Source organism: Gossypium raimondii, chromosome 8 (genome assembly GCF_025698545.1).
Source record: "Gossypium raimondii isolate GPD5lz chromosome 8, ASM2569854v1, whole genome shotgun sequence".
NCBI classification, from domain to species: Eukaryota; Viridiplantae; Streptophyta; class Magnoliopsida; order Malvales; family Malvaceae; genus Gossypium; species Gossypium raimondii.
Window position 1 is genome coordinate 3,055,242 of NC_068572.1, and position 70,986 is coordinate 3,126,227.

The following is a 70,986-nucleotide window of genomic DNA, read 5'->3' on the forward strand; positions in this document are numbered from 1 at the left end:
TATAGAGACTAATTTATTTATTTATTTATTAATTAAAGTCCGTAAAATGTAATCTGACTCTTAATACTATGCTGCTTTTACCATTATGATATAATCTCTCTTTACTCTTTTAGCTTCCATTGGTTAGTTTTTGACATGGCACTTTTTTGAGGATTTAGATTTAACTTCACACAAGTATTATTCCTTTTATTTGTAGTTGTTTACTTTTTCTGCTTTCTGGTTTGTCTTTGGTTCAAAAATATCAGTCGTTTTGGTACAACTAAATTTAAGACTCTAAGCTGCTGAGTGCTTGTACTGTTGGTGGAAATAGTTTCAGCCAAAGGTCAGTGTATAACCGTAAAATCTGGACTAATTACAAACTTAGCCCTCAAATCATACAGCATTTTCTATTTAGACACTTAATGTTTTTTAAATTAAAAAAATGGTAATTAAACAATCCATTTTATTTCATTTTATCTAAAAAATATATAGCCACTAAAAACATAAAACATCATACGTTTGATTACAGTTTAATGACTGGTGGGTGAGATGGTTGTATGAAAGAGCAAGGGATAAATATTAAAATTATACATGGAGTTTAATTTTGCGTAAATATGCAGTAGAAGTATCATGGAAGCTCCTGTACTAGGAGCCAGATTGTATTTTTTCCTCTTATTTTGCTTTGAAAGAGTTTTCAAAAATCTATCGTTTCAAATTTATGTTCTTTAATATAAAAGTAGTTATATTGTAAGAAGATTTTAATTTGAAATGTTTAATTTAACTCAAACAATTCTGTTTGATTTAACTCGACTCGAATTTCATTTTACTCGACTCGATTCGAAAAAAAAATTAAATCGAGTTAGGATGATAAAATAAGACCCGTCAATTTGATTAACTCGAAAATTTTTCACTTGATTCGATCAAACACTCACCCCTACTCGTAGAGCTTGTAAAATTGATTCATTTTAACCGAGAATATTAAGTCTGCCTAATGGAATTAGGATATAATCAAGTTGAAATTGCAATGTGACTGTGGCGCTATGGCTTTTTTGGGCAGAATGAATAGTGGGTCTAATGAAATTAGGCATTAAGACATCAATATTCCATGGGTTTGTATTAGAGTTGCTCATGTGCAAGGGTAGCTAGAAGGCTGATAGGGCCCCGATTCCAATAAAATGAAAAATTATACATTTAAGCCTTTTAGAAATTTTAAAATTCTAAATTTGTAAAGGTAAAATTACACTTTAACTTCCTAAAAATGATAAAAAATTGATTTAACCTTTACAAATTAATTATAAAAATATAGACTATTAAAATTACAATTTAATTTCGGTCCTCCCGTAAATTTTAAAGCTTCACCCTACTCATGGGTCTGGTCAAGCTGCACCTAAGCATGATATTAACATACTTTATGCTTGTCAAAACTTGGCCCATTTCAAATATTGACCTAAAATTTTGCCCAAACCCATTCATATTTGTAAAAGGCTAACCCAAATCCATTTTAAGCTCGTCCATATTATTTTTAAAATTTGTTAACAAATATTTATATTATATTATTTTAATGTTTAATAATTTTATACATTTTTATTTATTAAAATTTTATATAATCATCTTAACATTATTTTAATGTTTATATTAGAGTAATATTATATATTTAATATAAATTTATTTTTTAATATGTTCTAAATTACATAATATATAAAAATAACATAATATAAAATATTAAAAATTTAAAAACGAGCCGAATCATGCCGAACTTGAACCTTAAATGTTAAAACCCAATCCCGACCTATATTTTAAACGAATTTAACTTTTTGCTTAAACCCAATTTTTAAATTTAATAATTTTTCTTAAATTCTCTCAAATTTCGGAATCAAACCTTTTAACAGTTGTAGTCGGCATCATTGCTTACTTTGAAACTTTTGTTGATTAGCTGCATTTCTTTAATTTTAATTTTACCAGACAGCTGTTTTTGAGTTGTTTGAGAATTTTCCACTCACTTTTTTTCTTGCCAGAAAATTGTGGCAATCACTGTCAATATTTTGGATTGAAGAATTTGATTATGGATTTGGGAAGGGCCACGTTTAGGATTTGTTGGTGATTTTTGGTTTTTGATTAAGTGAAAACGAAACCTCACTCATAAAACACTTCCTTTGTCTGGGGTCAATATCTTTTATATACATATCAATTCTGATTCTACGTGGAAAATTATTATCGGAAAAAACTACAAATGGAAGAGGAAATATTTATTAATGTTGAAAAATTAATAATACAAGGAAAATTCGACTACTTTTATTTTAAGAGTTAAACAATTCTGTTATAATTAATGTCTAATAGAAAAATTATAATGCTACCCTGAATCTTTCCCCATAAATCCCTTATTTTGTCTCTCTATTTTGTTTATTTAACATTAGCGAATGCTGTAGGGTATCAATGTTCCCAAAACAGCTTCTCAATTCTTGCGTCCTTATTATTTGTAAACCTTCGAATGGTACTATTGATGTTGCTGCTGTAATCTTTGAGGGGTTGTGACATGAAGAATAATTGGATGGTTCCCTTCTTTACAAGACAAGACCAGCCCAGAAAACCCAACAAAACATCCACCATATTCAAGCTAAAATACGTAAACCATAGACCAGATGAAGAATAATAGGAAGGTCCCCAAAACAGTGTTGAGTAACCCGAGTAGGACTTCCCTAAAACAAGACAAACTACGTAAACCACGTACCAGATTCAAGAGCATTCCTGTTTTACGATGATGGTGGTGGTTGATGGAGACAGTGTGTATTGAGGGAAGCTACAGTGGGTGTGTGCTCAGTGGTGGCGATTGGCGACTGGTGAACGATGATGGTGGTGACTGGTGGGTGTTGGCGGAGTGGAGAAGGCAAATGTGTTTTCTTTATTAGTTGATTTGAATGGAGAAAGTGGAGGAGAGGAGAGGGGTAATTGCACTGTGGGAAAAAAAAGAGTATAGGTTGGTTATCCAGGTTGAGTTGGGTTCGAGAAAAAAAAGCTTACTTGATGTTCAACTTGTTTTGTAAACAGATATCATTTTTTTGGACAGATCGACTCATGATTAAGTCTAAATAGAAGACATGTGATAATAATATAGAGAGATATAAACTCTATAATTAATTTCTTTCAATTATTTTTCGTACGAAAAAAGAATTCTTTTAATTATTTCTATTAGGGGTAAGTAAAATCCGTTTCGATTCAAAAAACTCAATAAAAAATTTAAATTTTAAATTAAATAGTTCGAGTTATTCGGATCAACTCGAATAAAAAATTAAAATTTCTGGTTTAACTCGAATATGAATTACACAATTCGAGCTATTCGAAAATTCGAATAAAAAAAGCCAAATTACATCGTTTTGATAAATGTTTACTCATCTACCTTATTTATGTTGTTAAATAATCTTGTATTTTGTCTGTTAGTTAAATAATCAGTCAATGTAAACGCAACATCGAGTATAAATAATATGATTCGTTAACTCGACTCGAATCGAAAAAATTTTAAATTGAGTTCGGTTGTTGAAATAGTATTCGTCAACTCGACTAACTCGAAAATTTTTTACTCGACTCGATCAAATACTCACCCCTAATTCTTATTGGATATATTATAATAATTACTATTACAAATTGTTATATTTGAGTAATGAATTAGACTCTAACAGAATGTTGCCTTTAAGGAAAAGAATGCTTTAAAAAACCAGGCTTACTTTACTGTACTGCACTTTACTGTGTTACCGGCCATGGCTATGGCCATGTCGAATAGTCGATGGCGACAGCGTCGTAGTTTGCGTACGTAACAGTCAAATTAGTCGAGGCCTATGCTTAGGTTCTTTTTCTTGTCTTCCTTTGAATAAAAATAGTGTCTGTCTGCAGGTGTGTGTTAGTTGGTGTCTTAAATCTTAATTAATTAATGTTTTGCAGTCTAATTAACCATGCAAATCCCATGCATTGGGGGCGCATGCTGCCGCCTACAAATTTTAATATTATTCACGTTTCTCCTCTTAAAAATAATTTATTATGAAAGGTGTTATATTAATTAAATTTTTTTGTATACTGATAATAAGGAAATGTGTATTGTGCAGTAAAAGTAGCTTCTCTACGAAGCTTAGTGGTAACGGTAAGGTATATTATATTCTTAAAGAGAACTCGATTTTGAATATTAGAGATATTATTGTTGAGAAAGATAATTACGAGCTCCGAAAGAATTAGTATTTTATGAATCATAAAATGGAGATAAATGTCACTTTATTGTTGGGAGCGGGGGCAAAGCTAGAAAAATATTTTGGGGATTGAAATTAAGTTGTATATTTTTATGAGAGCTAAAATACAATTTCATCATTTTAATAACTTATATCTTGATAGTCTTTTAAAGGACTAAATCAAAATTTTATCACTTTAAGGGTTCAAAGTGTAAATTTACCGTGCACTAACTTAAAATTTTATAAATTATAAAGGCTCAAAAGTTGAATTTGCCATTTAGGGGGGCAAGGCCCTTGCTAGCCCCTGCCGTCATCGGAGAGACAACCATGAACTCTAAAAAATTAACAAACATTTTTACCACTACACATATGGTTTGGTATATATTGTCACTATACCATATTGAAATTTGATGATTAATCATTCTAATGTAATTTGGCATAATATCACACGATGAAAGTCGAGGCACCAAAAACGAAATTAAACCCTTCTATATGTGAGATCAATCCCTTTTGTCTCTTATATATATATAACCTAATATAAATAGGGGTTATGCTTCAAGAACACGTGTGGGGTGTTATGTGAAATGGAAGCAAACAGGTAAATTTGTGTCTCCGACACATATGATGATTACCTTGTGAGTGAAGAAAAAAAAGCAAAAAAAATAAAAAAATCCAAAAAGACAATAATTAATTGAGTCAAACACAAGACGACCCTTTGTTGTGTAATGTATAGTGTATGTATATGTTATGTGGTTCCACTCCAACCCTAGGAGGTCCCCCTCCAATCCGTTTTCCACTCTATCCCCATCAACCAACAAACACCCCCTCCCTATCTATATATTTGGTTAAATTTTAATATTAGTCCCTTCTTATATAAAAGTTCTACATTTAGTTCTTATACTTTAGTTTGTGTACATTTTGAATTTTGAGATTTCAATCTTGATTGAGCGGTAGTTGTTAACTTCATTAAATTAAGTTCTGTTGTTTCTCAAATCTTATGCAAAAATATATTATGTGTGTAATGCTATGTTAACTTGTAATTTTCATATTTTACACAAAAAGGCTAGTTAATGGGTTTAATTGAGTCTTGTGTCAAAATTGAAATTTTAAATTTTGAAAAATATGGGGATTAAGAATGACCAAATTGGAAAAAATGGACTAAAGTTACAATTTACGATAGTAGAAAACTAATAATGTAATTTAACCAAACGAACTTAATTGCTACCATTTGGGTTATGGCTTAAATTTTAAAAATTTAAAAGTACAAGGACTAAAATTGACCTATGCACATGGACTGAATACATAACTTATGCATAGTATAGGGACTAATAATAGAATTTGACCTATAAATCTCTCTCTTTCTCATATATAACATATTGGTCTAATTGTAGTTTTCACCCTTCCTCTACACTTTTAATTTAGGATTTAATCCTCTATTTTGATTTGGTATAATTTGATTTCTCCACTTTTATTTTAGGAAAAATAAGCTTTTAAACATTCGCCTTCATTACGAAGTTAAACATTGTTTAATTAAATTTTCACCGACTTGATTATGTGACTAAATAACGATAAAGAAAAAAATCCAGTCACCATTTTAACAACAACAACTAAATGGTGTTATCGATTTGCACTTACTAATAACATTATTAAACGAGAAAAATAAATTTATGTCAAATTAAAGGAAAGAGATCAAATATCAAATATTAACATAGTATAAGGGCTAAAACCATAATTAACCATCATATATTTATTTATACATTATTCATATTCAAAGTTTAAAGCAAACTCCAAACCATCACTATCATCATCACCATTACCACCCCATGAAGCCTTCTCTCTTTGATCTTTCTCTCTTTCTTATATTCAACCCATCATTCCATACCAGTCCATTCCCCCTTACATAGCTTTTCTCTTTATTATCACAACACAAAATTCACCCTCTTAATTAGAAAAACTTGAAGGGGCTCACCAGCAAATGAGGAAACCTGTTGCAGATCCACCAAACATGGGAAAAGACAACAACAAGGTGAAGCTGAGGAAGGGACTTTGGTCGCCCGAGGAAGACGAGAAGCTGATGAAGTACATGTTGAGTAACGGACAAGGGTGTTGGAGTGACATTGCTAGGAATGCTGGTTTGCAGAGGTGCGGTAAGAGCTGCCGTCTTCGTTGGATTAATTATTTGAGACCTGATCTCAAGCGTGGTGCATTTTGTCCTCAAGAGGAAGATCTTATTATACATTTGCATTCCATCCTTGGCAACAGGTTCTAATGCTTTCTCTTTCTATGTGTGTGTGTGCGTGTGATGATACATGTATGTGTGTGTATCATAGGGATTAAGGAATTGATGATATCATGCAGAAATGCCAATATCATGCATGCGTATATATCATAATGTACAGAACACTGAGATTTATTGGTTTGAAAAATTTCAGGTGGTCTCAAATCGCAGCTCGTCTTCCAGGGAGAACAGATAATGAAATAAAGAATTTCTGGAACTCCACACTAAAGAAACGATTGAAAACCACCACCACCACTCCCACATGTTCGTCGCTAAACAACAGTGATTCAATATCAGAGCAGCCAAGAACAGATGGTGTAGGAGCCATTTTTCCGGTGAACGAACACGACATCGACATCATGGGTGCTTCTTTATCGTCGTCTTCTTCGTCACCAACATCCATGTCCTACCCATCAATGGTCACATTAAACCAGTTCGACCCATTCCCTCACCTCAATAACTCATATGACATGAAGGGTTCATTCAATGCGCCAACATGGTTAACAACAACACAAGGTGGTTGGGGAGAGGGATTATTTTATGGTGATTATGGGAAAATAGGGTTAGAAGGGGAGTTTTCTCTTCCTCCACTTGAGACCACTGCTGCCATTGCCAATAACAACAATAATAGTTGCTTCAACAACACAGCTGGTGAGAAGAATCACGGTCAAAGCTTCAAAGTAGAGGTGGACAATATGTTCGGGTTAGAAAATAATCATCCTCATTGGCATGGAGAAAGCTTGAGAATGGGAGAATGGGATTTTGAGGAATTGATGGATAATATATCTTCTTTTCCTAATTTCCTCGACAATTTCCATTGCTGAATATATTATTTTCTTTTCTTCTTTGGGTTCAAATTCAGGTTTTAGTCCCTATGCTCAAAGTTAGAGGTTTAATCACTATAATTTGGAATAATTTGATTATTTGCTTTTATAATATACAGTTAGTTAATCCAAATAATAAACTATTCCGATTATAAAGTTGATGTAGATTTTTTCACCTTAAAAACACCTCATACAACTCATCATATTGACACGGATTTTTTGTGTTGGAAGAGGTGAATTTAAGAAAAATCTATATTAGCATTTTAACGGAATAGTTAACTGTGTTAATTATTTGGACAACTAACTCTGATATTATAAAAGTAGATGATTCAATTATGTCAAATTAAAGTTAAAGGATTAAATCTTAAAATTAAGTATCATAGAGGGACTAAGACCAACATTTGACCATTCATTTTAGACTCGGAAATTTTGAGCTTCTGGAAATTATAAACATAAAACGGTGGAGATTAGCAGAGAGACGGTGGCAGACATGAATATTGTAGCTATGTATTTTAATTGTAGTTTGAAATTCATGTACAAATTAGGGGAATAATTTGAACTATATTTTGCATGAATGTACATGTAAAAACATAATCAAGTAATAAAAGGTAATAAACACACATTAATTGTAAGAAAATTACTAATGCTGTCTGTTTTCTGAAGTTAAAATTAATGAAATATGTTGTTAGATAAATTAAACTTTTTTAATTATTGATTATATTAATGTTTGTGTTTAACACCATTCTCTCAAATGGTATCGTATTTCACGATAGGTGCAAGAAAACCTTCGTCTATTTGTATAATTAGTATCGGCCTTATAATATTTGGGTTTTACAATCCAAATAGTTTGTAACTTTAATTATAAAATTTATATAAACTTAATTTTAAAAAGACGTTATATCCGTTTTATAATAAATAAATTAAATAAAAAATAAGATATAACCTTTATAAATTGTGGAAACCTTACTTAACATTTCTTATCAATTGCTACTTCAAGAACATCTCGGAATCCCAGAAAGAAAAAGAAAATGATCCAAGAAGTCGACCATTTTTAAAAAGGATGGCTTCAATTGATCCACTTGAGGATAGCATGTATCACCTCAAAAGTCGACAATGAAGCATCATTATCGAACTAAGGGGAGACAGAATGTTGGATATGCAAATAGAGTTGGCCATGAAAGAACACAGGTGATTGTAATCCTCGAGATGCTCTTAAAATGCCAATAAAATTACCTGATTTGAGTAAAAATATAGATTTAAAAAATGTGTTTAAAAAAAATTAAAATTTTTTTGGACTGAGTCCGGCTCGAATTTGTAAAAGAAAACTACTGTTATTTTTCTTTATTTTGCTATTATTTCGTTATTATATTGTTACTATTTTATTGTTATTATTTGGATATTATATAATTTTTATTTTATTATTAATTTAGAGGTATTTGATTGTTAAGTTGTATTTATCTTAATATTATTTAAGTGTATTTTTAAAAAATTATATTTATTGAGACACGTTTATTTTTAATATTTTTAGTGTATTATATATATTATATTTTTTAAATTTATTTTTATACAGAAAAATAAACTAAAAAATTTGTATATGAGTGGACCAAAAAAAATAAACCTAAATTTTTAGGTGACCCAACTCGAACTTGAACCGGACTCGGCCATGGACAACTCTAAAGTGTACATATTTAATATTTTAAGAAAAAAAATGATCAGATGGAGCTGACCAAGGAGGCCAAATCGAATTGTTGTTTCGCCTTGTACTAAAAACAAAACTAAAATTGCCGACAATTTGTCTTACTGGAATGATTGAGGTTTTGCAAACGTTAAAATATGTTTCAAGTTCCTCTATTCTTTATACATTTGAAATTTAGTCCTAAAACTTTTTAGATTTCAAAATTCAGATCCAACTGTTAATACCATTTAAAATTTTTTCTGTTAAAATAGTTGGTATTACATTTTGAAATAAAAAAGGGAACTCACTGCATTGCCATGTAGCTCAGAAAATGATATTCTAATGAACCTTAATTTGACAGAAAATATTTAACAATATTTATAATTGGACTTACATTTTTAAATCTGAAAAGTAGAAGAACTGAAATCCTTAAAATAAAAGTAGAGTGGTTAATTCCAAATTTACGAAGAGTAAAAGAATCCAGAGCATATTTTAACTTTATTTGAACTACACAAGTTTTCAGTTTTGATTTATTCCGATTTAAGTCCCATCAATATGGGCTAGAGGTGTCCATGGGCCGAGACGGGCTGAGTTTGGGCCGGGCCTGGAAAAAATTTCGATCCGCGTCCTAGGCCCAGGCCCGACCCTAAATATGGACCTAAAATTTTGTCCAGTCCCGGCCCAGGAAAAAATTCCTAATCCCGAGCCTGGCCCGGCCCATTTTTTAATAAACACCAAAAATTTATTTTAAAAATAAAAAAATCTAAAAAAGTATTTTAAAATTAAAAAAATATTTTTTATTATATTCGGGCCGGGCCCGGGGCAAAAAAGCGGTGCCCCAAGCCAGGCCCGTTTTTTAAATGGGCCTCATTTTTTCCCAAACCCATATTTCAAGCCTATATTTTTACCCAAACCCTCCCATATTTCGGGCGGGCCATTGGGCCGGGCCGGGCCGCCCGGCCCATGGACACCTCTAATATGGGCTCTCTCCATATTTATTCTAGTTTAAGTCTTTAATGTACTGTGATTGTCAATCTATAATTTGCTTTGTAATTATAATTGTGATTGTACTTATAACAATACTTATGACCTCTTGAATAATAATAATTTGATTATCACCCACGATGTGAATGAAAATTTATGTATATTTGTTAAAAGTTGATACAATAATTAATAGAACTTTGGTTGAAATGGTAAGGTTAAATATTTACGATCATAATGTCTTAGGTTTAAATTTCATTATTTGTGGGATTTATTGATTTATAAAAAATTATCTTTAAAAAAACAAGCACTCTTATAATAATATAATTTATTTTGTATAAGTAATGATTTTTCTAGCCATTTCTCAATTGAGTTGGTGTCCGATTGACTCTAAACACCAACTCAATAAAGAGATTAAATAATAATATTTGAACAAAAATCCCTCACCCCATTGGTGCCTTGTTCAATTATTATTTAAAAAAATGTTAGACTTTTTTTGGTTTATTATCAAAGCACTTCTTTAGGGTTGATGTAATTTTTTAGGTTATTGAGTTTGGCAAATTAGGTATATTTTGGTATCTGTACTTTTTTTAGCCCATTTTGGTATCTAAACTGAGTAATTAGGTCAAATTTGATCCCTAAACTTGAAAAAATATAAAAGTTTAATGACGTAACCATTTGATCCCTAAACTATAGCCTTGTATCAAACGAGCAGAACCGCACATCTCCATTACTTTCTCCCGTCTTACTCAAATTCCAACCACAAACATAAACTATTACGTTGGATTATTAAATATTAATCGTACAAAAAATTCTAAAAATAAATAAGATTACTTTATTTTTATACCAGTATAAATGAATCCCGAATCACATTGCTCCCAAATAGCCAATAGTTGAGCAGCTAGCTAGTTCTGAATATTCCCCACTTAAATTGAAATAAATAACCAGGGATGTATAATAGACAATTGCGCTCTGCATGCAGCTCCATATATGAAGAAAAGACAAAATTACAACTACTAATGTCATGATTAAGTAGTTAGTTAATCACAAAAATTAATTGGGCATGAATCTTACTAATTTTGAATTGATTATGAGAACAAACCTCCCTTCCTTTGTACGCTTGTCAGCCTTGGATTATAGTTATTTATTATATAGCCCACAGGTTTATTCACAGGTCAACAAATAAATTTTATTATTATATTACATATATAAATTGTGGTTTAAAGCATGTCCAACCTTGCCCGGCTCCAAGTGAAGTGCTTATATATTATTTTAGTTCGTTTTTGAGAGTACTCGATTGATATGGGTATTGTTGTCAATGTAGGAGGGCGTGAGTTCGAGTGTGTTGAAGCACATTATCCTCCTATTTATGGGTTGGAGAGAGGCTATGAGTAGTTTTACGTATTGTGTTAAAAAGAACAGATGTGATCAGAACTCAACAAAACAAATAGTATAAGTAGAGATTAATTGTTAATTAAAGTGACAAATACATATGCCTCATTTGATATTATAAATAATTATATATTGTGGATGTTGCATGAAGTGTGAGAAGAGTTTCTACGAGCATTATGGTTTATTAGGGTGAGGTACATTTGATTCATGCTTGAATAATAGTTTGAATTAGAATCATTGTTATTAGAGTAATTTAGAGATTGTGAATCTATAATAAAATATTTTTGAGAAAAGGATCAAGTTTGTTTAGAAAATCGACTCTCTTTTATAGGGGTGAAGTTAAAATTTTGTTTCAAAGGATCGGAATTAAGTCATAAATTTTGAATGAAATTTCACCATTGTATTAGCTAATAATTTTATATTTTTTTCAAGGATTAAATTAAAATCTTATCATTTTGAGGGTCAAAATGTAATTTTACCATTACTAATTTATAATTTTATAAATTTTAAAAGGTAAAAAATACAATTTTCTGCTGGTGTTTGCTAAAACACCGATGAGAGGAGGGAGACTGAAAAGGTGCATCGTTGAGAGGAAGATTTATCGGATGTTGGCAACATGGTGATGGTCGGGAAAACTGAGTTTAGTTTAAGGACAACTTGATGGGTGTTAGTGCTAATCTCAACGAGGATGACGTTGATTTACAAGAAGGGTACTGTTAGTGCTAGTTATAATTGCTAGCTACAACGCCAGTTATACCTTAAGGAAAAGCTGACGGAACATTATATTTTGCTTTATTTGATTGGCATGTTTTGACCTTTAATTGTTGATCTCTTTGAAGACTTTTAGTGGCTCAATTGAAGTACCCTTAATTAAGAAATTTGATCTTTAGAGAGTTTGATGACAAGATCTTTGCCAAATATACTTATTATTGAATAATTTTAGTGGAATTAGAGATTGATATTGACTGTAATTGAACAAGCCATTATGCTTCTATATCAGATGGCCAATTTAGGTTAGAAGTACAAGAGTGAGAGCAGCTAATTTGTTCAATTAGGAACTATTTTTATGAATGCAAAACTATAAGTAAACTGAATTGTGTACATTAGTTCACACCTGAGCTTTTAGGGAGGAAAGTCTTGGAGGAAGAGTGATCTAGTTCGAAGTATAGGAGCGAGGTTACAATTTGGTGAATGAATTAAACTTAAATAGTAATCTGTACTTGTTAATTATATAGCGGATTACTCTCTACATAAGACCCCGCAAATGTAGGAAGTTTCCGAACTATGTGAACAAACTAATCGTGTATCCATTTTTATAATTAGTAGTGACTTAGTCCAGTTGAACTGAAAAAATATCTGCTAAGTAAAAAAATCAATGAGCTTTTAAAAGTGATGTACACCTTAACACTAAGGTTGTTGATGGAATCCCTTCGATCTTTTTTTTTTCTAAGAGGATCCATGCATTGATGGAAAAAAGCATGTTCCAAACTATTGTTATTAAATCGCTTGGGAGGAAAATTAGACCGTGGGTACAAGATCGAAAAGAATGCATTGGATGGATGCCCGGGCATTGAGAAGGAAGGACGCTTTCAGAGGCGAAAGGCCATGGGGAGATACCGTCTGTGATCCATGGATCTCCGATCGGGAAACTGTATCCAAGCTCCGTGGCTAGTCTGCGCTCTTTGGACTTTTAAAACTTAGCGAACTGAAACATCTGAATAGCTAAAGGAAGGGAAATCAACCGAGACCCCGTTAGTAGCGGATTGGGGGTTTAATGTTTCGCTTAACGAATTTTGTGCACTATAAAAGTTAAAAACGTCAATCTAACTCATGAATATCGAGAATTAGTATTATTTAGCAAAATTTTAAGATGGATATAATTATGCAAAAGTACTAGTAGAAGCTTCATGGGTGGTGTTTGAACAATATCTTATTGTTCAATTTAGGTCACCCACGTTTTCAACATCGGAAGAATACCCTCATAAGGTGATGATATCAATTTGCTTGTCCAGTCTATCCAGAGCAATGCACAGGAAGAGCTTTCTTACAGTGATTGGGAATGACGGGTAATCAAAATTGATTATATCACCATTAATGACAAAACAAAACAAATTAAATCAAAGGTAAGTAACTATTTTTGTAGTTTACTTAAAATGTGTAAAACTACACGCGATTAACCTGAATTTCTTCAATTTGATATTTGAGGATGTTTTTTGTTAAACACTTGAGGTTAGTTTCGATGTTCAAATTTGTACTTAAGTTTCTTTTATTCCAATTAAGTGCCTATTGTTTTTTACTAAAACACAAGTGTCGAGTATTTATTGTGTCATATATAGTGGCGTTTGGTTTAAGTACCGAATTAAGCATTGAAACTAAATTCAGATACCAAATAGATACTAACCCAAAATTGTATGAGTTATTTATTTAGTGAAGGAGGAACACTAGGTTGTCACCATCAATTTTGTGGTGGCGATCTTCATGATTCAGCTCTTGATTTCCCTATAATATATTCTCAATTAATTTCTCAGCCACATAGGCATGCTTTATTTTATTTTTTTAAAATATTTTTATTGATTGGATACGTATATACATATAATATGTATGTGTATGTGTACGTGTATATATATGTGCATGAAGTGAGGTGTTTGGGCAGTGGCATTGCATTTACAAGCCTCTTTTCAGTTTGTGGCAAAGTCTTGTATTAGGAGCTTTATCGGCAGTGAATAATCAATGGCTGAGCAGACACTTGAAACCAACTACTTTACCCTTGGGGGAATGCCAATTTTTGTCATCTTCAAAGATGCAAGGTAATCTTCACTAACTATTTGCTATAATTTGGTGATTTATTTATTTTTTAATAATTTCATCTTTCAAATGATTTAAAAAATAATAATTGTTATCATTCGGTTGATATGTAAAAATTTATTATTGATTCAATACGATTAATTGAATTTTCAGATGTCATTAATCTTGTGCATAAATAACAATTGTAGGACCAACCAGGCTGAATTAAAGTGAAAGTATTAAATTTCAAATTTCAATACGGCAGGTGGTTAAAACCAGATTTAGGCCAATATAGATGTTGTTGCACTTTACACTAACGAAATATCTGTTCAAACTTGAAGGCCTGTCCATTATTTAAGAGGATTTTGATAAAAATGTTATACTTGAAAAATAGATTTGATAAAAAATTTATCCAATTTGAAAAATTGAATCAAACTTGAACCTTCACATTCAGGGGTAGCCAAAGGGTGCAAGATGGCCCCTGGCTGGGAAAATTGTTTTATAGCTCCCTCTCAAAATTAAAAGACTCAATTTAGTTTTTTTAATTTTTTATTAAATGAAAAAGTATAATTCGTCTTTTTTTTTTAAATTAATTATTTAATTTAAGTATTTTTAATACATAATTTTTAGCTTTGGCTTCCCAAATTTTATAATCTTACCTCGACCGCCCTAAACAAAATTTTTGGCTTTCCCCCTATTCACATTTAAAGATTGTACTTGAGTAACTCGACACAATTTTTTTTCAATAAATTTATATTTCTTTTATTATTATAAATATGTAATTTATATCATATGAAAAACAAAATTATATATGTATATAATGGGTTAGTATTTGGTACACGAGCAATTTTTTTATTCCACAAACAATCTTAAAAAAATGACATGTGTCCCTTTTTTAAATATTTATTTTTAATATTATATTATAACTTTATAGGATACTTATCAACCTCTTGACACTACTTGTGAAGTTTAAAAACTTCACTAGTGTATCAACTATTTTTCCATATATAATACTATAATATAAAGAGTTAGTATTTGGTACATTCGCAGTGTATTTTTTATTCTACAAACAGTTTTAAAAATTGACACGTGTCTTATTTTTTAAAAATATTTATTTTAATATTTTTAATATTATTGCTAATGTAAATATGAAAACAATTTATCTATATTTAAAATGTTACTAAAAGAAAGAATGTAAAAAATAAATATTAAATAAAAATAATATTATTAAAAATGAGTGGTCCTATACATTTACTTTAAACATGCTTTAGTATGTTGTTTTTTAATATAATGCCTACCACTTATAATTTCATAATGCTCGAACTAACGTATTTCCGGTTGTTACTCAATCAATTATTCTGCTAATTTTGGTTCATAATAATTATTATACATTTTAGGCTTGTTTTGAAAACTGATTCAATCGGGATGGAGATATTAAGGATGGCATTCCCAGCAGCCTTGGCCTTAGCTGCTGATCCCATTGCTTCTCTCATTGACACCGCTTTCATTGGCCGTATAGGTCTGCTCTCATCTCTCTCATTCATTATACATACATGTATGTATGTATGTATGTATGTATGTATGTATGTATGTATGTATGTATGTATGAGTCATGTTGGTCATGTGTGCAGGAGCGGTGGAGCTAGCTGCTGTAGGGGTTTCCATCGCCATATTCAACCAAGCTGCGAGGATCACCATTTACCCTCTTGTTAGCATCACAACTTCATTTGTTGCTCAAGAACAAACTCTTGCAGATACCACCATTCATGCCCCAAAATCCGACCATCCTGAAAATGACGGCGGCAACAAGGAGCAGATCATCACTCCCCAAGACTTGGAAAAAGGTTCAGACAAAATAACAAGTACATGTAAGCAGCCGCCATGCGGGGATGATGTTACCAGTGAAGTTAAAAAAGGGAAAAGACATATCCCATCAGCATCGACTGCAATGGTTTTCGGTTTAGTGCTCGGTCTGCTACAAACCCTGTTCCTGGTTTTCGGTGCCAAAATTCTCCTGCTTGTTATGGGTGTCAAACCTGTAAGTTTACTCTCACTGTCACCATACTGTTTGCATTAGTTGCCTGTTATATTATATATACTAAACGAGTCCAAATTTATTGAACAGAATTCCCCTATGATGAAACCTGCACTAAAGTACTTGACATTGAGATCCATGGGAGCTCCTGCAGTTCTTCTTTCTTTGGCCATGCAAGGGATTTTCCGAGGTTTTAAGGATACCAAAACACCTTTATACGCTACTGGTATGCACAAGGTTAAATTATTAGTAATTGCTTATAATATATTACCATAGTTTTACCGTAACCCTTTATTCTTTTTGTGGTTACAACAACAGTTGTCGGAGATGTAACAAATATCATATTGGACCCAATATTTATTTTTGTGTTAAGACTAGGTGTTAGTGGTGCAGCCATAGCACATGTTCTTTCTCAGTGAGTAAATTTTTCTTTGCTCTCTTATTTGCATTTTGCAGTACGGTTACTGGCTGCATATTGAAACTCTAATGGCTATAATGACTGTTGCATGCAGGTATTTGATTACACTGATCCTTTTGTGCCAATTGGTGAAACAAGTGAAACTTTTACCTTTTCATATCAAGGACCTCCAATTTGGAAGATTTCTTAAAAATGGTATTCATTGGTGCAATTATTCCCTTTTTGGCTTTGGTTTAACAATGATGATAATGAAAACTTTCACAGGCGTTATGTTAATGGGAAGAGTTATAGCTGTCACATTTTGTGTGACATTGTCAGCATCAATGGCTGCTAGGCTTGGTCCAACACCAATGGCTGCATTTCAAATCTGCTTACAAGTTTGGCTCACATCATCTTTGCTTGCTGATGGTTTAGCTGTTGCTGGACAGGTACAATCTTCGGTTTATTTATTTTTCTTGAAGTACAAGTGTTGGATGAATGTGCAGACATGAATACGAAGATATAACCTTCAAAGGGGCCTCTCAATACCCGCATCTGCATGTTTTAACACGAGTCCGAGTAACTTAACACACTGATTTATGTAACTGAAATGTTCACATTTTAGGCAATTCTTGCGTGTGCATTTGCTGAGAAGGACTATGAGAAGGTGGCAGCAGTGGCAGTTCGGGTATTGCAGGTACTGCTAAAAGGAAAAATAGTGAAACTTGATGAAGTAGCTAAGCAATTTCCCTTGTGGACATGTTTTTATGATTATAATGACATGCATGCATGATCTCAATTTCACTTTTTTAATGGATTTGCAGATGAGTTTTGTGATGGGAATGGGGCTAGCAGTTGTGGTTGGAGTTGGTTTACACTTTGGGTCAGGGATCTTCTCCAAAGATGCTGCTGTTTTGCGCCTTATCAGCATAGGAGTAGTGGTATGTTTTAGTTCTTCATGTATGTATGTATGTATGTATGGTCTTATCTGAATTTGTCTCTGCCTATCAGTTTGTAGCAGTTACACAACCAATCAACTCGTTAGCTTTCGTTTGTGATGGCGTAAACTTTGGATCATCTGACTTTGCTTACACAGCTTACTCCATGGTAATAGTCTAACAAGCTTGCAGTGCACCTCGTCCAGATATATAATATATATATATATATATATAAGTTGCAACTCTGTTAGGAGAAGTTTGTTAAGACTGGAGTGTCATATGTGGGATGTACTCCGTAACGGGTCAGTATTATACTCAATAAAGATTGTCTTTCAACTCCGATATAAGTTTAAGTACTAGAGAAGACAATAAATTCACAAAGTGGGAACAACTCATTGAATGTCTAAATAAGTTAACCATACACAATTGCACATAGCCTGACTCAAATCCATGCCATAAACTTATAGGGTATCTTTTGAGTGAGCATGCTACCACTTGAGCTAGGTGCTCACCCAATGATAGCATACAAGTTTTAGAATGTGGGTTTGTGTCAGACCATGCAAAATAGAGCATGGTTTGTCTGTTCAGACATCCAACAAGGTGCTTTTGATTTTTGAATCTGTCTTTTCAGACACTCGAGTTCTTATCAAAGTCGAGAGATTACACTGACCCAGTAATAGGTCCACCAGCTCCCGATGAATAACACCTTGCAAACTTCTCTCAAAGGAGTCAGAAATCACTCCACAATATACATATGCTGATTGATTTGTTCTTTCTTCAGATACTGGTAGGTGGAGCAAGCATTGCATCAATATTCCTTCTCTCCAAAAGCAATGGTTTTATAGGAATCTGGGTTGCATTAACCATTTACATGGTTCTGCGTGCCTTTGCTGGTATTTGGAGGTAAAAACAACACCCTTCTTACTCCCTATTATATACACACACACATATATATAACCATCCATTATCCATATCATGGTATGATGAATGTTGTTGAACAACATTTATGCATCAAACAAGTAACATGGAGAATGGTGTTATACTTTCAGGATGGTGACTGGTACAGGACCATGGCGCTTCCTAAGGACTCCATTGTAATTTGTAACCTCAAGAAGCAGAGAAAATGAAAAAAATAATGGAAGTTATTGTTGTTTTATTGAAATTTCAGCTCTGTGTATGTGAAAGCATATTAATGCTCTTGTTATGTGTTTGATTGCCTAGGCATGGTTTGTTCCTTAACCCCTTTTTTTCTTAGATACCCCCAAAAATATTGGGGGTGTCTTGTAACAGTTTTATGCACAACAATGTGTTGTATTTTTAATTATTAGTAGTTGTTTTCCTGTAGTTGTTAATAAAGAGTTGCGAGTTGAAATATTCATATATGTTTGTTGATTGAGTTTTAGTTCGATTGATATGAGCGTTTTGTCAATTTAGGAAGATATAGGTTTGATTGAATCTATTAAAGCGCAATATACTCTTACTTATAGGTTGGGTTCTTCCCCTTTCAAAATTTTTGGAATATTTTATCATGCTTTTGAAATTTGTTGAAAATTTTAATTTAATCTCTTAAATTTTTAAAATTTTGAAATGTTTTATTATAAATTTTAATTTTTGAACAAATTAATTAATTTTTTATTTTTTCGAAATTCTCATTAATTTTACAAAACTTTTAAAAATTTTAATTAGACCACATCCAAAATTCACTTCTAATGAAATATATATATTTTCTAATGATATAAGATGTTATATGATAACAAAGGTTTAATTAGGCAAATATGTCGATTTTAAAATGAAATAAGTGTTTTAGACCATTTTCTTTAAATTTAGGATAATAAAATGTTTTTGGAGAGATAAATCGAAAAAGCATCCTAGGAAAAGAGCTTTTGAAAACATTTTTACAAAACACCTTTTTTAAATACATATTTGGTTAACTTGTCAAATAATAGTGATTTTATCATTGAGTTTTAGGTTTAATTTATCTTCTAAGCATATTTTTATATATATATTTATTTCATGTTGTTTCAAGCTTTTATTATTATTTTAATTAATAAATATTTTATTTTCAAGTTTTTATTAATAAAAAATATTTTATACATATCATTATGTTAAAATTTTTTAATTAATGACTCTTTATTTGTATAAATAAATTAATAATTATATAATAAATATTTTTTAAAAATATAAATATTTTTTATATTTATCATTATTTTAAATATATTTTACTTTTAAAACATCAAAAAAATTTGATATATTTTTCTTTATATAATTATTAATTTATTTATATAAATAAATAAAGGAATTATTAATTAAAAATATTTTAACATAATGATATATATAATATATTTTTATTATATAACTACATATTTATTATTTTATTTATATAAATAAAAGAGTTATTAATTAAAAGATGAATTAAAAATTAAAAAATTTAAAAAATATATTTATTAATTTTAAAACTTGAAACAACATGAAATAAAAATACAAAAGCATTTTTCAAAAAGTGTTATTAATTAGTTGATGTTTTTAAAAAATAATATATTTTGTAGAAAGCTTTTTTCAAAAGGCACCTTTTTCAAGATGCGTTTTTGGTTTCTCTCTCTAAAAATGGTCTATTTCCCTAAATTTTGGGAAAAAAAGACCTAAAACCCTCATTTCGTTTTAAAATCAACATATTTACCTAATTAAACCCTATAATAAAAAATTTAAATGTGCTTAGAGGAGGAATTGAACTTGAGACTCAAGGATAAAATCACTTTAATTTGACCATCTAATTAGAGGAGCTAATGTATCAAAAGAAAACATATTTTGCAGAAAGTGCTTTTCTAGGACGTGTTTTCGATTTATCTATTAAAAAACAACTTAATTCTCTAAATTTTAAGAAAACAAAACCTAAAACCCTCATTTTGTTTTAAAATCGGCATATTTACTTAATTAGAAGCTACAATAAATGTTAGAACCCAAACAAATACCATAATAAATGAGCCAATGATTAAAATAGTAAAGCTTGGTTATTATACTAGCAATCATATATGTATTGGATGCTTTTGGTCCCTAAAAGGGGAAGCTTTCATTTATGTTGGGGGTCCTCACGTATGAATATGGTCTAATACATTTGATGCACATCAAATGTTGAGTAAAGTGTCAAACTCAATATTTTTTAAGGTTTTGAATTTTAGTCTCATAAATGAATATAAAATGCTAAAAGAATTTATCCTAAAATGATATTCGATCGGACTCGATTTCAGATTTAATCAAAACCTTAGATATTAAAAATCAAAGACCGAAAGAAAAACATTTGATGATAGTTTGAGAATCCAACCTTATTCAATTCTAAATTTAATCGAAACCAATATAAAAGTCAAAGACCAAAAAGATTTTAAAAAAAAAAACATTTGATGATGCTTTGAACCAAACTATTAAACCTTAAATTCCCAATAGACCATTAAAGGCAAAAGGCCCCTGTCCGTACGAATCACTGACAATGCCATTTCATGTCTAAACTCCATTAAAGACCACCCCACATACTTTTATAATGGTGTGAGTGGTCGGCATCATATGATAGGTACCATCATCCCACTTCCCCTAAACAAAGAGGCCACCCTCCCCCATCATCATCATCTTTTGAAAGTTGGATCCACATTACTGCCTTTTCCACCAACCACAATACCGAACCCATGTTACTCAGACTCGAATGTAAGCATCAAATACGACTATGTACCCGACATGACTATGATTAACCTTTTCCAAGTTTGAAAGCATCAAATATAGATACTTCAAGAAAAATGAGTATGAGCAACGACCTCCAAGAGGGGACCAGTACCACACCCCAGATTTTCCCCAATCATGAATTATAGATCACATGAATCAAAGTCATCATCCATTAAGGAGAACCAAGGCAAAAGAAAACAAAAGCAAAAGAGAAAGCTGAAAAGTAGAGCACAACAAACCATATGCATAGGACAAAAAAATAAAGATATTGAAATAATAACTTAAAAACCAGGGTTTACATCATTCAGAAGGAAACACATTAGCTTAACATGATCTCGTAAAATGCATCATCAGTTTTTCTTTTCACTGATCTAAGGAAAATATTGAAAGTAATACGAAGACAACAAAATGGTACAAAACCTTAAACCGCAGAAGCGCTTGAGTGCTTAATATTAGCCCGAGTAGAGGCTTTCCTACATCTTTTCTGCTGGAACTCTGCTGCAGCTGATACAATAAAATGATTAAAAAGAATTTATAGAATAAAATTCCCATTCTAATCTTTCTGCCACGATTAGTTTTATCTGCTGTCACCACGAGTCAACTTCCTGTTGTTATCTTTCTCGAAAGACCAACAAAATATGTACCTTCAGAAATCTGTTTCTCTACACAACAAGCTGATCAAGCTGCATTTGCTCGATCCAAGCTCCTAAAACGGAATGATCCACAGAATTGATCTGGGAATTGGAATCATTGGAAATGTCACCGGATGATGCACCATGTGGAGCAGGAGCTACCAGCTTCTCTTTCATCATCTCAGGTGGGGATTCCTTTACAAGAGACTGGCCCCAAGATAAGTCGGGCCCCTCGCTACTGTTACGAAGCTCGTATGATGATTTTCGTAATTGACCCAGTTCGTCTGCACTAACTGACCAGTTCAACTTTCCATTAGGCGAACCCCACTTGGACCAAGGAGAATTCACAGGAGATCCAAGTTCCCTAGAGCTAAGGCAGCTTAGCTGCTGCTGTCGTTGCTTCTCAAGCTGAACATGTGCGGACAAGCGAGCAGCCATGGGGGAGATTGGCTCAGTACTTCTAGGTGACATTCTTCCAGGAGACCTGACACCGAATGAAGCCTGCAACAGTGGGTGTTCAACATTTCTTGGTGCAAAAACACTTGTATTGATTGGAGATAACTTGCTCTGTTGCTGTTGAAACTGATTAAGGACAGCTGATTTATGGGTAGGGGAAAATATTGTAGAGGCAGCTGACTGATCAGTATATCTAGGAGATGAAGAGATCTCCGCAGAAAATAGCTCTTCAAGGTTTGAAGGAGTTAATGTTTTGGATCGACAAGAGCGACTCACAGACACTGGACTGTTATGAGACTGGGAAACACAGGTTAAATCATTTAGAATCTGTTCATGAGCATCAAAATCAGGCCACATGTCGAAGCCCTCACATGGGATATCTCGGGCACTAAGGGAGGATCTCAAGCGACTTGATTGAAAGTTGCTTCCAGGGAGATGAAGTGTTGGAACATTTGGTTGGGGCCACGCTGCAGATGAGTGTGAAAGGCCATTAGCAGATGGAGACATAGGCTGATTGAATGGTGAAGGGGATAAGGCAGATACTGATGAGGGTGAACCAGGTAAAAGGCCCATAACAGCAGCCATGTCCATGACACTAGCAGCAGATGCAGATGAGCGTGGAGAGGGAACGGCTGAGCCAGTCGAGACATACAGTGGGCGGAGTTCCTCAGCAGTGTGGGCGAAAAAGCATACCCGCCTATCACAACTTGTGCCATCCTTGCACATCCGAGTGCGGTATTGTGCTGGATGTAGCCAACATTCAAAAACTCCATGAGCATATTCACACATATCCCCTCGTCTACAAGCCCCTTTTCTGAAATCAGGGCATGGCACACAGCTGTAGTGGTACTTGCGCGGGTCCCTTCTCCGTGCATTCTCTCCTGGATGAACAAATGGACACTCCGTCCAATCATGAGAGTATGCTCTCGAACAAGGACGGATCTTGAATGAAAACATGCGGAACTCATCAGCTGCATAAACACTGTTCTTGATATCAGGGAGAGATGGATCAACAGGGTACTCTTTCCTCTCTGTTGTAGAGTTAACAGGTATATCAACAAACTTCGAAGCCATTGGTGAAGATGCTAGGTGTGAAGGAGAGGGTGATGATCGATTCTCCGGTGACGAAGAAAGGGGTGGCAAGCCAGAAGTAGAGTTATCAATGGATATCCGTAAATTCTGCTTCCCAAAAGGGTCATCAGAAACATGTCCCGAAAGAAGTTCTTCCATAACAGCTCTCATGCTTTGGAGCTTTGGATGTACTACAACAACATCAGCAGGTCGACAGCCATTGGCATCAGAAGAATTTGTATCAGCACCAGCTGATAAAAGTAGATTAACAACATCCATAGCATGAAGAGATCCGCCAGAGGCAGCACAATGAAGGGCAGTACTTTTGTCTGTACCACACGATAGGTTGACAGCCTCTGAGTGAGTCAATATAAGCTTAACAACATCAACACTGCCATAGGTAGCAGCAACCATTAATGGAGTTCTATGCTTTGCAACTATTCGGTTTGAGCCTTTTTCACGACAATACCAAAGTCCAACCTCATCGATCGAAGAAACGTCCTTCTCTATAGATTGCTTAATTCCCTCGACATCATTATTAGAAGCAAGCTCATGTAAGCTAGAAAAAGAGTCCTCAGTTTTCACATTTAAGTGATTCATATCTCCAGATTTTGAATGCTCCGGACCAACGCACATGCTTCAATTAGTTGCAAATTCATGAACAAAGAATAAATAACCAATCATATCAAATTCAAGGATGAAATTGCTAAGATCGTTAAACCACATGTGCACATAAAATATCTCAGGAAAATGGCCATAAAAAATAGAAAAAGCATAAGAAACAAGAAACAAACATAAATCAACCAAATGAGACCTTTAAATGAACAAGGAAAATAAGATTATACAGTAGAATTACTTCACCCTTTAACGAAGAACATGAAACACAAAAAAATCTATTTGTAATTTGATTTTCACAAGCTTTTTACCATATTTTTAGTAGGCCAACTAATCTAGCTATTGAATTTCAACAGAAAAAAAAGAACCCAACAAGACATTCTAAAACTTTTGTTCACATTACTACATTAGTAGCTATAAGAATCTTAATGTTCTGTCAGATGACAGATCCGATCATAATATGGAATAATCTAAGATAAATACTTAAAAGACAGAAAATTAAGAAAGCCAATGATTCTTATTCTCAAGATAAAAAGAATTTTTTTATCATGAAAAGAGACCATGACAAGAACTATACGACATTGTTTATGGAATTTTCTTTCTTTTTCTTTTTTTTTAAAAAAGACATAATATGCAAACAAAGCAAGAATAAAATCAAAAGAGATTTAGTGAATATTTTGCTAGTGATTACAAATTCACCCATAATCCATAGTATTAATCAAGCTTTAAGTCACTAATATTTTCAAAAATTAACAAATCTAGCATTGCTCAATAAAATATCAATAAATGTCAAAAAAGAACAAAAGGGGAAAAAAAATTAGCTAAATCACTTCTAACTTTACTAAAACAGAAAACCCATTACAACGAAGCTTCAATTTTCTCAATTTTCAACCATTAAAAAAATTAATCGAAATGCAAATCAGCTGATAACAAAAATCAAAGTTCTAAACAAACTTACCAATAAGAAAAATACAAGTTGAAGCTCAAACTCTCGTAAGCAAAGCAAAGGGAAAGCTTGAAACAGATCTAAGGGGAAAAAAAGGGTATATTTATATATATAGCTTAAGTTGTGGAAAGCATTCGAGATATGATTTTAAGGATCTAAAGAGATCAATTATCAAAGGCTATAGATACAATAAAAGAAGAAGGAGATTTTATTGAACAACAAAAATAATTTTATTTGTATAAATATATCATCCCCATTGATGCTACCAAGAAAAAAAGAACTATTTGAAAGCCTTTTTTTTTTTTTTTTGCTTTGCTTTTTTTGGAGAGAGAGTAATGAGAGGGAAAGGAAGTGCAGAGAGAAAATAACGTCTAGAAATGGAAAAATGAGGAGAAAAAATGCGACTTTATTTATGGTTTTGGTGAGAAAAAAATATTATAAAAAAAAAGGAATGATTGGGTTCTTCATAAATTATTTTAGTTGGATTTAATATAATTAATTATTTTTTATTATCGTAAAGTTGAGTAAAAAAATTTATTTTTTTAATAAATTTCATGTTTCTAAATTATTAATGAGATGAATCATTTGAAAGTTTTTATTGAAGTAATTTTTTGTTTAAATGTACGGCCAGCGAGGAACGATTTGACAATCGGTATGGTGGATCAATAATCATCAACGAGTAAAAGAACATACATTTATGTTCAAGTCGATCTGACGATCAATATCGATGATCAAAGAGAAAGGTTGTTTAGATTTTGTTTCGCAGATTCGTAGCGTTTAAATTTGTTTCATAAAAAAAAATTGAACTATAGAAGAGAAAGAAAATGAAAGCTTTCAGTTATTGTAAACGGTGTGAATAAATAGAGCCATACATCGACGACTTTAACAATCCAATATTTTAAATGAAAACTTTTAAATAATACAATAACCAATTTGTAACTTTTTTTAAGTTGACGAGGCCTTGACACAATTGGCAAAAGCGGATGCCTTGAGTTCTAAATGCTCAAATTCGAGACGCGTCATGCACAATTATGTATATCAACTTCCATAAACACCATTTGTTGCTATTTGTGGATTTTAGTTCGATTTAGTCGGAGTTAGTCTAGCTTATTTCAAACATGTCTTTATATTTGTACTTTAATTGTACCATATTTGTAACCTTTCAAAAAAATTGAACCATAATGTTCGGTTAAGTTTTCATTCAATTTCAGTTCGATTATTATTTAAATATATTTGGTTCAGTTCACAGTTCATTAGATAAAAATTGTAATTATCCAAACCAAATTTATTACAATTTTTAATTTATTTTATAATTAATTTTTATTTTTATAATGTATGAATATTTTATATTTAAATTGTTGAAAAACTTTAAATTATTATATATAAATATTTTTAAAGAAATTATCAATGGATGAATCAAACAATTTGAATCAATGAAATTGATTCGATTTGGTTAATTTTGATAACCGAACAAAATCCATTTGAATCAAACCGTTATCACTTTTAATTTAAATAATTTAAAGTAATAAAATAATCAATTTGAGTTTTTTTTTATCTTGAATTGAATTTAAAATTTTAAAATTGAAATTGAAGCAGTAATTTTAAATATAAAATTTGAGTAAGCTCAAGCTTGTTATAATTTGAATTGATTTTACTCGATTACAAATTAGAGATAAAAATAAGTTGAATATCTACAATTTTATAAAATTTAAATTTAAAGATTTGCCTTAAAATGTAAATCAAGTATTATTATTTAAATTTAAATTTAAATTAATTGAATTATCATATAAATATTCAAATATTGAATATTTGAAATCAAATAAATTGTCTGAAAAAATAGAATTATAAGATAAATATCCATAATAATTAATATATTTGAATTTATAAAAGAAAAATGAGATAAATAATACCATTAATCATTTAACTATTATTAATTTTTCATTTTGATTATTTAGCAAAAAAAAATTAAAACGCCTTATACCCAATCCGGTTATCTAACTCAAGCTATAGGTATTAAAACAGTAAAACAATAACATTATTCACTATTTGTCATAAATGACCACATAATCCATTTTAAAATAAAAGTTATGATCATCTCCATGCTATTCAATCAAGTTCGAGCATATGAAGCATTTAAAACAACTAGGGGATAAATCTTGACTAAACTGAAGCTTTTACAAAAATTCAAGTAAAAAGTAAAAACAGGAGTTACATAGCCGTGTGACAGAACTTAAACCGTGTGGCTCTAAGACATAGCCATGTGGCCAAACGTGCAATAATCAGTTGCCATGTATTTCAACACGATAATTAATCATCGAAATTAGACCAAACCATGGATCGAGCCACTGCCCAAGCTTGAATGCCCACTTGAAAAGTGTGAGGGTTTTGACAAAAATGTAGGCCCGAAAAATGGGATTGGACAAAAAAATAGACCTATTTAGAAAATGATTCGGGCCTCAGGCAAGACTTTTTTGGCTCGAGTTCGGCCCGATTTGACAAAAAAAACTATTGTTGTTTGTTGTTGTCTACTGCTGTTATGTCGTTGTTTTATTATCATTTTGCTATTATATTACTACTATTTTGTTGTTATTGTTTGAATATTGTATAATTCTTGTTTTATTGTTAATTTTATCACTATTTTAGAGACATTTGCTTGTTAAAATGCAACTATGCTAGTGTTATTTAAGTATAAATACTTTTATATTTTTTTTCAAATTATTGAGAAACATTTATTTTAATGCTTTTAGTCTATTTGATGTATTATATTTTTTAAAATTTATCTTCATATAAAGATCTAAAAAATTAATACGGACGGACAAGATTTGAACAAAATTTTCGGCCCATTTTTCGACTCGGGTCGAACTAACTTAAAAGATAAGCCTAAATTTTTACACTGATCTGACTTAACCCGACCCATGATTAGCTCTAATCGAATTCGGATTATTTTGAAAATATATCAAATCAAAATTGCGACGTGGCGATAATGGTGGTGGTGAGGCTAACACATTTTTGGCTGCTCTTGTCTTAGTTCCCTCTGTTAGGAACTTTCATATAATATTGAGGATCTGATGAAGTACCCCACCATTATACTATATTGCCTTAAATGTATTTTATCTATATTTTTTCATAATCAAATATTAATTATAGTTAGTAATTATTAAAAAAATTATATTTTGTTGACTTAAACAACATGATAATTATTCCAATTTCAAATTTCAAAAGATTCTTGTTGTTTAATTAATGTTTAGATTATTTTTAAGTAATTAAATAAATTATTAAAAATTCATAAAAATATAAAATTTGATTCAATTGATTTAATGGTCGATTTATATAATTTTTTAATTTATTCAACTGATCAGTATTAATTCATAAGTTAATTGATTTTATCTTATTTTATATCAATATTCTAATCAATTCTGGATTCAACTGATCCAATCTGAAACATTATGTCTAATATAATGAAACATAATACTAAATTTGGGTAATGGGTTTGAATTTCGATTAATATTTGGTACGTCGCATTCTTTGACTTAATTTTAAACTTTGTGATCAGCTTTCAAAACTACTTATCTGATTAATGGAATATTTAACGTATATGTAAATTTCCGATAATTAATGGTTGGATCAATTCAATTGGTGTCATATAATCGAGAATTTGATGCAAACCGAAAAAAAAATAAGAATCAAACCAAACAATCGACTAAAAAATTGTATGAACTGATTTTAAAATATATTTTTTATTTGTGATTTTGGCTAGTATTTATTGTCTAAACCTTACATTCTCTGATAATCTAACATTTTTTTTTACAATTTTACCCCATTTTTAATGAATTTAATTCATTTTACCTAAACAAAGTGAAATAATAATAAGGCTAAATAGGTATGTCGATTTTTTTAATTGATCAAATAGGTTGTTTTTGAAGAGAGAGTGTGAAAGTGCACCCATAGTTGGTAGGAAAGCTCGCCCAGCTGGACACGTTTTCTTTGTAATTATTGAAAATCGCTTCGAGCTGGGCGCGCTTTCTCTGACATGTCAACAGGAAAGCTCACTTAACTGGATACGCTTTCACACTCTCTCTCCAAAAACGACCTATTTGGTTAATTAAAAATATCGACATATATCACCTATTTAACCTAATAATAATAACAAATGAATCAAATTCTACCGTCCTTAATATATTCTTCAAGTAATATTCCAGTTGGATTTATTTATTATTATAAGTTGAGAGAAATTAATATTTATTCTATTATATTACATTTTATCACTTTAAATAATAAAAATAATAATTTTTGTCACTTTAATTTTAAGAGAAACCTTATTATCAGTCAAATAAAATGTTATGACCTTCAACCTTTATGTAGTCAACAATAATAATAAAAACTTTAATCGGATAATTTAGTAAATATGTTTTAGATAATCTCGCGTTTTATCATCCAAACAACAAAATGAAAATTTTTCATTTTAACTAAATGAATAGAATGAGATAATATAACATACCCAAAGAATGTTCTAATTAATTTTACATTCCGATAATCCTATCATCAAAGATAATCTTATATTTCATAAACCGAACACCATCGTAATATCATCTTATAGTGGATTTAGAAAGTGAGATTACATCTTCGGTTTAACAACGATTATAAGGAAAAACATATTACCATAATTGATATAGAAATATATATTTTTTAGTATAGTCAAAGTCTGTCCTTTTCATTTTACAATCTAAATCTAATGTTGTTGAATTAAATGTGATATTTAAGTAAAGTCCTCTAAACAATATAATCCCGAATTATAACTCAATCCAAACATTTCAAAAAAATCACCAAACTTTTTCTAAACACTTATGGATTAAATTAAAAAATTAGCTTAGCTTATAGTCAAAATTAAGGACTAATTAAGTGAATTAATTTAAGGTAAACTACACTTTAAATAATGGTGCTTTTATTTTGGTTATTATTATTATTATTTTGTTAATTTGATCACTCAAAAAAATTGATTAAATTGGTCACTCCACAATTAAATGGTAACAAAAGTCTAATAATGTATTTTCATGTTAGTTACTCTAAAAATAGGGTAAATTACCCATTAATCATTTTAAATAAGGATCATTCCTATTTTGATCACCCCAAAAATTTTATGTATAAATGCACTGTTAGTGTGGGTTTGGATGGGCGGTGCGGTGTAGTGTGGTGCGTTTAGCTTATTTTTTATCTCATGCTACAGTATCTAATCCCATCGCCACAGTTATTTTTACACTAACTGCAGATAAACGTACTATCCATCTAAGCTCACCCTTAGTCTTTCGTTATCATTTAACAGTGGATGAAATAATAAATTTTCAAAAATCAAGAATATTCATTGCTTTAAATTTTATTAATATATCAAACAATTTTATAATATAAATTCAATGCTTATAAAATTTAATATTTTTTTCAATTTATCAAACACACCCTTAATTAAAAAAATTGAAAACTATTTTTATATAAATTAATAAACATTATTATAAGATTATTTTTCCTTTTTAAGTTTTTTATCTAATATATTTTAAAATTAAACAATTACCTCTCGTATAAAAGGTAGTGCTTTCAATAAAACGATCATTTATTATAAAACGCATTATAAATTCAATTCTCAATGTTTACATTTTTTTATCAATTTGACTTTTATTTTATTTTGAACTAAATTTGGCCCTTAGCTTTTCAAAAAAGAGTCAAATCACATTTTTAACGGAAATTATAACTAAAACATTAATTTTTAACATTGTTAGCGTGACAACTCACATGGTGGTCCATGTGCAATCATATTAACATAATATCATTTGTCTTATATCTCACGTCAACAAATAATTTAAAATTATAAAATTTAAAAATTAAAATAATTCAAAATTCAAAAAGAATTAGCATGGAGTACACGTGGATTGTCATGTAGGTCGTTGTGTTTAAAAATTTAACATTTTATTCGGTATTCTTGTTAGAAAAACATCATATCAACTCTTTTTAAAAGGTTGATAATTAAATTTGACTCTTTTAAAAAGTTGAAGAACAAATTTAGCTAAAAAAGGAATAAGGATCAAATTGACAAAAGATGTAAACATTAAGAGCGAAATTTGACATTATGCCATTTTAAAAATACATTAAGGTTTTTTACCCGTGTAGTAAGTAAGATATAATCAGTATATAAGTATATATATATATATATGTTTATTTATGTAGACAGATCTTACATGGAAGGATTTTTTTTTTTTAAAAGAGTTTGAATGAAATATTTTTAGGTGATAAGATCTTAAAGGGTTAGGGAGTATTCAAAGAAGATAATACTTTGGATGTAAAGTTAAGTGGGTGTGGTGACGAAATCCCGATACACAAGATGACATGAAAGGAATGAAGGCTGAGGGTAAGGAGGGATCTTGGCCCCATTGATTAAATGGTAAAATGTCCTTTAAAAATTAATAAATCTTGTTGAACAATTTTCTCTGTCTCATTGAAGGAAACATTCATATATTTATATATATTATCACTGTTCATGACTTGACCCCATTATTCATAGGATTGACATTCTTAGCAGACCTTAGGCATGTTGAGCATGTGTACCGTTCTAACTTGCATGCTAGATCTCGTAATCCCCTACATGCGAACTCCTTCCGTTTATGCGAGCTCCCCTCGACTCATGCGAGTTGATACCGCGAGCTCTCCTAATTGTCCTCTCACAATGCGTCTTGCGCGCATCCATCTGGTGGGGCCTGGTCGGGTCACGGGTAGGTGACCCGCATCTTATTTGGGTTTTGGGTTGGTGACTATTAGTGTATAACAAATCTAAATGTATATGATGCAGTTATTTGAAGCAAATGAAGTCAACACATCATTGAGTTACATATGTATGAAGAAGAATTCAGTAGAAAGCAAGGGATGTATGTATGTATGTTGATAAAGAAGCACAAAGTAATACTTTCCAACTAACTTAACTTCCCCCACTTTCCATCTCTTTTCTTCATTAGTTGAAGAAATTAAGCACCCTAAACCTCCACTTTCGCCTCTATTATTTATATATAAATATAGTGACTTACATGACTAAACATGTTCAAGTGATAGCTCCTTTCGACATTTGTCTGATAATGTGGTTAAAAACCCTTTGTGTCCCACTTTTCATTACATTCATCTGTTTGTCCACATCTTGTTTTGGGAGTTACAGAGAGGACCCATTTCACAGTGATGTTCGACAAACTCATGTTTATAGCCGCCCAACAACCTACAACCAACAAGACAACGTTAATCCCATCAACAATAATGAAGTTTGGTCGAGGATTGATAGGGTCACTCTCAAGGTAATCAATGTCGATGAATTTGGAGCTAAAGCTAATGGATTTGACGATTCTCAGGTACCATATTATGAAAGAAAAATTGGAGTTGTGGTTTTACTTCGGTATTGTTTTTTTATTTTTATTTTTAAAAAATAAATCTTTTAGTGTTCAGCAATCATACCAAAGCATTAGAGTTATGATTTCATTTTAATTATATATATATATATATATATTTTGGACCCTTTTATTTAAATCTTTTGGTGTTCAATAGCATTAGAGTTGTGGCTTCATTTAGACTTTGTTTTTTTTTGGACCTTTTATTTAAATCCTTTAGTGTTCTGTAGTCATTTCAAAATTATGATTTCAATTGAATTTTGTTTTTCTTTTCTTTTGAACTCTTTTATTTAAATCTTTTGGTATTCAATAATCATATCGAAGCATTAGAATTGTGATTTCATTCGGTATTCAGAGTCATATCAAATCTTTTAATATTCAGTAATCACTTAATTTTTTTTGGACTCTTTTATTAAATCTTTTATTTAAATCATTTAGTGTTCAATAATTATACTGAGTTCGACTATATCAAACCTCGAAACAAGGAGTGAGCTTTCTAACATTATTTTTCTCATTTACAAATCACAATACTCAAACTGATATTTCAATTAAGTAACGTTGAATTCTTTCCCAGTGAATTCGACAATAATTCATACCCTTTTAATGTTAACCTTCCTTTTTAATTTGTGACTGCAAACCTAATGAATAATGAATTACATTTTAAGAACATTCATGAAATATGATATTGAATGACACAAATAAGTTAGGACCCAAGTACCACTACATAAAGTAATAAAAAACTACTTTTGTAAAAATTCTGATAAAAAGTAAAACTGGTATTTCTAAATAAATATTAATATTTAAATAGCTTTTTAATTATTATTTTTGGTTTAAACTTTATAAAGTTTTGAATTATTATTTTAATTTAAAAGCAAAAAACTTATAAAACTTATTAAAACCAAATTCTCGATGTATATATATCAACAAGTATTGAATATAATGGCAAGTCAAATATTAAAAAACTTAAATTTAAACTTAAAAGTAGGTGGAAATAAAAGGGCAACCACCAACATTGATAAGATTAATTTACATGGACCGTTGCTGATTTATTTTATTTTATTTTATTTTTTACTTACTTGATTAAACCATGTTGGACTCGTGGCTTATAATAAATAAAGATGGTAGTGGAAATAAAAATCACAAAATAACAATCATAACATCTTGTTTGGACTGCAAGTCAAATCCAAGATTCAGCCGAGAATTTATTGATTGACATTCAACAATTATTTTTTCTTTTTCTTTGGTTTAGGCATTTAAGGAAGCTTGGGAGTTGGCTTGTAACTCGTCTCAAGGAGCTATTGTGGTGGTCCCTAAGAACAAAATTTATCATCTTAAGCCAATTGATTTCTTTGGACCCTGCAACTCTCCTCTCATAGTGAAGGTGAGTTTATGCAAAATAGCATGCATGGCCATGGATTCATGCATACATGCATGCTTGCCTTAAATATCCCATGCACTCGTACATCCATGTAAACATAAAATGAACTAATACATTATAATTGAAACATTAAATGATGATTATCTTTTTTACATGATAGATCCATGGAACAATTAAAGCCACTGTCCATCACTCGGATTATAAAGCACACGGAAGACGACGATGCCTTTACTTTGCTAATGTTCAGAATTTAAGGGTAGAAGGTGGAGGCATCATCAATGGCAATGGCAGAACATGGTGGCAAAATTCTTGCAAAATTAACATAGCCCTCGTATGTCACTTGCTTTTACATCAAAATTTCAAGTTATTATTTTTTCTTTTCTTTTTTATCAATAAAACAGCTAACATTTTTTTTTCCATCATTTTTCAGCCTTGCAAGGAAGCACCAACTGTAAATTCACGTCCTTTCTCATTAAATTCGAGATATGTTTGTTTATTCCCTGTGTAATGACCGGGATTTGAACATCTACCCTGTATCACTTCACGTAACTAAATTCGGGTGTCTCCCCTTATATGCTTACATCAAAAGTATTGTTTTCTTAGAACACTCGAATCAAGGGGTGACAACCAAATCTCAATACATGCAATTATGTGAGAGAAAATGTCCAAATCCCGATCGTTACACATTGTGCACATGAACTATATTAAAACAAAACTGTGCTTTTGCAGGCGCTAACCTTTAGCCAATGCAGTAATCTGAGAGTAGCAGGGCTGCGGATCCGAAATGCTCAACAAATGCATCTTTCATTTAACAAATGTGTCAATGTAAAAGCTCTCAACCTTTCCGTAATTGCTCCTGGAAACAGCCCCAACACGGATGGAATCCATGTGTCTGAAACCCACAACATACACATTAAGAACTGTGTCATCAAAACTGGTAAACCAGTAGTTAAATCAAAGCATTCATGCAAATCTTCTAAACAATTATGCAAATTCTATGCTGATCTATTCGTTTGGTGCTATATTTGAAGGTGATGATTGTATCTCTGTTGTGAGCGGCTCGCAAAATGTACGAGCCACAGATATAACTTGTGGACCGGGACATGGAATCAGGTCATCTAGCTAATTCAACACTACTCAAAACAAAAACTTTTACCTGATTGATTTCAGCTTACTTGTTTCTACAATTATGTAAATGCATGGTAAATTAACACTATTTGCAGCATTGGGAGCTTAGGAGCTAGAAATTCTGCAGCTTATGTATCTAATGTAATAGTGAATAGAGCAACAATTTCAGATACCACCAATGGGGTTAGAATAAAGACTTGGCAGGTAACATCTTAATTTTCTTTGGAAGACTAAAACCTATATTTGATAAACTGTCCCACACATATCTAGGCAAACCCTTTAAATACAAGAAAATCTAAATAATAAAAAATCAACATACACATAAGAGACGCATATCCAAGTAGTTTTGTAAATAAAAATGGTTTCAGCTAGAACTAAGCAAACTTCAGTAAGAAAAAGGGCACTTGGATTTTCTTAATCAAGAATGAATAAAAGAAGTTAGAATAAAATTTGGCAACTCTGGTATGCTTTTCAAGGATTCTATGTTGTTACTGTAGGGAGGATCAGGGTATGCCAAAAACATCAAATTTCAGAATATAATGGTGCATAACGTGAGCAATCCTATAATCATAGATCAAAACTACTGTGATCATCATAAATCACCATGCCCCTGTAAGGTAATAAGAAAAACTCTTAAAACCATGAACATCAGACTCAGAAGAAAAGAGCAGAGCAGGTGTTAATGGCAATGTATGTATGTATGTATGCATGCATGCATGTATATGATCTATAAAAGCAGGTATCAGCAGTGCAAGTGAGCAATGTGATTTACGAAAACATCAGAGGGCCTCCAATGTTGCCCTGAAATTCAATTGCAGCAGGAGGTTTCCTTGTCGGGAGATTTTTTTGCAAAATGTAGCTATAACATCATCAAAAGAAGATAAAGAACATACTGCAGAAGCTTCATGCACTAATATTAGATTGTCTTACCGGGGAAATGTTTTTCCACCTTGCTGATCTTCATCAATCTCTGCCTCAGAAGAAGATGCCAAACCAAACTGCCTTCATAAATTAATCTTAATATGAAATGCTTGCTTCTTACTTACGTAAATTCATACTTTACGATCTATATATATGGATACTTATTTAATGTTATACATGCGTAATTTAGTTCATATACATATATATACTCTTTCTTTTATGCCTTCAAAATCCCCTTCTCGGCAGACTGTGATCATCAGAACTAGTAACAAAGAAATTTAAGTTTTTCCAAGATTATGAAATTACAAGCACTAATAAGTTGTGCCATTCAGCCATAGTGAATAGGTCACCACCAAACTATCAGCAGAGCCCCACTTGTTAAAAAGATCTTGGTAGTTGACATGGTGACAAACAGAAGCATACTACTCGGCCTCTGCTGTGCCAGGTTTTAGCGCCTTCCCCACTGCATCCCAGCAACTGAGCAACTGCAGTGGCTGCCACTGCTGCTGCGAGTATCAAATCCCTTCCATCATTGTTGAACTCTCGTTTGGTCTGTCCAGCTCCTCTAGCAGCATTGGTTTCTCAAATATTGCATTCAGAATTCAGTTACGGGTACTTATTCAAACTTTATTAAGACTTGATCAAAATGTCTTACTTGCAGCTTTGATGAAATCTGGATTGGAAGTCTGTTCGGTAGAAGTCAACACCACAGGTGCTTGCCTGATCCTATCTTTTGGAAATTCTACCCGCTATGTTCATGCAACCTTCAAGAAATCTCCTATAACTACAAGTGAAGATGAGGCTCGGGAAGCTGTAAAGAAGGCATGCAAAGGCTTACATTACTTCGCCATCCAAGAGGCTTGGATCCAGATGCTCATGTTGGATTCTGGTTGCTATTGGACCTACCACCTCCAACTGCGGTTGAATGGGTTGCTTAAGTTATTTGCTTTCATCAGCAACTGCAGTAAAAAGGCATCCCGATGACATAAAGTAGCATCAGTGCAAAGCTGAGGAAATTTAATATAAAGAAAAAAATAGCAACTGCCTGAGAACTGCCACATCCAGAAATGGAAAAATCTCCACAATCCACTCACAAAGAATTACATTAGCCGTTCAGTTTCAACATTTGCTTCTCTTTTGTTTTTGAAGAACAAAACGAATGCCTTGCTTCCCAAGTTCCAAGCTTTTTACTCTACCATCATCTAGCATCACAGATACTGTGGATGTGTCTTCAATGATGTCATGAACAGCTCCCTTATGCCTGCTTGTTCAATTTCAAAAAAGTAAGGATTAAATTCAGGGAATGTACCTAAAGAATATACAATATAGAATTATTAAAGCATTATAGTTTGGGTGGAGCTAAAATTATTATTCACTAGCAGCTTGACATATTCTTTCTACTTTTGAAGCTCAAATTGAAGTTTACATGTTTCATCAGTTGCATATAGAACTAAATAAGGGGTGTGTGGTTAAGACATAGATTAATCAGGAGCAAAAGATCTTAAAATCAAAAGCCCATGGTACCCAGATCTTGCCTCCTAGTTTTTTCTGTGGCAAAGAGAAGCCAAATCTTACCATGAATTGTCAGAGGCGTGATGAATTTCAACTTTCTTTCCAATTGCATCTTTACCCAACTTCTTTAATATCCAATTAGCATCCATCATGCCATCCATTATGCTGTTTTGATGCGTGTGTGTGACATCAAGATCTTCATCTACATTAAACAACGATTTTTCCACAAAGGTTGATGGTCTCTGCCTTTTTGACCTTTGGCCCTTTATAGAACTTTTTTCTTCCACCAGATGAACCTTAGAATTCTGATTCTCAAGATCAGGTTTCTTCAATTTAAACTTGAGAGACAGTTTGGAATCTTTTGGAAAAGATTTCAAGACAGGTGTGTGACCAAAATCTTCATTACTTTCACCATTCGTATCAGCCCTGTCTTCCAACCACTTTCTCAACATCACCCTGCCCCCTCTTCGGATGGACGCCTCACCTGACGGTGCAGCATCAAGCCTAGTTACATCAATGCTTCCTTTTCCAGATGCAACTCGTGGCTGTTCAAGAGGGCCAATTTCATATCCATCAGAACTGCTTGCTGCACCGACTTTGGGCCCCAATTCAGGAGATTCTGGCTTAATTTTTCCAAACTTTATCACATTCCCTTCTTTTCCCGCAATTTTCACCCTTCTTGACTTGGACTGATAAACCTTGTATCCTGCAAACAGAAAATTTTCCCACTATCTCAATTATCAGAACCTTAAAAGAAACAAATTTCCAGATGTTCAATAACGGCAGCACAACTGAACTTTTTAATATCACAGCAATAGATCATGATTGCTATATTACCATCACCAGATTTAGCAGTATTGTCATGCGTATCCAGCATAAACTTGTAACTCAGTTGATTTGCATCTTGAACACCTAACAATCAGTCAAACAAGAGAAGGCATAATAGTTTTTAGATTAATCTCTCAACCAGAAGGGACCAATAAATTGCATGTGATTTAATATCTTGTTTATTTTATAAGTGCAATCTTATAAGAAATAAAAAGGGCTCAACAAAAACCTAAACTTAACTAAGATTAAAGTAAATGAGTAAAAAAAAAGTTCATTACAGCAAACGCAGATTTTAGGGTGTAGTTAGAAATGATAAGTAGCAATCTAGAAGGTTACTAGAGTGATAGCAACATAAAAGGAAATGATGAATGCTAGATTGTAGGGAAATGTGATCATCATGCAGTGCAAGTTATCTCATAGAAAGAGTAATTCAGAGCATACCATTGTAAGAAATCACATCCCGTTCTCTTTGAGAGTTTGAAGCATCAGGCTTTGGGGAGTTGGTAACATTTATTTTTCGTGAACCTAGATTTATGACTAACTTCTTTGCTTTCAAAGTATTTGACTTGCTATCATGTTTATCATCTCCACTATCTAAATCAAGTGGCTTGTTACTTTTAATTTTAAGTCCACGAGATTTTCTATCTTCATCACTAACCATCACCTCATCTACCAGCTTGTTTTTCAAAATCCCTGGCTGTTTAGTAGAACACGTTTCAGTACCAGGAGAAGAAATATTTTGTCCTTCATCTCTCTGGATTGCAACTTCATCGATCCTGTACTCACTCACACTATATCCTTGAGATTGAATATCCTGATTCCCTTCAAAACTCAGCTGTGACTCTCCTTTGCTAATTAAAGATGCCTGGTATGTCTTTTTCTTAAGATATTTTTTGCTTGAAGACTCCTTTCCATAATCCCTGTTCTTCTTCAGAGGCTTGTCAGCTATCCCTTTGAGAGAGAACTTCGGGGAACGCACAAATTCTTTTTTAAACATCACAGGACCATTTTCCTCATCATCAGAATATGGAGAGATAGAGAATATTTCTTCTTGAGTTGGCAGCCCTGCAGCAGCCCTCAAGCTAGCAATAAGGTCTTGATCAGTTCTGTCTCTCCTCTTCCAAAGCTCTTGAACAGCATCCTCAAGATCTGTAACCTGGTTACACGTTTATAACAGATTCACAAGTTGAAAAGAATACTTTACCTCTCTCCCTCCTGAGAAAGAAGAGGGAAAAAAGCACACTGCAATACATAGCTACCTGGTAGCACTCCCGACGACATGCTGCACATTTATACTGGAGATTTGCATCTACTTGAAACTGCAGATATTTTTCATCACTGCAAAGCATTTATTGATAAATAAATAATGATCCAAAATTTGTGCGGGTGCTGAAAAGCTGAGACCATAAAAGTCTTTCAGGATTTATTCAACAGGAATAGGAAATATTTTTTGGTTTGGAGAGGAATGAAAGAGCTAGATAGAAATTTCAAGACAATATGCACTTGCTTTGCTTGTTTCACTAGATTGGTAAGGAAACAACTCATGAAAATGGTATTTTACAGAAAAAAAAAAAAGAAGAAAAACTTGAGAAATTCAATCATCCATTTTGACCCTATACAGTTACAAGGAATAAGCCTGATAGACTTGATGCAAGTTAAAATACAAAGCATAACACAAATCCATAAACATCTATAACTGTCAAACTCAGTAGCACATTTGACTGCAACTACCCCAACCAAAATAATCAACAACCAAAAGCATGCAATAAACAAGATAACAGAGCAGAAATTAGGTTGGAGTTTCTTAAAGTACACAGCAACGAACCTGATGCCATCACACTCGCAGTGCACCCAGCGCTGGCAAACATCACAGCAGACCATGGGCGTCGATTCTGAGTCTCTATAAACCTGTATAGTTGCAAAATGTCTAGTAAGTTCATATTTCTAGAAAACTTAAGAAGCCTATTAGCTTTCACATGGATGCTATAATCAATCAAATAAAGTAGTTCAGAATCCATTTTTCGGTCATTTCTATCAAGAAACAAGTTTTAGGGGAAGTGGATTTTTTCCTTAAGCTAGGGGATATATGAAATAATAATAATAATAATAATAATAATAATAATAATAATAATTATTGGAAGAATGAATTTACCTTCAAACATACAGGGCAATAATTTCCCTTCACAAACAACCTTCCACAAGCATCACAACAAGTGTATTCCAAGAACCACCTGTGCGATTTGTAAGAAAATGATAAAACCAAAATATTAATACTAAGAGCATTAATGTGCACAGAAAGAAGAAACATTTAGGGGTGAAAGCTTCTTGTCTAAGGGTTAGCAGTCGTACCGCACGCTTGAACCATTTCCGGGGACATTGGATCCACAGCTGTGACACTTTGTATGCTTTGGGCACAAATATGGCCCAGAGGTAACATTCTGCATAATCTAGGGATTATATGAGCTGTTCTCTTTTAAACAAGATATTAAGAAATCTCTGCAATAAGCAATAGAAACCCAACCTTGTGTGATGGATGTTGACAATAGCAATGGTATGCATCATCACACCTTTTGCAAAACATGAGCTTAGTTGGATCTCCAGTACTTCGGCACACCTAAAGAAAGGAAATTAGTAGTAATCAGTGCAACCAAAAGATTTGAACACTATTCGGTGCAAATTAGTACTTATGTGCAAGATAAATACCTCACAGGTTCGACAATAGGGGCAAGTCCAGGAACTCCAATGAATCAAATCTGCAACCATGCCAAATGTATAAGACTGCAGTGGTAGAAGATAACAGAGCAGTAAAATTTGGTGCCTCTCTACCGAGCCATAGTTATATAGCACAATAAACTTTAGTACCTCTATGTTGAACCCAAGATTTCAAGCAGCTTCTATGGTACTTCTTGCCACAATTTCGACATGCGAGCATCCTTCTTGCCGTCTCACTTCCTTCATTTTCACCCGAAAAGCACATGTGACAAGTTACATTTTTGTTTGGCTGGCCTTGCTCGTGTAGAGCAGAATCTATTGATGCAACCTGTAAAGAAAGTGAAAACCATCACTTCTAGAATGCCACAAAGAAGGAACACTGCATAAAATAAAAAGTAGAGACCAAATAAAGGCCCCTACTACTTTCCTTTCCTGTTCTCATTCAACAAAGGTTTGTTTCCAGTCAGAGAGTAAGTATACTAGCCAACCCAAAACAACAACAAACTAAAATATCAAACCACGAAATCCTTTATTTGCTAGTAATTTGCATTCATAGTTTCACAAATACATGCAAAATATATACCTATATTTTGAAATATAAAGTTAATAACGTATTAACAAATGACTATTGGACAATCACAAACAAACCCAAAATCTAGCTCAATTTCAATAAGATAGCGTTTGGGAACTTGGATTTCAGAATTTGGATTTCAAAATAGTCTAAATTAAGTCATAATACATATAAATTTATTAAATTCATGATTATTTATCAAATCTATAGATTTGTCAATTGACTATTTAGTAGTGATTTTGAAATTCCTAAGGAATTTATAAATTTAACAAATTAATGCTTTTATACTCTCCAAATAGATATTACATTGAAACCCAAGTAGCTTACTCTTTATGTATGCATTTAATTATTACAATTTATATAGAAAATGAAATACAAATCCAAATTTTGAATTCCAAGTTCCCAAAAGCAGAATAACAGTAATCTTAAAATTGCTACAAAATGCATACTTAAAGTATAAATATCAACGACCAATCATATGATAGATACAGTTAAAACAAGACATACAAATACTGATACAGTAATTTTAAAGAACCAGTAGAATGGACCGGAGAAAGCAGAACTCGGCACAAACACGACAGCAAAATAAACTGAAATTGAACACCTTAACCCCTAAATGACAACAAAATTTACACTCCACTAAATCAAACTCGAACGAGATCAAAATTTCAGATGCCAAACTTAATGTACACCGTACAGATGCACATAAACATATACCTAAACACGCACATAGAGTCAAATGCAAGTATATTATTATTACCGCAATATCACCCGGCTCAACCTTCCTAGCATAAACCTCAGCAGCAGCTTTTCTCTGAAGCAGGAGCCGCTTTGACTGAGCCGCCAAAACCGAGGCCGAATCCTCCACGGCATCAACGCCATCTCCTCCATCCCCAGCCGGAACCGGCGTTACTTTAGGTACGCGAACCTGCACAGTCCTTTCTCGAGAAACCGTAACGCCCAATGGATCTTTCAAAAACGCCTCCACTCGAATCAGTTCCTGCAAGAAGTCATGCTTGGAATCGGGAGAATGGAGATTCCGAGGAAACCCTAGCGAACAAAAGCAAATTCGCCGACTACAAAAAAACAAAGAGAAAACATATGCATTAATACAACGAGAGCGCGTTAAAAACAAGTTCAAAAAGGAGATATAATGGCAAAGTGTATGAAAAATATATATTGTAACCATGTAATTGGGCAAGCTACGTGAAAGGCCATAGTAAGAGATTGTTGGGAATTTTTGAATTTTCTTTTTCTTTTTTTTGAGTTTTTAGGAGACTTATCGATCTGGCTGCTTTTTATTATTATTAAAATTACAAACGGGTAATACTAAAACGGCATCGTCATGATACATAGACTGGTTCTGTCAGCACGGTTTGTGAATTTGTGTTAAACTACATGGTCATTAGTAAATTTATCATTCCGTCTCTAAACTTTTAAAATTTATAAAATAGTTATAAACTATTTAAAAGCTTTTATTTAAGTCATAGGATTGTTAAGTCTTTTTCTTAAGTTTGACTAGCGAGCTTCAAGTGACAATTCAATGATTAGTATAGTGGATTAAAATATATTGACGAGTAGAAGAACGTGCCTTCAATCCAAGTCGATCTGACAGTCAATGATAGAGATCAAAAAATAAATTTGTTTGAATTTTGATTCGTAGATTCATTACCTTCAAGAAAAAAACTAAATTATAAAAAAGAAGGGGAATAAGAGCTTTCGATTGGTGTAAGCCATGTGAATAGAGAAGGTCATGCAATAGCATTTTAATAGCTCGATAACTTAAATAAAAACTTTCGAATAGTTTAGTGACCATATAAAATTTTTAAAGTTAAGTGATCAAAATGTAAACTTACTAATAATTTGGTGACCTTAGGTATTAATTTGCCTATATTTTTTTAACACTGAGGAGAGGGTAAGGTTAGAGTACAGCGAGCTCAACCAAAGTAAAAGGAAACCTACAAATGAAAAGTTGACATCAGGGTTTTAAGGTCATGTAGTCTCCCTAAACCAATAATAATCTACCATGTTCTAGTCAATTTTGCTTTTTATCCTAAACAAAATGCTAAATAATTAAAAAAATTGATAACTTGGGGTGGAAAATAGGTTTACTAGGGACTGAACTCAAGCATGCCTATAACACCCCTAACCCGTATCCGACGTTGGAATAGGGTTACGGAGCACTATCGGACTTATAAATCAAATACATTTCATATTTAAATCACTAACCATCCAAACTCATTCATATAGTTCCTAATACGAGACCTCAAGGCTCTAAATAGATATTAAAAATAGTTCGGGACTAAACCAAGTACTCAAGAAATTTTTCGAAAAAACATGTAAAATTTTCAAAGTGCAGAGGACACACGCCCGTGTGGCCAGGCCTTGTGGGAATTCGAAATAGGGCCACACGCCCGTGTTTTTGCCTGTGTCCTAGCCCGTGCAACTCACTGACTTGGGTCACACAGCCAGACCACACGCCCGTGTGCCAGGCCGTGTGCTAGGCCATGTGAAATCTGGATGGTATACTGACTTGTGCCACACGCTCGTGTGTTAGGCCGTGTGAAGCTACTGACTTGTATCATTAATGAATCACATGGGACACACGGCCGTGTGTCACACATGACTAAGACACACGCCATGTCTCTACCCGTGTGGACAAAAATAGGTCATTTTCCAAGTCATATTTCTCACTCTAATTGGTACCAACTTAAACACCACAATTTGCATATATCCATGGCATAATTAGACACTCAAAACCAAAAAATATCAAGCTTATAACATGTTATAACATCACATACAACCATGATATTCCTAGGCACATCAATATTCCATTCAAAACATACTAAATATGTCTTCAAATTTTACCTAAATGGTCAAACATATATATATATGTGCATCTTTGTACCTAAGACTTAACAAATATGCCACTTATCAATCACGACTATTTGGCACTCAAAATACCAATTCCCAATCAAGACATTTACTGTAACAGCCCGATTCTGGGCCTAGTCGGAATAGTGGTTTCGGGACCACAAATCTGACGAGGGAAAATATGTTTATTCTTATATTTTTATGGTCTACAATTTCACGGAAAATTTTCGTAAAAATTTCGTTCGAAAATTTCGACGTTTGGGCACTCAATTTAGTCAAAAGGACTAAATTGTAAAAAGTGCAAAAGTTGAGTTCTACATGTTAGAAGTGTCTAAATGTTATGAAATTATAAGTTGGGGGTCCTTATGTGGTAATTAGACCATTAGTGGTTGATGGACAAAAATAGACATAAGAAATGGGTGAAATAGATTTTTTTTTAAGTGGGGGCATTTTAGTCATTTGGTAATAAAAAGAATAAAATGGGAAAAAGATGACAAAAATCATCATCTTCTTCATTAGGACGAAATCAGCAAGGGGGGAAGCCATAGTTAGGGTTTTCAAGCTTCCAAGCTCGATAATCAAGAAAGACGAGAAGATTACCTCAAACGAGGAAAAGAAAAGATAGTGGAGTAAAGTGCAAAATTACGATATTTTGCACCGAGGTAAGTAAACATGTGATTTAATGCATTATTTGGATATCGTTCAATATAAGTTGAGATTTAATTGAACATAGAATAAATGTTTGGCAAAATTCTAAAAATGTTGTTAAATTGGGAAAGGTGGTAAGGTGTGGTAAAACACGGGTTTTGGTTGAACACTCGGAATAGGCCGGAGCATATTGCATATAAAGGGGTTGCTGTGTGCTGATTCCCCGATTCATTGGTGGTTGCTAAGTGCTGATCCCACCGTATTTTAAATGTGAAAGGGGGTTGCTAAGTGCTGATTCCCCCGAGGGGTTGCTAAGTGTTGATTCCCCTAATTATTGGTGGTTGCTAAGTGCTGAATCCACCGATAACGGTTAACATTCCGAGTGTTCAACGAGTAAATTGGGAAGGTGAACATATGTATATGGTGGACGAGTTTATGGGAGGAATGTTGGGTTTGATATTTAATCAACCCATGTATGTGATAGGAGGAAATATCAAAAGTACAAAAGAAACAATGTAAACACAAAACTGTTTTGAACAACAGCAGTTGGGCAACTTTGAAAAATCACCATAAATGGTGGAAAATGAATTAGAAGCTGAATGATATATGAAATTGAATCTGAATGTGTCTAATTTTATATGAAAGAAAGAGAGTAATCAAAAGAGTTGTATATTTGGGGATATTTGAATTTTATTGAAACAGGGCTGGATTGATTTTGAAATCCCCTGTTCCAACTTTGGAAAATCACCAAAAATTTTACAAAAGTAGTTATGGCTTGAAATTTATATTCTTGGATTCCTTATTGAGTCTATTTTTAATATAAACAAACGAGAACATTTTTTGAAATTTTTACAGAGAGTTATGTGAATTTTAGTAAGGGAAGGTCAGGACTGTCGGGTAGTGAAACAGGGGAAGATTCAATGAATAAACTGTACTAATTGGCCTGACCAAAAATTCTGAAAATTTTATGGTGCAAAGGTATATGAATCTAGTTTCGGGGAAAATTTACAGAATTCAATTTCGAGCCCTGTAGCTCTAGATAAAAATAAATTGGTAACCATGATGCAGAAAAACAGTTTGCTGGAAATTGAACAAACAATAGATTTAATTTGTGATTAAAATTGTTTTATGGTGGAATCATGTGAGAAATTTATTTATTTGTCATATGTTTACTTACTAAGCTATATGCTTACTCGTTTTCATTTTCCCCTTGATTATAGTGATATCCATCAACCCGGAACTTGGACGGAGTCAGACAATCATCCACACTATCATCAACGTTTGGGTATTTTGCAACTAGTATTCCGGAAATATGGCATGTATAGACGACTTTATGTAATGTGGCGTAACTATGTATATATATATATATATATATATATGTTATGATTCGGTTTAAATTGTGGTGTTTATTAATGGTTAAATTGTGTATGATTATACAACTGAATTTGCTTGGGAATATTGAAATTGTGTTTGAGATATTGCAGGAGGTTTTATGTAAAAATAAGCAGAAATGCTGCCGAATTTTTTTAAAAAAATCTAGTAATACCTCATACTCTGTTCCGTTAAGGAATACGGGTAAGGGGTGTTACATTTACATAGCAACCATACATCATATATTATAAGGCTATTTACATATTTACAGTTCAAAAGATATGTCCACAAAACAAGCCTAATCAAATGGCTAAAGCACAACTAGACATATAGGCTTCCATTAGCCAAAAATGACCTATACATTCCATTTAACCCAAAATATAAAGTCAAAAGTACCAAAATAACGTTTGATAGTGTGATGCGATCTCCGACAACTTCCAATCCGAACGAGCTTCTGAAACATAATAAAACACGAAAAAATAAACAGAGTAAGCAATTAAGCTTAGTAAGTTCGTATAATACAAAATTAAATTTACCATTTAACCACAAATTTAGGTAAGTAACTTAAAGTATAACACAATTCAATTTGGTCAAAGCCTATCACATAACCATTAACCAAGTTAGCCATGTATTCATATAAAACCGAGAATCATGTATGAATTCAACAATTATTAAATTCCATGTACATGTACCATCTATACCGTGTATCCGTATATCATATATAAACCATTTCCATGTAAATACCTCTACTATTTCATATTGAACTTGTGTAATCTCGTAATAACACTATGCCTGTTGACCCACTAAGAATATTGTTAGATACACGGGTAGTACATGCGAGATGTACTAAACTATAAATCTGTCAATTCTTGTACATGTATGCTCATATGAGCGATAAACGATAATCTCCTCCGAGATGAATATCAGTAAGATCATATGAGTTGTGAATCGGTAAGCTCTCACGAGCTGAAATTGATAAGCTCATACGAGCTGTGGTGTGTCTGTAACACATGCAGGACCACAACCAAATCGGTAACCCTAATGACATGTCATTTGTATTCTACGAATTCCTAAGGTTCAAACGGGGCTCGGTATTCTTATTATGTCGTCGGTTATGCGCTCGATAATTATACATAATAATTAAACCATTCACATACATATATTTCAATTAAATCATATAAATACGCAATTTAATACACGAACTTACCTCAAACTCGTACGAAGATAAAACGACCGATTAGTTCACTACTTTGTATTTTCCCTGATTTAATTCCGGATGTTGCTTTTCTTGATCTATATAATCAAATTTAACCAATTTAAACCTCACTCAATTTAATTCAATCCAAAATTCATGTTTTGGAAAAATTACTATTTTGCACCTATACTTTTAACCTTTTTACAATTTAGTCCCTATGCTTGTAAAATGAAATTCATGCAATTTCATCCATACCTAAGCCTAGACGATTTCTATACATACATATAGCAGCCCAAATATTTCACAATTTCACACATTTACCACACAACACATTTATCAATTTAACCCCTAATTGACAATTTCATTAAAAATTACTTAACAAAAGTTGTTTATTAACAACAAAGATTCATTTTCTTCTATTAAACTTCAAAACCCTATCATATTCATCAATTTAAAATCTCAAACTATTCAATATTTTTTCAAACTAGTCCTCTAGTTAGTTAGGTTAAGCTACAACGATCCCGGAAACATAGAAATTAACAAAAACGAAACAAAAAATCACTCACATGCATGAAGTTCTTGGCCGAACCTAGCTTCAAGCAAAAATGGCTTCTTTCCTTGGTAAAATCGGTTGGAAGAAGATGAATTAAAGATGATAACACTTTTGTTTTATTTTATTTTATCATTAATTGGCTTTTTACCAAATTACCCTTACCTAACTTTAAAATTTTCATAATTTCCAAGCCATGCACATCCACTAATTCAATTAATGGTTTAATTATCATATAAGGACCTCAAATTTAAAGTTCTATAGCTATTTAACACCTTTAGCTAATAGAACATAACTTTCGCACTTTACGCGATTTAGTCCTTTTTCACAAATTGAGCATACAAACGGTAAAATTTCTTAACGAAACTTTTATACCATAATACTATCATGCTGTAGACCCTAAACCCTAAACCCTAAACCCTAGACCACATATTAATATTAAAATAAGTTTTTTGACTTTGGATTTGTGGTCTCAAAACCACTGTTCTGATTTCACTGAAAATGGGATGTTACAATGTCTATAACGTAATACTCTTGTTATTAGTCCAAGAGATTGTTGGTAACTAAAAGAAATTTATTATTTGATATATGTGGGTAAAAATTTTAACTCCACAACAAGGTTAAAAATCTAGCATGAGTATCATAGATCTAGTTTTTAAAATTTTTTGTTAGTATTTTATACTAATTTTTTTTGGTACAAAAGATTGAAACGAAAAACAAAACTCTAATTAGCCCTTTTCCATAAGTGTCAACTTATGGAAAGGATAGGAGACTCTCCTGAGGAGTAACGAGCCAAGCCAACCCCATATTGAAACTTTGCGTCAATTTTGTCAAGTGATTTGCATATATATTACCTTCTTGAAAAATATGTCGAATTTCAATCACCCAATCTTCATTTATCAACGTCAAAGAGTCATCAATGAGGTTGCCAAACGAATGACACTCATAAGGTGGTTTAGTTAGGAATTGGACAACTAACATTGCATTAAGTTTGACTATTAGCTTCTCGGTTCCAACAAACTTAGCTACCCACAAACCCTCATAGATGCCTCAAAGCTTCGCTTGCACGTTATTTGATAAATTGATCTTCAATGTGAACCCTCAAATCTAGTTACCATACTCATCTATTTAGTATTTGATACTATAAGAGTGAAATATTTTTACTCCACAAGCAAGCTTCAAATATGGTCACATATCTCTTTTTTAATATTTAATATTTATTTTTTATAATATCCTAAAAAGACTTGTGCCACACTTTGAACTTTCTTTATAGAGTCTAAATTGTTTTCAGTAATTTTCTTTAAATTCTTTTAGTATTTTCTAATTTTAAAATACCCTTGCATGTGAAATTAAAACTTCATTCACAATTTGTGAAATGATTATAGAAAGAAACTTATTATTTGATCATATGAGGAATAAAAATTAATTTTTAAATGATTACAATACATGTGCTCATAAGGAAAGTCATCTAATATCGTGTTAAAAATAAAAAAATAGACTTTTGAAAGTGATGATTTGATATGTCAAAAAAAAGAAAGAAAAGAATGAACTTATTGTTAAAGAGTATGCTTGTGATAGCACGTTTTGTTCATCTACTTGGGATAGCATGTTGGTTGTTTTAGTTTTTTTTTTTCTATTAGGTTTTGGTTGTAGTTTTGACTTCCAAACTACTGATGGAGGTGGATTTAGTAGGGTTGTGGATTGAGGAGGAGGCCCATTGGAGTCTACCAGCGGAAATAATTGAAGAAGAACAAGGGTATGATCTAAGTCTTGTGGGCTATTTTTTAACTGCAAGTGTTGTGCAGTTTCAAGCCATGTGAAACACGTTGGCCAATCTCTCGCATCATGTAACAACCGACTTTAAGCTGTGTCAAAAAATACGATTTCGAAACCCCATTTCCATCAATTGAGATCGTAAGGATAAAATAGAAAGATTTACGGAGTTGATATGATAATATATTAAAGATCAGTTAAGTAATTTAACCGAGAAAATCATTAGCTAAAGATTAGGGTCTAAATTGTAAAAGTTCAATTACTATTGAATTCTAAATTGGGAAATGCTTGAAGACCAAATTAGCAATTAGTCAAAAGACCAAACGGTTATTTAACCATTAAGTTAAAAAGAGTTAGTGGAAATTTATGGTAATCCACTCACTTATGATAAGTAAGGTTAATTAATGGGTTAAATATGTTTAAATGGTTAAACTTAAAACTAATTAAGCTTAATTAAGTAGATAATTATCACACACATATATATTAAGTGAATGTTAAAAGAAAAAACATCCATCTTTATTTCATTATTGTGTTGTCCAATTTGAGAAAGAAAAGAAGAAAAACCTTGTTTAGTTCTCTAGCATTCGGTCCTCAAATTTTATCAAGTAAGTGATCAATTTCCTTGTAATTTTGATCAAATCTTAATCATCAAAGCTTAGTTCATCACACCCATGCTTTAGATTTTGTAAATTCTAAGTAGACATCGAGTTATCATTTTTGGAGATTGATGAAATTGAGCTTCATAATGGTAGATATCTAGTTGTTGAACTTAGATTTTACTAAAATTATATTGGAAGATAGTGAAATTAGCTTAGAATTAAGGACTTAGTTAATTTTGACATTAATGACCAAATTAAATAAAATAAAAGTTGTTAGAAAATTATGCTATAGATAAAAAGTATAAGGTCCCTGATCGAACCCCGACGTGCGTGCCTTGGGACTATGAATTAACACAAATATAATCAATAATCTAGCAGTGTAGTGTAAGTGCGATAAGTCAGTTGTAATATTTATAGTGTTACAATGGAACACTCGAGTATTCCAAGGATAAAACCCATGAGCGTCCGGGACAAAGTGATTAATGTGAAACAAGCATGCAAATAGGAAGTCTAGCTAAACTACTCGCTAAGTAAAATATTACGACAAATCATAGTTAAGGGGTAATTACAATAATCAACTATCTAACACTAAGAAGAACTAAATTGAAAATGTTGAAAATTATATGATTAACAATTCAGTGAACACAAGTGGTTGGTTGACTTTCATGTTGTTGATTGCTTTTTGGATTAGGGATCTACAAGGCTTAAACATCTAATTGGTTCAAATTTACCTCTTGGACACCATTTTACTAAATTAAGTGATTTAGTTAGGTTTATCTTTCAATCGCACTAAACTAACTTGGGACAACCAAATTGGTTCTTAGAAGGCTCTCCTCTTGATCTCACCTACCTAAATATAATTCTAAGTTTTGTGGTCTATTTGATTTAGTCCAATTTTTAAAATTTAGTCTTTGTACCAAAAACTAACCAAGCAACATTTCTATCAACCAAATACCATAGATTTAGTTACCCAACATCATTCTCATACAAATAACAATCCAACACAAACTCAAGTAGCTCATTAAAATAAACACAAAAGAAAGCTTGGGAATTTCTTGGATGATTGCTTAGAGAAGATGATGATAGCAACAACGGAGGAAAAAATACACATAAAGTTCAGATTTTTATACTTTGAAAAGGAAATGAAACTAAAATATGTTAAGGAATTTGAATGGAAATCAAAATACAAGGTAACTTGAGTACTAAATTGCAAAGGAAATAAAAGAAAGCTACAGTAAAAATTAACCAAACTAACTAAGCTCAGAAAAGTAATGACCTAAACCTAACAATGGAGAAGAAGACAACTACTTAGGCTTAGAATGATGAAAAATAAAGTTGGCTCATTTAGTTTTCAGCCAATAATATCTTTTATCAACTAAGTTCAATTCCAAAGTCTTGACAAAAATGCCCCTAAATGTTATGTATTTGCTTGGGATGGTGTTGGACAAAAGACTATCCCTGCAACATTTTTCACTTAGTCAGGCATCAGTGTCGTGACATCCAGGCTTCGGTGTCGCGACACCCTCGATAATGGTGCACTAATGGTTGTGGGGGTTCTTAGTGTCGTGACATCTACTAATTAATGTCGCGACATCACTAGTGGTGACCATATTTTTTCACTTTAACATATTTAGGGATATCATGACTTTGGAGGTTTGGTGTCGCAACATCATACCCTCGGTGCCGCTACTCTTTCAACAGTTGGCTCCAGGTTGATTTCTCGTTGAAGTTTTGCACCCTAAAGGAAAAGGGACTCATTGTCGTGACTTTCATGGCAATCTGTCGCAACACCCACGTTGAATGTTGTTTTCTTCAATGTTGAGCCATTATTGTCTCCCTACACCAACTCAAACACCCTGTTAGGTCCCCCATGACACCATTTTGCCAATTTGGGTCTCAAAATGAACAAAACTAAACAAAAAACGTTTATTAATAGTGAAAACTAAAAATCAACAAAAATATAGAAAATATACTTAAATTGCTTGAGAATAAGCTCCTCGAGTGTTTTAGATAGCCTAATTTGACGTATCAAGTTATGAAAAATTAGTTCCTAATGAAAGATACAAAATTGAATTTTGAGCCTAATTTGTATATGTTTTCATGTAAATGAGTGAAAACTAATATCGTTTTTATAATTGAATTATCAAACGTATATAAAGACAATATCGAGCCGTTCAGAGAGAAAGGAAATGGGAAGGCCGTAGAAGAGTAGTGATTATGAGTTGTGCTTTTATGATTTGAATTTAATACATATACCTATAGCTATATGACTTGTTACAAACTAGCTTGATTAAAGTAGTATATCCACTTCTATCATGAATTTGGTGAGTATTGTATGATTGGTAAATTATGAAATATGTGATGATATAAAATGATATGGACAAAAGTGAATTAAGCATGATATATTTGGAAGTATATGAGACTATATATTTAAGCATGAATATATATATTGAAACATGGGTCACCCTATTAACTATCTCGAGCAGAGTCAGGTATAGTTGACATGCCATAGGATTATTGTCTGGGATGATACTTCAGTTTATACCGATGAGGCGCAGAGTGCAAACTATACTTTAGATATGTTCCAATGAGGTGCGAAGCACACTTTAGTTTGATTTATATCAACAAGGCACAGACACAAATTATACTTTGGATGTACTGGTGAGGCATTGGGTGCCAGAAAAATTGGTGTGATGGTTAGATGATCCATGTATTTGTCTTGAGTTTATGTCCAATTAATAAGGATCATGAAAACATATACAATTCTAGATGATATTTAATTTGAAATGCTAATAATGGATGGGAATTTTGCATATTGTTGATAAAATAATTAAAGATAACACATGAAAGATCATGCGAACTGGTTAAATTGAGCCCTGAAGGCGATGTGGATATAAAACGAATCAATGGATTGGAGATAGAAATGAGAAAACTGAAAGAACTTTGTAATGAGATATGATGATAGGAGATTATGATATGTGCATAGATATTATGTTAAACGAATTATGGTATGAGACTTGGTACATGAGACATGAATTGCAAATTGAAGTAATTGATAACTAGATTACATTTTGACCATACTTGACATCTTATTTTCTATTGTATTATTGATTTGTAAACTCGTTAAAAAAAAAACAATGATAATATCATTGCCTTTATGCCTATTAGAGTTGTCCATGGGTCGAGTCAGGCCAGATTCGGGTTGGGCCTTAATAAAATTTTAGGCTCAATTGATAGGTTTGGGCTCGACCTGACCCAAAAAAATGGGCTTAAATTTTTGCCCAAGCTCAGCCCGGATAAAAATGCTAAAACTTGAGCCCGACTCGGTCTACCCGTATTAATTTTTTAAAATTTTATTTTTCATATAATTTTTTTAAAAATATAATACACCAAATATACTAAAATTATGAAAATAAATGTTTCTCAACAAATTGAAATAAATTTAAAAAAATATGTATACTTAAATAACATTAAGATAAATGCAACTTAACAAGCAAATACCTCTAAAATAGTAGCAAAATTAACAATAAAACAAGTGTTATATAATATCCAAATATTAATAACAAAATAGTAAAAACATAATAGTGAAATGATAGTAAAACATGGTAAAAAATGGGAAAACAACAGCAAAATCGTAGGAGTTTTTTTTTTTTTTTGCAAATTCGGGCCGGGTTGGGCCCGAACAAAAAAAACCTTACTTGAGGCTCGATTTATTTTCTAAACGGATCTTATTTTTTGTCCAAACTCATTTTTCGAGCTTATACTTTTGTCAAATTCCTCCTATTTTTCGAGCGAACCTTCGAGCCAATCCTTATCATACACATCAATTGATTATTTTAAAATTTTATATTCAGTAAACTGAAATGTGGAATCCCATAATCTAAATTAAAATTTAATTGTTGATAAAAAATTTGTATGCATTTATCATCCTATAAATCAATAATTTACATTTTTTACAACAAAAAAAAAAGGTTTGTTTTTTCATCATCCTAAAAGTTTAAACACCTATGAATTCTAGGCTCACTCTCTCCCCCCTCTCTCTCTCTCTCTCTCTCTCTCTCTCTCTCTCTCTCTCTTGTTTACTTGTTTTATCGATATTTTTTACATAATGGAGAAATCATCACTTAACCCATCTAGTTGTCCTTTCAATCTATGCTGTTGGATAATCAAAACGGATGATTCGCATTCAAAACCCGACCCGGATAACACGTCCCCGACCGAACCCAACTCCGGGCACTGCTGCCAGTCATTGAGTCCCAGTGTCAATATCGTGTTCACTCGCCCACCTCGTCCCACTATGATCAGTGTATATTGTCCTTTCAATGACTTGAGATTAGTGTACGTTTCCGATGAATTGGCCAAGTGTTTCTCCATGTAAGCCACTTTACCGCCGGCTACGTATTTCTCGTAGAAATCGGCGAAGCTCTCGTCGTCGTGCTTCATTTCTTCTTCTTCCTCCGCTGTGCTTGCTCGGTTGCTTACCCTCCTCGGCGCGTTCTCCGAGTTCTTGTCGACGAGGAATCGTATGACTGTTAGCTTTACTCCTGGATGCCATGCAACCCGACCCGCATACGACAGGGCTTCTCGGTCGTCTTTGCCACCGATGAAAATGATTGCCACTTTGCATTCGGATGATTTCGAGATTCCATCTGCAAACCCGGATCCTCTCTCCACCAAGATCCCGATTGAACATGGGGCATGTCTAAGCAACTGTTGCAAAACCAGAAATTAATAGTTAATTAAATTCCTCGGTTTTAGTGTTAGATATAGCTACATGTTAGACATGGTTTCTATTTTTATTTCTTTTAGAGGATTATATGAATCATGAGGGATTTTTTTATATTTTTAGGAAGAGTTTTCAAAGGGTTAGTCCACTCAAAGTAGTCGAATCTCTTAATATATTTGTTATTATCTTATGTCGGGGGGTTTTGTCACTCATACAGTAGAGAGCACTTCACTCAATCGAGTTGTGTGCCCCGCACGACTATCAATCACCTACCAAAGAAACGGTGATTATTTGTAATTGGTAGGGTTTTAATTACATGTCTGCTATCACTTGATCATCATGTATAATTTATTTTGATAAAGTGCTTCTATTTCGTGAATTCCGTGTGACTCTCAATGAAATTAAAAGATAAAACTTTAACTTAGGATAATTCAGAATATGTTGAGGGGCTCATTAGCTTCGAATGGATGACACTTCAAAAACTATTTCTAAAAAAGTCAAAAATCCTTCAAGAAACTTAAAATGATCAAACCTAAAATCATCCAAACATAAGTGTCAAACTAAAATGGTAAATGCTGAAATGATCCAACCAGAAAAACTCATCTTACAAACTAGAATTATCTTAAACCTGAAACGACTTAAATTAAGTTAAAACAACCTAAACTTGAACAATAAACCCAAATAACAAAATTCGGAATAATTCAATCCAAAAACTCAATTGTCAAATTCAAATAACTCAAACCCAAAAATAATCCAAACTTAAAATCATTAGAATTAATTCCATCTAAAACTAACCCGACCCACTAGATTAAAAAAAGTATTCATGCCATGCAAGTAAAAAGAAAAGTGTTTAAGTAGTTACCTTACGATTGACATATCTAAAACCAGGGCTGCCTGAATCATGAGTACCGTCAGGATTCAATCTCTTGTGAAACGGCAACAAAATAAGCGAAACCATAAAGTCTTCGGCCAAAACAATGAGTTCCCTCGACATGCCATTGAACGTCGCAAGCGCATGCGACCGTCCCAGCATAATACCAGTCCCATCCTCATCGACGTAAGCTTGAAAAGCTTGGGTGATTTGTTCCCTCATCTCGATCACTGATTTGTCGGTCAGGACCATGTTATTAGTCCCTTCTTCTTTTTCCAGCGTCGACGCCAGTTTATCTGACAGCTCCACCATGTCGGTGACGTAAACGTTGAGGCCCGGGTTGGGTCTGCCCCTGGAGATGGCCAATAAGTTAATGGCAGAAGGTAAGTTGTGAGATCCGTGGACGCAGAGCAGGATCTTGAGTTCGGTTTTCGGGTCGAGACATTGGAGGTTCATCCGATGAACGGGGACGAGTGCCCTTGCACGTCGGATTATATGCTTTACGATGAAAGGTGTGTGGACGATAGAAAGGAAGATCATAATCACTATTGATATACAGGTTGGCATCTCGATCCTCTCCCTCTGCAGATAATTTAAATATTAACATATATGATTAAAGAGTTATGTTCAAAAATGAAATAAATGGTTTGATGGAGTAGATTGGATCGGATAACTGAACCAAAGATTATTTAGTGTATCAATTCGAGTAAGAGAATTGAATCGGTCTTTAAGTGAATAGTAAGAAACTGGCTGTTTATAATTATTTTTAGTGATTTTGTGTATTTTTATGATTTTTAATTTTTTGTTTACTGATGATCAAATTGATTAAGCAAAGAATCAACAGCATAATTGGTTCAACCGATGATTCGATTTTGAAAACATTGCCGCTAATTACATGTACTTGTTTTTCTTGTAAGTGTTTTAAATAAATTGCTAAGGTTTTAGCTCAGTTATATAACTTAAGCTCTAAGGTTGAAATTCTATAAAATTCTAAACCTTAAATTCTAAACTCAAATTATAAATAAATAAATAAAAGCTATAAGCTCTAAACTTGAAACCCAAAGCTTAAAAATTGTAATAATTATAATAGTTATTTAATTATGTTTAACTAAAGTTATAAATATATATTTATAAGACTTCAACTAATTATGTGGCGTGCTACTATTTATCGATGATGTATGAAACTCATGTATTGCTTATGCATTAAATATTATTTCATTATATATAATATTTTAAATTTTTAATTAAATTTAGTGTTACGAATCAATTTAATATCAACCTTGTTAATCGTTAAGAAAATTCTCGAGTTTGAATGAAAAATTAAAACCCAATGTGACAAGCAGACAATGAGGGTCGGAAAAAAAAATGAAAGGAAAAAGAAATGATGTAACTAACCCTGAATGCATGAACAGCTAAGTAGACGTGAAAATGACCCTTAGCCGTCAAAAGCATTCCAATGGCTGCCAACTCCGGCCAACGAAAACCCAACAGTACTCCACCGCAGATAGTTCCGAAGACTTTTCCGACAACAACAATAAATATAAGAACAAAAAACCTTCCCCATGTCCCTATCTGGCCACCTTGGAAGTCAGAGAAATCAATCTTAAGACCCACCCAAAAGAAGAGAAGAGGGTAAAAAAGCAAGCTCAACAAGTAATTGATCTTGCTGATCGCCCATTTCGATATCCGCCCTTCGGTCGGCAAAAAAAGTCCGGCCAGAAATGCACTAAAGAAAGGGTTGTAACCGAACCAAGTTGCACAACTGCATATGACTGCCATGAATGCCATAGAGAGCACTAGGTGCGAGCCCTTAAGCGCTTTCCCTTCGGGGTTTTCGTTGTTAATCCAATTGAAGAAAAACGGCGACACTTTTGCCGCGATGATGCTCTGGATCAAGATGCCCAAAATCATCTTAACAACATGTTTAATCTCTTCTTTCGTGATCTTTTCCAACGGTAAGAACACAAAAAGCATGGAGTAGAAGAACATGGTTATCATATCGGAGTGAACCCCGGCTACAACGGCGAGCTTCCCGATGTCGGATTTGCCAATCTTGAGGTTGGTTATGAGTCGGGTCAATACGTGGGAACCGCTACCGGAGAGGGTAATGGAGAGGGAGATGGTTAATGTGATCATGTTAGTATCTTTGGTCCCATAATGTAGCCACGGGGTTATAAGGCATGTTAATATGCATGTTAATAGCATGCCAGCATAGGCCACTATTGCAGGGCGTGATGGTGCCTTGAAGATCACGTAAGGGTCCATTTCTAGACCCAAAACAAAGGTGTATAATATCATCCCAAAGTCCACAATGTTGTCCAAATTCATAACCGATACATCTCCGAACGTCTCATGTACCACAGGTATCGTTGCAAGAACCATACCTATCTGCAATTTTATCATTGTATCAACTTATTATTTCAACAAGAAAAAACTTAAAAAGGACCAAACTGAAATCTTTTTTATCTTAGAGGGGGTAAAAAGTGAAAGAAACATACTAAGAAATCGGAAGTTATCTGAGGTTGAGAAAATGGCTTTAAGAAATGGTGCAAAATCCTGCTAAGAAGAAAAGCGGAAATGATAGCAACAAACTTCCCGAATCCGCTCATCATGCTGGTGGCTACGAATTTTAAACATTGCTTGTGCGAGGGGGATGGTCCGTGTGGCTGCGGTGGTCTTCGTGAGGATTTCGACGACATTTTTGTGTGTGTATCTTTTTCTTTCTCGAAATCCGAATCGAATGAAGAATGAATGTCGTCTGGGGTTGTTTTCTTCAAATGGTTGGTTTATTTTCTGTAAAAAAAAAGGAAATGCAAAATTAGAAATATTTAATTTATTGTGATTAAGTTTAACCAAGATTGAGTGAATGGATGTAAATTGTTGCCCTCTATAGAGGAGTAAATGGAGGAGTAAATTGAGGAAATTCAGACATGTGAATGATGAGTCTTTTCTCTAGTCGCAGCACGAGTATTGCATTGTTCTTTGCTATCGGTTGAAAACGCCAATCAACACTGCTTGTGTCTTCTTGTGTATAGCCTTAATTAGCTTAATCTTACTTGCATCAATCAACGATGAGAAGTAATGCCTGTATACCAACCATTCCTTGTAGTTTGCAACAAAAATTTGATATTCTTAGACCTGGTCTGTTGAAAACAGCATAAGCCACACCGTATCCCACAATTCTTGTAGTTTTATTTATTGGGCCCACGTTTGCTTCCACCTTGTTCTTCCTGAAAAGCTTGTTTCCATTGTCCCGTCAAAATTTGAACTCTTATGTACCCAGATATTCCATAAGATGCAAATCATCGCGTAGGGTCAATAGTTCTTTCTAATGATCATATTGAGATGTTCATGCGATTCATTTTTGTTGTCCATACAAATTGCATGTTATGTCCAAATTCCCAAATCTTCCTTACAAGGTAAAGCTTGCAGACGAGTTTTCCATGAAAATAATATGAGGAGTGATTTCCAGTCTGTCGTTGTCCATTCCTGTAATGTGTCATGCCGTCCTCTTGTCATTTCATCCCATTTCCTTCCCCTAGTTATTACCAGTTTTGTTAACACAACACTCTCGCTTGTACCATTTCTTACCCCACTAGTACTTTCTTGTAATCACAGGTCATTTCCACTCCTTAATTGCCAATCCATCCCTTGTTTGCATAAACCTCTACCATGTAGAATGCTTCTCCACACCCAGGAGTCAATGCTTTTCCTTGTAACTTTATCAAAAACACATTGTTGCACAGTACTTTTGAACTAGCTAGATGTATCGTTATAAAAATAAAAATAATTATTTTATGAAAATAAAATAAACTAATTATTTTAGATAAATATTCAAATTCATTGGTGAAACAAAACATTTATTATTTTCACTAAAAATACGAAATAATTTTCAAAACTTTTACTATTTTCACTTAAATCCTTAGTTTATAATTTATTCACAAATTACTAACCAAAAATTTATCTATGTTAATATATTAGTCACATGATACATTTCACGCAACTAATTAAGCATACGTAATTGAAAATGGTCCGTATTACACTCATTAAATGTTTCTAATAATAAATATGAAATATCAAAATTACACATGAATTTTGATTAAATGTGTAATTTGATATACAAATTTTAGTTTGGTGAAATTCTACATGAGAATCTTTGCTTGGAGTTTATGCGTATTTGCTTTTAATTCAATTACACATATTTAAAAAGAAATACATCAATTTTACTTTTGTATTAGATAAATATAATATACAATATTAAACATAATATGATGTTATATCAATAACAGTGTTATTAATTTGTTAAATTTGAATGAAATCAAAATGTCATATATAAAATTACACAAAACTATAGTTCAAGCACCATCCTTTTTATTTTTTTGATAATGTGATATTACCTAATTCCCCGACAACTATATAAATCAAGAGAGTAAACTCAAACCATCAAACCATAATTGATTTGAGCATGGAATACATCTTAACTCAAATTGCGAAAATATGTGTGATCTGGTTTTTGGGATTTAGATAGAAATTTATATTTTAAAATAACTGCTGATTATTAGTGCGGATAGATACCTTATTTAAAATTGGATTGCTTATCCAGATAATGGTTACGAATTGGTTTTGGTTATAAAATGTTATAATTTTGATTTTATATTTAAAAAGAATTAGTGAATTTGAATTCAAATATTCCTAGATTTGAGTATAAAACATATAAATATCCAACAGATAATATAGTATTTAATTTCAAATTTCAGATTTAGATATTATTTGCAAATAATAAATGAACTCAAATTTTTAGGTAATATACAGACATTTTTTTAAAAAAAAGAGCATATTTCCAACCATTGTCAGCTCCTAGTTGTAGCAAAATTACAAACAGTTTTTTCGATCAAATTACAAACTCTATCAACAAATTTTCAATTTGTGAAAACTTGGTAAACAATGTTCTCCTCCAGATAATTCTTTGTTGTTCATTGTTAAAGATGGTTTCTCCATTGTTCATCGTTTTCAAAATATTAAAATAATATATACCTAAAATAAAATGATCAAATTCAATAGTTCCCCCTTATGTTAGCATTCAAATTATTATACATTAATTAAAATTTCAAAAGGGAGAAAAAAGAAACAAAGTAAAAAGCCACAAAACTGAAATATACGAGTAACATCAAATTTGGCACAATTGTCAAGAACCGTACACATATAGGACAGGTTAGGACGAGCCTAACTACCATTGGTAAAATTTAAGAATCTTCTCTCTCAAGCAACTCTTATGCTTCAAAACATTCCATCAAATCCAAATATGCCCAATGCTACCAAAAAGGGGGTGGGAGAGAACAGATTTCTTTTTCTCCTTTTTACAGAAAACACTAAATGTTGAGAAAACCATACATACCTCGGATCAAAAGATGTGTGTGAGTGAGTGTAATGTATGTATGTATCCTCAGCAGGCACATCCTCCGGCTTCTTGCTGCGACTGAGATGAATTTGCGTTTGTAGACTTAAGATTGACGTCGACCATGTCTTCTTGTTTTGTTGAAGAAAGTGTTTCCATTCCAGGTAAAGCGGCTGCGATCTTCCGAAAAAGAGCCTGTATAGGGATGAAACAGAGAGTGAGAGATACGGAGAGGACTTTATGTAGATGAGTTTGCATCTCGCTCCAACTCTTCATTTTTCTTGAAGTACCCACATCCGAGAATTACTTGGATATGAATACGGAGATAAGATCTTCAAATACATGAAAAAACTTTGAAAAATTGTTCTACTTTCACACCCAAGTCCAAGTAAGTCAATCAGTGCTTGCAATAACTGTCATGCAATTGAAGAACCAATGTGATTCCATTAAATAAGATGGAGTTGATGCAGAAGTGAGAAATGAAAAGACTGATCAAACTTTCAGTCAGGGGCAGCACCAAGGGGGCAGGCAGGGGCCTTGGTAAAATTCTTCTTTTGGTCCTCCAAATTTGTGAACTTGTTAGTTAATTAAATCGTAAAAATATACTCCCCCTCCCGGCCTCCCCCTCCCCCTCCCAAATTATAATTCAATCTTGGCCCCCTAATAAAAAATTTCTGGCTTCACCCCTATTTCATTGAATTGAAGACTGGTCTCACTTCATACTATCATGGCAAAACAAAAGGGCAGCCAATACCGTAAGACATTGTTCTATGCCTAACCACTATCATTTTCATCAGCATGGACATGAAGTCAAATAGAATATTTACAGGAATATTAATGATAGTTAAGAATGGTTTACCTTGATATTGAAGCCAGCCTTGGCACTAGTTTCAATAAACATTACATTGAGGTCACGAGCCTTGGCTTCGGCTTCCTCAACTGAGACTTGCCTGTCAAATCAACCATAAAATGCACAATGAGGGAACAAAAATCAAGCAGTTATATTAAGGAATGAATCAGGGTAAATTTCTAAGGTCAATAAGCTCCCTTCTTCGAATTTACATTAAAGTAATGACTAATGAAAACTAATGGTCTATCTTGTTTTCAGAAGAAAGTCCAACCATGATAACAACTTAATATTACCTTTTGTCCACAAGATCGGTTTTGTTCCCAACAAGCACAATAATAACATCACTACCGCGCTCGGTTCGTACCTCTTCAATCCATTTTGTAGTATTTTGGAAGGACTGCCTACCTACACCATCAAAATTAAAGTTCGCAATGTCACAAAATAGGGATGTTTGCCCATGCAAACATGCAGAAACATACAAGCAAATATACAATACAAGAAGATTCCATAGCAGAACAACAAAGGAAAATGATAACATACTGGCAACATCATAGACGATGACTGCCACGGAGGAATCCCTAATGTAACTTGGAATAAGACTCCTGAACCTTTCCTGTCCAGCAGTATCCCTATAATAAAGTTTTAAGCAGATAAAGATTAAAGATACCAATCTTGACAAAAATTTTGAACAAAGAAAGCTTATCAATGAATAGAAAGAATAAACACCCAAGAGAAAGTGTTTCATCAATATACCCTGTATTAAATCCTAGGTAACAGTGTTACTAATTACATCATATTACAACACTTATAAAACCTGGCAGTAACCCACCTAAAAGATGAAACCAAAAATTGGCAATCAGCGTCTAAAGTCTAAACACTAATGCACCCTTGATGAGACATACCAAAATTTAGAAAAACTGACAATATAGTTCGAATCCGATTACGACATACAACAAAACGCATTCTCTAGTAAAGCAACACCAACTATATATATAAACGAAGCAATGATTGGAAGAGAAATATAAACATGCATCGAACTAGAAGAAGCTGAATTGGGTATAAAATAGCACGCAAATCTTAGACATAACCCCATAAAAATCCATAGGTTAAAATATGCCTATAGTCCCTGCACTTTTTGATAATTAGGAATTTAGTCCCTAGCAATCGAAATACAAATACAGGGACTAAATTCCCGATCCCAAACCCAATCCATAACACAGTAGATAAAATTCCTAATTTTCGAGAAGTACAGGAACTACAGGCACATTTTAACAAAATCCATAACACAGTAGATAAAATTCAAAGTCTTACCAGAGCTGCAACCGAACTGTCCGATCTTCGAGGTACATGGTTTTCGATAGAAAGTCAATACCAATGGTAGCCTGTTTAACAAATTCGAGACACATATAACCTTAGAAATTAAAATCCAATCATATACCAAAAAAATTGAAAAAAAAAAAAACAAAGAGTCAAAGGAAGAGCGAATCAGATCCAAGGTGATTTTGCAATCAGAACGCAAAGAAAACAGAGAGGATCGTCAAAAAAAGAAAATTGAGAGAAATACCTGGTAAGTATTATCGAATTTATCGTACATAAAGCGAGTGATGATACTGGTTTTCCCGACAGATTGATCTCCCAAGAAAACAAGCTTGTATTTGGCCAAAGCCGAAACTGGAGCCATGGTGGTTCGGATCTAGGTCAAAGAGACACTATGAATCGGGTCGAGATCGGATCCAACCTCGAGATCTCACCGGAAACGGTTAGAGAAAGGTGTCGCCGGAGAGAATGAGATTGGGATCGGGATCGGGATCGAGATCCCTAGCGTCTTATTTTATTTTATATTTTTAATAATATTTTTTGGTGGTTAATTTATTGTTTCAGTGTATATTTATACTGAGGCGAAAATGCTGTTCGTAGTTTTCAAAATTTTTTTTTTCTTTCTAAAAAACGTTGTGAGCCGATCCGAGCCAGATCGGACGGACCTTTCCCAGTTTCCCCGCTTTACCGAGTTGTTCGTATTAATATTAATTTCAATAATTAAAATTTTTTAAAGTTTTAATATTATATTAATTGAAAATTTTATCAATTTTATAAATTAAAATTTAAAAAATTATTTAAAACTTACGTGAACAAAGTTAAAAAATATTAAATTTTTTATTCATTTTGAGTAAGACAAAAAAATGAAAATAATTTTTTAAAGTTTAAAGGTCAAATAAACTATTATGCCTAAAAATAAAATACATTTGTAGCCAGTTTAACTCTTCAGAGAGTACTAGTAGTGTTAATAGGTTAGACTGGGCTTATGCATAATCTTAATATATAAACTTGACTCTATTTGAAATATGAGCTTAAAAGTTTATCTAAATCTACCAATATTTATAAATAATTAACCCAAAATTATTTTAAACTCGCCCATATATTTAAAAAATAAAAAAATATATTTCTATTATTTTAATTTAATATTTAACAATTTATTTTTTATTTATTAAAATTTTATATAAAGTTATCTTATCATTTTTTCAATGTTTACATTATAATAGTATATAGATTTAATTTTTATGTATTATAGATTACATATAAAATATCACAAACTTTAAAAAACCTCAGACCAAGATCGAGCCTTAAATGTTGAATCTCGAGCCCAATCTATATTTTAAACTGACCTAATTTTTTGCCTAAACCTTTCTAAATTTTAAATAAACCTTTAAACTTGAAAAAATAACCCAACATATAAAAAGGTATAAAGAGCACCTACTAAACATAAAACATGTGATTTTTTTTAACATATTATTATATTTTCACCCTTTTAGTAATATATAAAAGATAAATAATGATTTTATATAGTGGGTTAGAGCTAAAAAACAAATAATTACATTAATAGCTTTGTATATTTTTCAAAAAATCCATTCACCCTATTTCATATTTACTTTTTTTAAAATTAAATTTTATTTTTCCGATAATTTTAAATATTTAACATATATATTATAATATATTTTAACTATTTTTAATAAATATATTTTATTACAAGAGTGTAGCTGGGATTCGGTAGGAGCCTCGATCATTTAAAATGAAATTTTTTCATTTAAACCCTTTTAAATTTTAAATTAATAAAGGTAAAATTACACTTTGACCCTTTAAAATGATAAAATTTGATTTAATCATTTAAAAATTAATGAAATTACATTTTTAGTATCGTAAAAATTACAATTTAATTTTAACCTCTAACTTTTTTTTTTTTGGCTTACCTGTTTTCTTATACATGCATTAATTAGTAAGAGTTGTCAATCGCTACACTCATAAGAAGAGAATATTTAAACTCAAATACGAAAATAATTACGAACTCTAAATTAATTAGTATTCATTAACTGTAAAACCAACATGAAAATTATATTATATATATATATATATATATATATATATATATATATAGGTAGAGTTAACACTAGGAGTGATGGACTAATCTACCATTAGAAAATGAGGGAAGTTCAAGGCACTTTGGCCCTCTGCAACATCATCAATCTCCTTCCACTTGCACCTTCTACATGTTCACCAAGTTTTGCAAGGTGTGCCATCCGCCTTTTCCACGATTCGGAAACATTCGATTGGTTCGATTTGTTTTCCGGTTCGGTATCAGATACCTCAGGGCTCTCTAGATCCTCACCATAGACTTCAATTGGAGCTTGGATTATCTGCTTCAGTCTATCTACCACACGGCTCATCTTCGGCCTGTCTTTGTGACTTTTCGATAAACAACTGTTTGCTAACTTGGCAATGTCTCTAGCTGCACCGATTGAAAACCGGTTTTCGAGTCGAGGATCCATTATTGACCCGAACTTCTTACTGTCCACAGGGAAGAGTTTCACCCAATCCAAGAGTTTCTGCTCCGGTTTCGCACGACCTCTTTCTAACGACCGCCTACCTGTAATAATCTCATATAATACCACACCGAAGCTCCATACATCACTCTTATCAGTAAGATGTCCGGTCTCGATGTAATCAGGAGCTGCATAACCATAAGTTCCGACTACCTGAAGAGAAAAGAACAAACAAACAAAGCTTGTTACCATCATCAGCACTGCAAATTAGCCTCAAAAATAGAAAGAACAGCGAATACTAACGGCCGTTGAAACGTGTGTATTCCCGGCCATTGGCCCCTCCCTTGCGAGCCCAAAGTCCGAAAGCTTTGGATTGAAGTTCTCATCGAGTAAGACATTTGAAGCTTTGAAATCTCGATATATCACCTGGCATCATTGTGAGAACAAAAGAACCGTAAATTCAAATCCCGAAGGTAACATTGCAGACAATCAGAAACCGATGGCCAGCAAAACAAAGGTCATGTTTTAGACAGGAACCTGAACTTCTAAACCCTCATGCAGATAAGCTAATCCTTCGGCTGCTCCGAGCATTATCCGTAATCTTGTTTCCCAAGAAAGCGTCGGGAATGCCTGACCGAAAAGATGATCTTCTAAGCTCTTGTTTTGCATAAACTCGTATACCAGAAGACGCTGAATCTCTCTTTCTCCGTTGACAGCACAGTATCCTACGAGCTTGACGAGATTCGGATGCTTGACGACACCGAGAAATTGAACTTCAGCCACCCATTGTTTATGTCCCTATACAGATTGAAAATCCATTGCTCCTTGATGATCAAACACAAAACACAAGAAATGTTGAAAGAAAACAGTTTTTTTCTCTTCCATTTTCCTCTTCACCAAACAGGGCCTTAAGAGTTTTTGAATGATTGGCAAATTGAATCCCGTAATTCATGGTTGAATCATAAGTTCTATAATAAAATGAAAGTCAAACCATTTAATGGCTTTCCAAAGTAAGATACATACAGCATTATACTGATTAATGATAAAACTGTCAAGCACTCTTTACTTAAATTTTTGCAACTCTCTCACAAGTAAACATCAACTTATATTTGACACCCAAGGCCGGTGCCCCTAAAATAGAAAATTTCACTTTTGATCCTTTAAATTTTATAATATTTTAATTTAATAAATAGTAAAATTACATTTTAATCCCAAAATGATAAATTTTTAATTTAGTTCTTCAAATATTATAAATATATAAACTATTAAAATGATAAAATTATATTTTAGCTATCATAAAATATATAACTTAATAATGACCCTCCCAAAAAATTTTAGGTTTTGCCCTATTGACACGTGTGCTTCCGTAGATAAAACATGAATACTTAATTAAGAGTACCAAATTGAAGATTAAAACTAAACTCGAGGGTTTAATTTAATGAAATAAACTCGAATATTAAATTAAAAAATACAAATAACTACTAAATTTTATATTGTAGCCAAACTCAACTATAAATCGAGAAAAGAAATTACTAAATTCAAATACTAAATAATATTCAAAAGGAAAAGCACTATCACAATCATTATTAAGCTTTATTACTCAGACATTTCATTTTCATTAAATTATATCCAAAATATATATACGAATAAAAACTTTAAAAATTTGAGTAATAAATTAAGGTTCGAGTCAAGTTTAAGCATGATATTAATTTATTTTATATTGATTCAAGTTCAGTTTGTCTCGAGATTAAAATTTTGTCTAAACTCATCTATATAAATAGCTAAGCCAAAATGATTTTACACTCGAGTTTTATATAATTATTGTTACAATTTTTAATGTTTACATATATAAATTTAAATTTTATGAATTATAAATTATATAATATATAAAAATAAAAGAGCTCAAGTTTTAAATAGTGAAGTTGGGCTAATATTTTAAATGTACTTACCTTCGAACTAATCCGGAGATTAACAGTTCTACTCATCAATAACAGCACATATGGCCTAACTTCACAAACAGGAGGAAATTAAAATTCATTTTTGTTTCTTCTACCTACCCAAACAGAGAAAAGAAACAAAAGGAAACCATACCTGCAAGCCATTCTTGCTAAGCTTTTTAATAGCAACCACGGCAGGTTCACCTTTTCCATCAACAGGCTTGATCGCACCTTTATAGACACACCCAAAGCCGCCTTCACCAATCTTAAGCAACGAATTAAAACCATGAGTGGCTTGTTTAAGCTCTGAGAAAGAGAATACCCGCAAACAGTGACCTTTCGCTTCGTACAACTCCGGTATACTCCGCGGCGAAGCTGCCGAGCATGATGAAAACTTGGTGACCGTATCAACCCCTGAATGTTCCTCCGGGGCTGATATTTTCCCCTTGCTTCGAGACTTGCGCTTGAAATAGTAAAAACACTTCATTCCACGGAATTTCATAAGCTAAAAACAAAGAGAAAACCCAGATTTTAAACGCGATTTTGGGGCTGTATCTCCCTAGAAATGGGAAAATTAAGCAAAACCCAAACGAGGGAATGAATCGTCAATGGTGAAAAAACAGAAAGGGAGAATCAAAATTGGGTTTAGAAATGAAGTGAATATGGTGAATGGAAGTTGAAGAGACACACCCACGATGGTAAACTAAACAAAGAGGCGAAATTATAAGCAAAGCTTTAAATTAATGGGGGTTTTATGCTTTTACTTTTTACCTCATTGGAACTGGATTATGCTTTTAAGCAATCTACTGTTTTTAGCAGACAGTTTTCATATTATGAAAATGAAGATTTTCAGTTCGATTTCTTCTTTCTATTGGTGGTTTGAAAATCTGATAGTTTTGACCACTGCGATATTATGCATTTATGCTATATTTTTGGGGTAAACTACACTCCTAATCACCCAACTATTAGTAAATTTCTCTTTTAGTCATACAACTATGAAAAGTTACAAAATAGTCACCTAATTATTAGTAAATTTGTTTTTTGGTCACCTAACTATAAAATGTTACAAAGTGATAACCTAACTATTAGTAAATTCTTTTTTGGTCACCCAACTATCTTGAAATTTTGGGTGTTTCTATTTTTACGTTAGCCCCTTAGTGACCAAAAAAGATAAAATTGAAGAGTTGGATGACCACTTTGCAACATTTCATAGTTGGGTGACTAAAAAATAAATTTACTAATAGTTGGGTGACTACTAGTCAGTTTACCCTATTTATTCTGAATTTTTTGGGTCAAATTTTGTTATTAGTGCTTGTATATTTTAAATTAGTTGTGGATTTTGTTCTTAAATTCTAGTTTGGTAAATTTTAGTCATGTATTTTTCAAATTGGTTAATTTAAGTCCTTGTGTTTTTTTTCAAATTTTAAAATTTCAGTTTTGGCTCAAACAGTATTAGTTAAATATGTTTGGTTCAATTTTGCTATTAGTCTTTTATGTATAAGTTATGGATTTAGTCTATATTTCTCGATTTGGTCATTTTCAAGATTCGTAATTTTCAATTTTTGAAATTTTAGTCTCGATTGAAACAATAATATTGAATCTATTAATTGACTGTTTGTTAAGTATTATTTGAAAATAACAAGTTGACGTGATATTAAATATGTGATATATTTATCGTGTAGAATTTTGAAAATAACAAATTTTAAATTAATAAATTTAGTGGTTATCGTTGTCATTCAATCAATACTAAAATTTTAAAATTCTAAAATGTATAGACACTATAAATAACCAAATTAACGTACATGGATTAAATTCACAACTTATACATAGTATAATGACTAATAACATAATTTAACCTTCATTAAGGAGTTTCCAAGAACAAACTGCATCACAAATTATGCAGGTTGGATCAATTAAAACTAAAATTAATTCAATATGAAGCACAACAAATTGGAAACTGAATTATACTCTAACAAAGCTTGTAAATTGTGGAACTTAAACTCGAAATTATTTAGACATTTTTATATGATAGAACTCAAACTTAGGTAATTAAAGTCTCAATACATCAAACTTGACTCATTGTTTTCAAAAGCAGACAAGACCAAGAATCGATCAGAGTATCGATCTGAAATAAAGGTAGATTGAACCATCAGTCGAACCGGTTGAATTTTTTTTTCTATTCTTTATTTTTAATAATTTATTCAATCAAACCGGATGAACCTATCAAGTCAAAAACAAATGATCGGACTAGTTTCATCACTTCTCAAATCCTAAAAGAAAATTTTTAATTTCGTTGCTTAAGCTCATGCCCCAACCCATAAATAAGAAGATAATGTATTGAAGTGCGCTCAAACCCATGTCCTCATACATTGACAACAATACTCATACTAATCAAACTAAGACTCAATTAGTGATAAACTCTTAATTCTCCGTGCTATTTAAAAAAACTAATGATATAAACTCTATTCATTTAATATTGTTTGGAGCTGGAAGAATTCAAAGTTTAAAAGAGTTGAAATTGAGAAGAGTCAAATTGCTAAAATCATTGTAGCTATCAAAATTTGAATTTATCTATCTAATTCATCAATGAAAATGCCCCAACCATTTCATCAATCAATAATAATTAGTTTATTCAAAAATTAACAAATTTATTTCGGTTTTCCATATTAACATTGGGTGCAATCATACCAATATGAATGCATCAGATCCTATCGGAATTACGCAATGAAGTGTGTTTGGGCGAGAGTAGTACTAAGATAGGTGACTTCATAGGAAGTCCTCATGTTGCACCCCTCTCTTTTAATTCAATCATTTGTTTGATTTTTTTTTTGTATCTTTTTTATTTTTATATTTTAAAAATATTTTTATTTTTTTGTAATAGAAGCATTAAAAATAAAATAAAAAATCCCACGTTTATATAGATTCAATATTTAAAAATGTTTTTTTTGTTGACAAAATCGAAGTTTTGGGATCTTTAAAAAAGTAAATTACATAGATA

The 70,986-nt window shown here is 32.5% G+C and overlaps 8 protein-coding genes and 1 pseudogene across 14 annotated transcripts; 4 read left to right on the forward strand and 5 right to left on the reverse strand.

The window, feature by feature from the left end:
• Window positions 1–6,055: 6,055 nt before the first annotated feature.
• Window positions 6,056–7,914, forward strand: LOC105790292 (transcription factor MYB83). The gene is made up of 2 exons (XM_012617807.2): window positions 6,056–6,452; window positions 6,623–7,914. Exons 1-2 carry the CDS (start codon window positions 6,166–6,168, stop codon window positions 7,290–7,292), a joined length of 957 nt encoding a protein of 318 aa, XP_012473261.1. The 5' UTR covers window positions 6,056–6,165; the 3' UTR covers window positions 7,293–7,914.
• A 6,156-nt stretch (window positions 7,915–14,070) lies between these two features.
• LOC105790294 (protein DETOXIFICATION 43) lies at window positions 14,071–18,865 on the forward strand. The gene is made up of 12 exons (XM_012617809.2): window positions 14,071–14,147; window positions 15,522–15,643; window positions 15,756–16,162; window positions 16,250–16,385; window positions 16,478–16,574; window positions 16,672–16,772; window positions 16,842–17,005; window positions 17,182–17,253; window positions 17,381–17,497; window positions 17,568–17,663; window positions 18,276–18,397; window positions 18,544–18,865. The coding sequence occupies exons 1-12, from the start codon at window positions 14,071–14,073 to the stop codon at window positions 18,590–18,592; spliced, it is 1,560 nt and encodes a 519-aa protein (XP_012473263.1). The 3' UTR covers window positions 18,593–18,865.
• A 2,586-nt stretch (window positions 18,866–21,451) lies between these two features.
• Window positions 21,452–25,263, reverse strand: LOC105790295 (zinc finger CCCH domain-containing protein 30). The gene is made up of 2 exons (XM_012617813.2): window positions 24,935–25,263; window positions 21,452–23,998 (listed from the first exon to the last, which is right to left on the reverse strand). Exon 2 carries the CDS (start codon window positions 23,995–23,997, stop codon window positions 21,865–21,867), a length of 2,133 nt encoding a protein of 710 aa, XP_012473267.1. The 5' UTR covers window position 23,998; window positions 24,935–25,263; the 3' UTR covers window positions 21,452–21,864.
• Window positions 25,264–31,550: 6,287 nt separating this feature from the next.
• LOC105790298 (polygalacturonase QRT2) lies at window positions 31,551–36,720 on the forward strand. The gene is given in 12 exon segments (XM_052634468.1): window positions 31,551–31,655; window positions 31,755–31,834; window positions 32,112–32,298; window positions 33,584–33,715; window positions 33,873–34,043; window positions 34,143–34,163; window positions 34,442–34,649; window positions 34,744–34,825; window positions 34,936–35,044; window positions 35,338–35,457; window positions 35,580–35,625; window positions 35,628–36,720. Coding segments are annotated over 12 exon segments (1,431 nt in total). The 3' UTR covers window positions 35,798–36,720.
• On the reverse strand, window positions 35,876–42,650 carry LOC105790296 (uncharacterized). 6 transcript variants are annotated; one of them, XR_008198620.1, is made up of 16 exons: window positions 42,571–42,650; window positions 42,145–42,460; window positions 40,964–41,141; window positions 40,805–40,854; window positions 40,623–40,715; window positions 40,451–40,539; window positions 40,254–40,332; window positions 39,927–40,009; window positions 39,361–39,439; window positions 38,543–39,257; window positions 38,111–38,185; window positions 37,337–37,979; window positions 36,856–37,022; window positions 36,600–36,720; window positions 36,417–36,525; window positions 35,876–36,342 (listed from the first exon to the last, which is right to left on the reverse strand). XR_008198620.1 is itself a non-coding variant. In XM_052634602.1 (14 exons), the coding sequence occupies exons 1-13, from the start codon at window positions 42,600–42,602 to the stop codon at window positions 36,881–36,883; spliced, it is 2,574 nt and encodes an 857-aa protein (XP_052490562.1). In that variant the 5' UTR covers window positions 42,603–42,650; the 3' UTR covers window positions 35,876–36,720; window positions 36,866–36,880. The 6 variants fall into 6 exon arrangements, 2 of the variants coding, with proteins under 2 accessions (XP_052490562.1, XP_052490561.1); XR_008198621.1 differs by having other exon boundaries at window positions 35,876–36,525; window positions 36,866–37,022; XR_008198619.1 differs by having other exon boundaries at window positions 35,876–36,525.
• An 11,776-nt stretch (window positions 42,651–54,426) lies between these two features.
• LOC105790299 (cation/H(+) antiporter 28) lies at window positions 54,427–58,690 on the reverse strand. Its single transcript, XM_052634470.1, has 4 exons — window positions 58,490–58,690; window positions 57,387–58,379; window positions 55,983–56,573; window positions 54,427–55,104 (listed from the first exon to the last, which is right to left on the reverse strand). The coding sequence occupies exons 1-4, from the start codon at window positions 58,688–58,690 to the stop codon at window positions 54,496–54,498; spliced, it is 2,394 nt and encodes a 797-aa protein (XP_052490430.1). The 3' UTR covers window positions 54,427–54,495.
• Window positions 58,691–61,124: 2,434 nt separating this feature from the next.
• On the reverse strand, window positions 61,125–64,187 carry LOC105790300 (ras-related protein RABH1b). Its single transcript, XM_012617818.2, has 6 exons — window positions 63,801–64,187; window positions 63,548–63,618; window positions 62,777–62,865; window positions 62,530–62,641; window positions 62,246–62,336; window positions 61,125–61,581 (listed from the first exon to the last, which is right to left on the reverse strand). The coding sequence occupies exons 1-6, from the start codon at window positions 63,915–63,917 to the stop codon at window positions 61,435–61,437; spliced, it is 627 nt and encodes a 208-aa protein (XP_012473272.1). The 5' UTR covers window positions 63,918–64,187; the 3' UTR covers window positions 61,125–61,434.
• Window positions 64,188–65,558: 1,371 nt separating this feature from the next.
• Window positions 65,559–68,853, reverse strand: LOC105790301 (probable serine/threonine-protein kinase PBL19). 2 transcript variants are annotated; one of them, XM_052634162.1, is made up of 5 exons: window positions 68,143–68,853; window positions 68,001–68,055; window positions 66,589–66,849; window positions 66,355–66,477; window positions 65,559–66,264 (listed from the first exon to the last, which is right to left on the reverse strand). In XM_052634162.1, exons 1-5 carry the CDS (start codon window positions 68,274–68,276, stop codon window positions 65,722–65,724), a joined length of 1,116 nt encoding a protein of 371 aa, XP_052490122.1. In that variant the 5' UTR covers window positions 68,277–68,853; the 3' UTR covers window positions 65,559–65,721. The 2 variants fall into 2 exon arrangements, with proteins under 2 accessions (XP_052490122.1, XP_012473274.1); XM_012617820.2 differs by lacking the exon at window positions 68,001–68,055 and having other exon boundaries at window positions 68,143–68,851.
• A 1,809-nt stretch (window positions 68,854–70,662) lies between these two features.
• Window positions 70,663–70,781, forward strand: LOC128032184 (5S ribosomal RNA; annotated as a pseudogene).
• The last annotated feature ends 205 nt before the right edge of the window (window positions 70,782–70,986 follow it).

What these genes read in the sequence shown, in the direction of transcription:
- LOC105790292 (XM_012617807.2), top strand. Translation starts at nt 6,166, where the DNA reads ATGAGGAAACCTGTTGCAGATCCACCAAACATGGGAAAAGACAACAAC. An exon ending in CATTCCATCCTTGGCAACAG is followed by an intron (nt 6,453 to 6,622) that starts GTTCTAATGCTT and finishes GAAAAATTTCAG; the next exon opens with GTGGTCTCAAATCGCAGCTC.
- LOC105790294 (XM_012617809.2), top strand. Translation starts at nt 14,071, where the DNA reads ATGGCTGAGCAGACACTTGAAACCAACTACTTTACCCTTGGGGGAATG. An exon ending in ATAGCACATGTTCTTTCTCA is followed by an intron (nt 16,575 to 16,671) that starts GTGAGTAAATTT and finishes TGTTGCATGCAG; the next exon opens with GTATTTGATTACACTGATCC. An exon ending in TTATCAGCATAGGAGTAGTG is followed by an intron (nt 17,498 to 17,567) that starts GTATGTTTTAGT and finishes TCTGCCTATCAG; the next exon opens with TTTGTAGCAGTTACACAACC.
- LOC105790295 (XM_012617813.2), bottom strand. Translation starts at nt 23,997, where the DNA reads ATGTGCGTTGGTCCGGAGCATTCAAAATCTGGAGATATGAATCACTTA.
- LOC105790296 (XM_052634602.1), bottom strand. Translation starts at nt 42,602, where the DNA reads ATGGCCTTTCACGTAGCTTGCCCAATTACATG. An exon ending in GGAAATGGTTCAAGCGTGCG is followed by an intron (nt 40,333 to 40,450) that starts GTACGACTGCTA and finishes CAAATCGCACAG; the next exon opens with GTGGTTCTTGGAATACACTT. An exon ending in ATTGCCCTGTATGTTTGAAG is followed by an intron (nt 40,010 to 40,253) that starts GTAAATTCATTC and finishes GCAACTATACAG; the next exon opens with GTTTATAGAGACTCAGAATC.
- LOC105790299 (XM_052634470.1), bottom strand. Translation starts at nt 58,690, where the DNA reads ATGTCGTCGAAATCCTCACGAAGACCACCGCAGCCACACGGACCATCC. An exon ending in AGATAACTTCCGATTTCTTA is followed by an intron (nt 58,380 to 58,489) that starts GTATGTTTCTTT and finishes ATAAAATTGCAG; the next exon opens with ATAGGTATGGTTCTTGCAAC. An exon ending in TTAGATATGTCAATCGTAAG is followed by an intron (nt 55,105 to 55,982) that starts GTAACTACTTAA and finishes GTTTTGCAACAG; the next exon opens with TTGCTTAGACATGCCCCATG.
- LOC105790300 (XM_012617818.2), bottom strand. Translation starts at nt 63,917, where the DNA reads ATGGCTCCAGTTTCGGCTTTGGCCAAATACAAGCTTGTTTTCTTGGGA. An exon ending in AATTCGATAATACTTACCAG is followed by an intron (nt 63,619 to 63,800) that starts GTATTTCTCTCA and finishes TTTGTTAAACAG; the next exon opens with GCTACCATTGGTATTGACTT. An exon ending in ACAGTTCGGTTGCAGCTCTG is followed by an intron (nt 62,866 to 63,547) that starts GTAAGACTTTGA and finishes ACTTTATTATAG; the next exon opens with GGATACTGCTGGACAGGAAA.
- LOC105790301 (XM_012617820.2), bottom strand. Translation starts at nt 68,490, where the DNA reads ATGAAATTCCGTGGAATGAAGTGTTTTTACTATTTCAAGCGCAAGTCT. An exon ending in TTAGCAAGAATGGCTTGCAG is followed by an intron (nt 66,850 to 68,142) that starts GTATGGTTTCCT and finishes CAATCTGTATAG; the next exon opens with GGACATAAACAATGGGTGGC. An exon ending in ATGAGGGTTTAGAAGTTCAG is followed by an intron (nt 66,478 to 66,588) that starts GTTCCTGTCTAA and finishes CAATGATGCCAG; the next exon opens with GTGATATATCGAGATTTCAA.